Here is a 60,948-nt window from a genome sequence, read left to right as displayed (position 1 = left end):
GATTTACTGTGAACATTATCATGGCTGTTGGCCAAGACCATAGAAGCCACATTCCTCTGTTGAAACTTGAGTCACAAAAACAACCTGGAACTTCTCTTTAAGTCCCTGATCCCATTTTCTCTTTCACCTGTGTATAGTGTGTCAATAGACATACCTTTCAATAAATAGCATTTTAAAATCGATCTGTCATCTTCCTACCTTCTTTCTGATGAAGGACCTTTTTGGATTAATTTTTGGGGAGATCTCAAGAGATCTCAACGACTGACACAGTCATAAGGTATTGAGTTGTCTTATTAGCAAATAAACAGATATTTTAAGGACAACAGTTGAAGTGTTGAGGTGAAAAACTCACTGTAAGATCTGTGTGATCCGTGTCTATGTGCAAGACTTACTCTTAATGCATGAGATTTCAGATCAAAGGTAGTAGGACACAGATAACTTTATGCTGGGGGAATTAGTTCCCTGTTGAAATCACTGGCCGTGCACACATGTATCCCAACAGCAGTGGAGCAGCATTTGCTTATGCATCTGCGTGTACCGTTTTGAAGAAGCATCTTGGTGTGACGGTTTCCTTCCTCTGCATTCATGGTGCATGTGTGCTCCACCGCAATGCTGATTATTGAGAAAGCTGGCTGTCACAGCAGAAATGGAGGACTTTCAGCTCCAGATTCAGTAAGCAACGCAGGAAGTAGCCACACATGCTGATGAGGGGACACCCGTTTGGACCGTCGATGTGTATGTGAGCTAATTCTACACTTGCAGGTCTGCATCACTGAATGTAGCTATTTGCCTGAGCAGTGTTTCCACAGCGATGTTCAGAGAGAATTGAGAAACAGAACGAGCTGTAAAATGGGAATGGGTAAATATAAGCCTGTTTTGTTCAATGCTGAGTCTATGCAACGTACCATTACATTTTGAGGACTGCTTGTCTTAGACACTGACTGCATGACGTTAAACCTTTAATTCTCACATCAGATGTTTGTAATTTAAGCAACATTTCTTTTGTCTTTGTCTGGTGTCATAAAGTTGGGCTAGGCAGATCAGCTGTCCACTAAAGCATTATACATAAGTTACAGCCATGTATGGGTCACCCAGGGGCATACACTGAACAGGTTATATAGTAGATTTACTTAAGAATGTATTGCGCCTGTGCTTATTTGTATGTATAGTATATGTCAGTGTTTCCCAGTCCTGGTCCTGAGGATTGTTTCCTGAGGTAACATATTTTTTTTGCATGTTATATATATGCATTGTTTTTGACCACAGATTAAATGCTTGAGTTGGTTTCATTTTCAATGAAGAGGTAAGATTACTATCTTATTATCCACCATCTTTAATTACAGGTTAGGTTCACCACGTGATGGTTTTTCTTAGAAATGCAAAACAAACACAAAACAAGCGTTATGTAAATGTTACCGGCATGCCGTCCAAAGAAATGTGGACGTGTTTACCCTGCAACAGACAGAACAATTCACAAGAACAGCGATCACAAGATTCTCAAGAATTAGAGTCTGATTGCAGGTGTCCACTTACTTCCCCTCGATAATAGGTGCCCCTTTTACATCTTCAATAATGACTATGAACTGCTGGCCTTATTATTTGCAAAAACAGCTAGGGCTTCTTTGGATACCGATGTGGTGTTATGAGAAATAGACATATTTTCAATATATCTGATTGGTATGGATCTTACAGACTTCGATTTATATGAAACCTTCGGCATGATAGAACATTATTTTATTTTTTATTCCCTTTGGAAATTTGGCTTTGGGTATCTGCTTTGTGAGGCTTAAATACAGTATGTGTACGAATGCAAGTAGCTCAATCAAGTTGAAATCTGTCACATCCCAAAATTTTACTTAAAACGTAGTATGATGTGGGGTGTCCAATTTATCAATATCTTTTTTTTACTTGCCACTCAGCTTCTTAAGAATTTCATTATGATACACCTTTTACAAGGTACTCTTTTGGAGGCAGGAAAATCATTTTGAGTCAGTTTGCAGATGACAAAATTCTCTTCTTGAAAGATATCTCTTAGATCCCTGTTGTTCTGAGTAAGATAAATCGTAACAGCATCTGGTCTTTGCTTAAATATTAACAAATATAAAGTGTTAGCAGTGAAGATTCAGGTACCTTCAATCTGTTATATTTCCATTAAAGATAAAATAACTTATTTAGGAAATACTAGACTACAACCAAGGATGAAAACGTTCTTTGAAATTCAGCTTAATCATTGAAAGAACACGTAACAATCCAGATTCTTAAGATTCCAACCTCAACTTCATCCCACACTTTATATTCTCTCAATTAAGTGGCCTTCAATTTGTTCTAACTTGAAATTAAAATTAATCAAAGATAATCAAACAAAAATCATCCAGCCTGGTCCTTGATATAGAAGCATAATTTCTCTCCAAACAAGGAAAAGATCTGATAATTCATAAATATCATATTAAGAAAAAATCAAAGAAGTATTCTTTAGAATCATTCATTACTGATAATATCAAAATGACCTCAATACAATGCCAGAAACTACCAATGAAGTTAAAATGAAAGGTTATTTCATACTCCTCTAGTTTTACTTTCCTTTTAACCATTCTGTGTGTGTGTGTGTGTGTGTGTGTGTTTGTCAACCTGAATATAACCCTGATCCTGACAATACTGCACTTATTTTAGCATATTTATTTCCATTTGACCAAATGGAAAGGTGGGTGCGCTCTTAGACTACTTACAAGAAGTGAAAAATACATTTATATACACGTATGTCTGTTTCTTGGTCTGTGTCTGTCCGCTGGTTTAGTGTGTATGTGCGAGTGTGCTTGTGTGTGTGTGTGTGTGTGTGTATGGGGGGGAGGGGTTGTTAGTCAGGCTTTCACACTGTGGGTATATAGGACTGCAGTCATTCCACACATAGCCACAGAGAGTGAAAAAGAAGCAGAAAAAGAGAGACTGCAGCAGTAAGCAGGACGCTAAGGCACAGAACGGTGAAGCAGGTGTGTATGAGGCTCACAGAGATGCTGATGCTGGTGGTTGCGGGGGGCTGTCTATTATATCTATACTATTCTATGTCCTGAGAGTGCAATGTTGTGACAGCTATTTCACAGGCATGAGGATTTCATTGCCTTTTGAGGTCTGCAACTGCACTCGCAGCGGCCAGTTGATTGCAGCAGAACAGTTGCACAGCTAGGTGATTCATGCACTGTATAATTTGCTATCAGGAGACTAAATTGTTTACAATGACCATAATTCCATTTGGCAGTAGCATAATGAAAAAGAATGGCTTGTCTCAATTACACAAGTTGTGCAGAAGGGGCCATAGTACTTTAACATACTCCCTCTCACACCAAACGCACCTTAGAACAAGTGACAAAGCTTAATGAAATAATTGCCTTCCTTTTGATTAAAAGAATTGACAACAATATTGCTCTGCACCAATGGCTCTATTACAAGACACAATAGAGGAAGCAGGTGCCTATAGTAACAATTACTGTTATTTACTTATTTAAAGGCAGTCCCATATGTTGAAAAAAATAAAAAACAAACACAAAAAAAAAACAACCTATACTAGGATGCAGTGTGCAATCGGCAACTGACATTTATTACCAAGTGATGCTATGCTTTATATGAAATGTAACCACAGATGCCGTAATCTAAAATTCAAAGTAACATGCGTAGATGAATAATTGAGTGTTGAGAGCTGTGTGTAGTTTACTGTGTTGTGTATGTTTATTGTGTCACCTGTACATCAAAGATGAGTTATCGTCCCTGCTCATTATAGCTTACTGCGCTGTAGTGCGCTGCGCTCACTTCATATCTCCTGTCTCTGGCCTGATTAATATTTGCAGAGCTCTGTGAATTTTTGCTCACAGAGTCACCAGGTATTTGGAAGGGGAACACATTGGGACACCTGTATATAAGTGGACAGGGGTATCCCATCTGCCAGTGAGGTTCAAATTGCTTGTAAAGATGCCTTGTGTAAAATAAAAACTTGATTGACTGAAATATTGACAGGGGTCTCTGTAGTGTGATCTTCTACGGATAATATAACTCTGTTTGGTGTTACGCATCATTGTATATCAATAAAATTGTATTTGATAGTGCACTGTTAACAGAAAAACTGCTGCAGGGCAGTTTATGACATGCCATACCAGTTTCAGCGACCAGAGAATTTAGTAACGCGACATATAAATATTGCTGCAGGTGATGGTCATGTTTACAATGAACCAATGAAATACTTTATTAATCCCGAAGGAAATTTGTGACACTCAGATTTCCTTCGGAATTAATAAAGTATTTCTTATTCTTATTCTTATTCTTATTGTCTCTGTTGCAGAATGAGATGGCGTGACAGTAACACTAACCTGACACTCCTGTTTTGTTTATTTTGCAGTTCCAAGCAAGACTTGAATGATGGCAGGTGGGGGCTTTTTGCTGTTTTTTGATTTACCTTGCTTTTTGCAAAACATTTTCCATATTTTCCTACAAATGTCCAGAAGATTCAGTAGATGCACTGGAACTCTGTGGTTTTAGATACAGTCAGGTATAGGAGGCAATATCTGAGAGTTCAAATATGCTAGCTGGGACATTTACCCCTCTTTATATGTCCTCCAAATACCAGTATTGATATTAATTAACATAAATAAATATAGAGTAAAACAAGTATCTCTTTCACATACAGCCGTGTTGCTCACATCCAGTCATGCCAGTTCCTTGTCTGTGTCTGATCAGACGCCAGCTTTGAGGCAGAGTTCCTGGAGAGGCACAACTCTTACCGGGCTGATCATGGAGCTCCGCCGCTGACGCTCAGCCGAGACCTGTGCAAAACTGCGCAGGAGTGGGCAGATCACATGATGTCCACAAAAACCCTGCAGCACAGCGACACCGACAACGGAGAGAACCTTTACTACGCGTTCAGCTCCTCCAAAAAGACACCCACCGGTACGCTGAGAACATCGTTTTCCCTCTATCTGTACTGTTTGTGGGCTCGTTTTCAAGTAAATTTGATCTGTTTTGCTAAAACATGTCATGTGCTTTTTCGGTGATAATAAATCACGAAATTTATCATTTACATACATTTTTGCCATGAAATACAACATTCACGACAAAGTTTATGAAATACAGGTAACAGTGGTAACGCTTAACTAACATTTAAATTAAATTCATATATTTTCACACATATCTAAAATACACTTGCAACATCCTTGGATTTCATGCAACAGAAATGACTTACAGTAGCTTTAGAGTTAATCATACTGTGGATCTTGTGGATGAAATATGCGATGCATCAGAGACCATTTCTGCTCATTAGTGTGTTATTGCTGTTAACGGGTTTGGCTTTAGGGGAATGTTTATTTCTGCAAAGCGTGAATGCAATGTAAAGCTTTTCATTTCTCATTGTTAACGTTGCTTTTTAAAGTATATCTCCACTTTTGTGGTGACCCTTGTAAACAGTTACTTCTGTGTAATAATTTCACTAAGTAGTAACTTCTCTGAAGTCCTCAGCTCGAGGTCCTACAGTGGACACTCATGCAGTGATTAAACAGGAGAGCTTTTGCAGGTTTTTGCTCACTTCAAAATTGCCTGGTTAGGCTACACCAGGACACACTGGTGAATAAAGGGAATCAAGTCCCCAACTCTTCAGCAGCTTATCTTCACATGCTAACTGACATAACTGGATTCTGCAAATACTTACTTCTTTTTGTTAATTACTGCACTTTTTATTGTCTTACTGTGTTTGCAGGAAAAGAGGCTGTAGACAGCTGGTACAGTGAGATCAAAGATTACGACTTCAGCAAGCCAGGACCGTCAAGAGGTAACCCCACAGACAGTATCTGGTGCAGCAGTTTCAGTTCTAAATCAGGAGTTCTTGGTTTTAAAGCCTTAACGGGACATATCTATTGCCCCTTTGTTTAAAATGCCAGCCCTGTAAATCTGTTATGGAAGGTGTGAAATCATCATTAAGAAACGTTTTTGAGACAAAGTTTGTGTGACAACAGATGCAAATTTCCACTGAGAGAGAGAAAGTGGTGGATATTTAACAGGCAGCCTGTGTCATGTGCTGATCACTTTTCCAATTGTCAAGTTTATCTGGCTGTTCTGATGCTTTCGGCAGAAGCATGAATGGTAACTGAAATGCTGGCATGCGCTGCACTTGTCTCTTCTCACAACTCTGCCATTTGATTCCTTGGCACATTTCCTCTAAACAAACCAGCAACATCCTCTTTAACACTGGCAAGATCTCAGCTTTGATTGTAGAATATAATAGAATAGAATAGAATAGAATAGAATAGAATAGAATAGAATAGAATGTATGCATTTGTTTTATTCCTGTTAACAATCTATTCATTTTTTTTCACTCAATGTCCTTCATTTTCCCTGGAGTGCTTTCTTAACACAAGGACATGATAATGTCTCCCTCTAGGGAAGCCAGTAGGGCATTTCACCCAGGTGGTGTGGAAGAGTTCGAAGGAAGTTGGGGTGGGCCTTGCGACTGATGGACACACCGTCTATGTGGTCGGCCAGTACAGCCCTGCAGGAAACATCACCAATGAGGGCTACTATGAGAAGAATGTCCTTCCCAAAGGTTCCCAACTACAGGCAGATGAAGAGCAGCGCTCTGAAGGAAAGGAGCAGGACGAGGGGAAAGGCAGCGGTGTGGGTGAGGGAACAGAGCCGCTCGCATTGTTAAAATGGATCCGTTTAATTCAGCATCACCCTGTCACAGGATCTAACCAACAAGCAACACACACTCTGGCTGTCATTATTACAGGAAAGTTCACTTTTGAATGTACATTCAGTCTTTATTAAAGACACTGTTTGCGCATCTCGGTGAGTTTCACGGTAGACTTTGACAGTAAATCATTTTCAGTTTCCTGTGCATGTCCTGTTTCCATTAGATGGAAAAAATGACAGAACTATCAGCAAGTAATGACAAAACAAGTTAATGATCCTAATTAAAACATGCAAGGAAACAAAACTATACATTTAAATAGAAATTAAATAATTAAAAAGATAACTAAATCTTGAAGTTAAAAATTACATCACTTTGTCAGTACAATTTAAAAAATATTTAGACAAACAAATAAAAACCTGTCACTATAAAATATTGCTTTCAACATTTTTAATGCAGTTTTGGTGCATACTGTTATCTTTTCACAAGACTGAAATATTTTTCATTTTCTCATTTACATTAAAATTTGTTTTATTCTCTTAGGCATCATACTCATAAGTGAAGCAGTGTCATAGGACACTTCACAGTGTGAAACAAAAAGGAATGAAACAGAAAAGCAAAAATACAGTGATATCAGAAAAAATGAAAGACCATAAATTACTGTGGTCTAGAGCTGTATTGGTGTGTGTGAGGGAAAAAGGCCCCAGTGCAACACCGTACAGCTCTGTATTCAGTCAGTATCATCTGCAGCACTGAAAGAATAACTCTAGCGAACTGAGAGATCTACGTTTCTATTCACGCCATCCTCATACGTCCCGCAGCATGAGTTCTTGTTAAATCAATGTTAATAAAAGTGGCTTAAGATCAATGTCTCTTTCACATACAGCCATGTTGCTCACATCCAGTCATGCCAGTTCCTTGTCTGTGTCTGATCAGACGCCAGCTTTGAGGCAGAGTTCCTGGAGAGGCACAACTCTTACCGGGCTGATCATGGAGCTCCACCGCTGACGCTCAGCCGAGACCTGTGCAAAACTGCGCAGGAGTGGGCAGATCACATGATGTCCACAAAAACCCTGCAGCACAGCGACACCGACAACGGAGAGAACCTTTACTACGCGTTCAGCTCCTCCAAAAAGACACCCACCGGTACGCTGAGAAGATGATTTTCCCTCTGTCTGTACCGTTTTTGCGCTCGTTTTGAAGGAAAATTAATCTATTTTGTTAAAGCATGACATGTGTTTATTCAGTGGTAATACATCACAAAATGCGTCATATCTAAATATTTGCCATTGGAATAGTTTTAACTGCATGTGTATGTAACATGGATTAGAGTATGGCATTGTTTGATGTCAAAAATTATACTACAAGTTCATCAAATACAGGTAACAGTAGTGATGCTTAATTAATGTTTATATTAAGTTCATACATTTTCACAAATATCTAACATACATTTGCCCCATTCTTACCATAACTGGATTCTGCAATATTTACTTCTTTTTGTTAATTACTGCAATTTTGTTGCCTTACTGTGTTTGCAGGAAAAGAGGCTGTAAACAGCTGGTACAGTGAGATCAAAGATTACGACTTCAGCAAGCCAGGACCGTCAAGAGGTAACCCCACAGACAGTATCTGGTGCAGCAGTTTCAGTTCTAAATCGGGAGTTCTTGGTTTTAAAGCCTTAACGGGACATATCTATTGCCCCTTCTTTTAAAATGCCAGCCATGTAAATCTATTATGGAAGGTGTGAAATCGTAATTAAGAAACGTTTTTGAGACAAAATTTGTGTGACAACAGATGCAAATTTTCACTGAGAGAGAGAAAGTGGTGGATATTTAACAGGCAGCCTGTGTCATGTGCTGATCACTTTTCCAATTGTCAAGTTTATCTGGCTGTTCTGATGCTTTCGGCAGAAGCATGAATGGTAACTGAAATGCTGGCATGCGCTGCACTTGTCTCTTCTCACAACTCTGCCATTTGATTCCTTGGCACATTTCCTCTAAACAAACCAGCAACATCCTCTTTAACACTGGCAAGATCTCAGCTTTGATTGTAGAATAGAATAGAATAGAATAGAATAGAATAGAATAGAATGTATGCATTTGTTTTATTCCTGTTAACAATCTATTCCTTTTTTTTTTCACTCGATGTCCTTCATTTTCCCTGGAGTGCTTTCTTAACACAAGGACATGATAATGTCTCCCTCTAGGGAAGCCAGTAGGGCATTTCACCCAGGTGGTGTGGAAGAGTTCGAAGGAAGTTGGGGTGGGCCTTGCGACTGATGGACACACCGTCTATGTGGTCGGCCAGTACAGCCCTGCAGGAAACATCACCAATGAGGGCTACTATGAGAAGAATGTCCTTCCCAAAGGTTCCCAACTACAGGCAGATGAAGAGCAGCGCTCTGAAGGAAAGGAGCAGGACGAGGGGAAAGGCAGCGGTGCGGGTGAGGGAACAGAGCCGCTCGCATTGTTAAAATGGATCCGTTTAATTCAGCATCACCCTGTCACAGGATCTAACCAACAAGCAACACACACTCTGGCTCTCTTTGTCTATGGCTTTTCATTTGTGTTATTATTACAGGAAAGTTCACTTTTGAATGTACATTCAGTCTTTATTAAAGACACTGTTTGCGCATCTCGGTGAGTTTCACGGTAGACTTTGACAGTAAATCATTTTCAATTTCCAGTGCCGCAGATCAAATTATTGAATTGACATGATAAAGAATTAGATGGAAAAAATGACAGAACTATCAGCAAGTAATGACAAAACAAGTTAACGATCCTAATTAAAACATGCAAGGAAACAAAACTATACATTTAAATAGAAATTAAATAATTAAAAAGATAACTAAATCTTGAAGTTAAAAATTACATCACTTTGTCATTACAATTTAAAAAATATTTAGACAAACAAATAAATAAAAATCTGATGCTATAAAAAGCTGGTTTCACATTTTTAATGCAGCTTTGGTGCATACTGTAATCTTTTCACAAGACTGAAATATTTTTCATTTTCTCATTTACATTAAAATTTGTTTTATTCTCTTAGGCATCATACTCATAAGTGAAGCAGTGTCATAGGACACTTCACAGTGTGAAACAAAAAGGAATGAAACAGAAAAGCAAAAATACAGTGATATCAGAAAAAATGAAAGACCATAAATTACTGTGGTCTAGAGCTGTATTGGTGTGTGTGAGGGAAAAAGGCCCCAGTGCAACACCGTACAGCTCTGTATTCAGTCAGTATCATCTGCAGCACTGAAAGAATAACTCTAGCGAACTGAGAGATCTACGTTTCTATTCATGCCATCCTCATACGTCCCGCAGCATGAGTTCTTGTTAAATCAATGTTAATAAAAGTGGCTTAAGATCAATGTCTCTTTCACATACAGCCATGTTGCTCACATCCAGTCATGCCAGTTCCTTGTCTGTGTCTGATCAGACGCCAGCTTTGAGGCAGAGTTCCTGGAGAGGCACAACTCTTACCGGGCTGATCATGGAGCTCCGCCGCTGACGCTCAGCCGAGACCTGTGCAAAACTGCGCAGGAGTGGGCAGATCACATGATGTCCACAAAAACCCTGCAGCACAGCGACACCGACAACGGAGAGAACCTTTACTACGCGTTCAGCTCCTCCAAAAAGACACCCACCGGTACGCTGAGAAGATGATTTTCCCTCTGTCTGTACCGTTTTTGCACTCGTTTTGAAGGAAAATTAATCTATTTTGTTAAAGCATGACATGTGTTTGTTCAGTGGTAATACATCACAAAATGTGTCATATCTAAATATTTGCCATTGGAATAGTTTTAACTGCATGTGTATGTAACATGGATTAGAGTATGGCATTGTTTGATGACAAAAATTATACTATAAGTTCATCAAATACAGGTAACAGTAGTGATGCTTAATTAATGTTTATATTAAATTTTCACAAATATCTAACATACATTTGCCCCATTCTTACCATAACTGGATTCTGCAATATTTACTTCTTTTTGTTAATTACTGCAATTTTATTGCCTTACTGTGTTTGCAGGAAAAGAGGCTGTAGACAGCTGGTACAGTGAGATCAAAGATTACGACTTCAGCAAGCCAGGACCGTCAAGAGGTAACCCCACAGACAGTATCTGGTGCAGCAGTTTCAGTTCTAAATCGGGAGTTCTTGGTTTTAAAGCCTTAACGGGACATATCTATTGCCCCTTCTTTTAAAATGCCAGCCATGTAAATCTATTATGGAAGGTGTGAAATCGTAATTAAGAAACGTTTTTGAGACAAAATTTGTGTGACAACAGATGCAAATTTTCACTGAGAGAGAGAAAGTGGTGGATATTTAACAGGCAGCCTGTGTCATGTGCTGATCACTTTTCCAATTGTCAAGTTTATCTGGCTGTTCTGATGCTTTCGGCAGAAGCATGAATGGTAACTGAAATGCTGGCATGCGCTGCACTTGTCTCTTCTCACAACTCTGCCATTTGATTCCTTGGCACATTTCCTCTAAACAAACCAGCAACATCCTCTTTAACACTGGCAAGATCTCAGCTTTGATTGTAGAATAGAATAGAATAGAATGTATGCATTTGTTTTATTCCTGTTAACAATCTATTCTTTTTTTTCACTCGATGTCCTTCATTTTCCCTGGAGTGCTTTCTTAACACAAGGACATGATAATGTCTCCCTCTAGGGAAGCCAGTAGGGCATTTCACCCAGGTGGTGTGGAAGAGTTCGAAGGAAGTTGGGGTGGGCCTTGCGACTGATGGACAAACCGTCTATGTGGTCGGCCAGTACAGCCCTGCAGGAAACATCACCAATGAGGGCTACTATGAGAAGAATGTCCTTCCCAAAGGTTCCCAACTACAGGCAGATGAAGAGCAGCGCTCTGAAGGAAAGGAGCAGGACGAGGGGAAAGGCAGCGGTGCGGGTAAGGGAACAGAGCCGCTCGCATAGTTAAAATGGATCCGTTTTAATTCAGCATCACCCTGTCACAGGATCCATTCAGTCAACAAGCAACAGACATTCTGGCTCTCATTGTCTCTGGTTTTTCTCATGTTTTGTTATTAAAGAAAACTTACATCCAGCCTTTACTGATGAAAATGAACCCTTTTATGAATGACAAATAAGTACACACTTATATGATCCTACCCCCAACACATGAATGAAGTTTTATGGCACATTTCAAATCCCAGAATTTACAGATGAATCTGAGTGCAAATCTGTTGTTAAACCTTGTTTAAGACAAGTTGAGAAACAGTGAGAGTGCAGGACCACCTGTGACTGGTGCCAACCTGTTTGTCGTTGTTTCACACCATCAATGTCATTAAACACTTAAATGAATAAATGCCTAATGAATAATCAAGAAATAATCAATAAATCTTGACATTAAAAATACTTTCATTTAAACCTACTTTTGAAAAATACAACTGAAAATATATGTTTAAGAAATGAAACAATCTGTGAGAATGAAAAAGAGATTTCTATATTTATTTACTCCTTCTGTCCCTCTGTCCCTCTCTCAGACTCCTCTTGGTTCCTCAGTGAGTTCCTGCAGGAGTGTAACAAGCGCCGGAAGGAGCATGGGGCGGAACCTCTTTCCCTGAGCTCCACCCTGTGCCAGGAGGCCCAGGCCTGGGCGGAGGCCCTGGTGAAGGAGCGTGTGCTCAAACAATCCAGCGATGAGTACGGACAGAACATCTGGGGCGTGTCTGGGGACCCAAAAATCACCGTCTCAGGTACAGAAGAGTGGCAGGACTCAGGGAGGGATGTTGGCCCTGTCACAATAAGTGGCACAGATTTTATGGTCTGGCTTTGAAAAGGCTGCGATTGTTTATGAACAGAGACAGGTCATATTGTGAAGTACCCATGTGGTAGAGGAACATTGCTTCAGGTGTTTACTGAAAAGTGCTTGGACCATCCAATCAAGAAAAAAGTGCCCTTTAATGTGTTTTTTGGTGTGATCACTCATCAAATAGAGTGGACCAAATAAGGTACCCTTTGAAAAATGTATAATATTTATTAGTTGAAATATTTTCATTTATCCGTGTTGGAAAAAAAAAGTACCCATAAATTTTTGACAAAAGCAGAAAACATTTCCTTTCATTTCTCTTTAGGGAAGGAGATTGTGGAGAAGTGGTACAATGAAGTAGACAATTATGACTTTGAGAAACCTGGACCCCAGGACAAAACCGGTAATAGAGGAGAAATAATAGTTTAATAATGGTTTGAGTTTAAATAGTTCCTTTCATTGATCTCATGGTATTTTACAACAAAGCGGCGGGGGGGGGGGGGGGGGGGGGTATTTATTTAGCTAAGGGATGGGGAATGATTAGCTGTACACATATTTAGAGAGCCAGATTGGGAATTTTGTCAGGACACGGGAATGCCAGAGAATCTTTTACAATGACATGAATGGTGAATAACGAAGTCCACCTAGTGAGCTGCAGCTGGGCATTGCTTTAAAGATGAGGCTTCCGTCTTCCTGATTGTGAAAAGGATCCCACAGCAAACACTCAGATGTTCCAAAATACTACATATAGATAGAGTGCAAGCCTACAGACATATCCAGAGGTTAAGAAAAATAATACAGGGCACGCTGCCCATGATTTTGAGCAATTTGTTTTGTACTGGTATGCATTATAGAAAAGAAAATCAAAAGAATAAAATACAGATAAAGAAAATTTAACTTTGGAGTGTATCCTCTATTATTTTCCAAAACGCTTCTATGTTCGTCAGTTTAATGTACTCTTAAATTAATTGTAGCCTTGTGGTAATATTACCATGTATCTACCCATAGGATTGCATGCCCCATCTGCAGTTACCAATAGGAAGCATTGCCTCACTGCAGAGAGGACAAACAGTGCTTGTTAGGTTTTCATATTCACTGTCTCTTGGTCTCTCTCTCTCTCCCCAGGGTATTTCACCCAGCTGGTGTGGTGTGGGTCTAAGGAGGTGGGCATAGGGAAGGCTAACAATGGCAAAGGCAACATCATCATTGTGGCATACTTCCAGCCAGGCGGCAACATCACCAACCATGGTTACTATGCCCGCAATGTACTACCAAAGGGGTCAAAGATACAGCCCTCCTAGGCTGAATTAAAATTCTATCTGTAATCCTGACAGAAATGATGAGCAGAGCAGGAATGCATTTAAAGTTTAATTATGGCTTGAATGAAATTAATTATTGCTTGTTTGAAAAATTGTAATCAGTTTTCCTTACTACTTCCTCTACCTCCACTCTTAATTTGCTACTCAGTTTCTGAACAAGCAGGTGTAAGAAGAAGTCCTTTGTGATTATTGGCTGCTGTTTTATTTGATTCAGTTTTGTTATTTACTCTTCATAACCCAAAGTGCAAACAAGATGTTATTTTAGACAGGCTCTACTTAGGACATTTATTTGTGTGTGTGTGTGTGAGTGAGTGAGTGAGTGAGTGTAGGGGCAGTGTATCAGCAATACAGCTTAAATTAATAATAAAGCCCACCACGACCTTGATTCTAAAGCGAAATTAGAGAATTTTTTCTTGATTTTTAAATATAGCCAGTAGATGGCGCTTGAGCAACTGTGAAAAAACGCGTATGGTGCTGGAAAAATGGGTCTTGCACGCTCTCTCTCTCTCTCTCTCTCTCGCTCTCTCACACACACACACACACACACACACGTCTACTCACACACAAACACACACAATAGGGTTCCTCTTTCAGTTATCTCCACAAGGACAGGAAAAAAACTGCAGCAGCAATGTGAGCCGAAACTAGAATGACACGATCTCGTGTTTCACTGTCTGTGTTGTGCAAACGAGGAAATGTATTGCAAAGTCATCTGCAGGGTGTCATTTGCACATTTAAAATAAAGACCATCAGATAATTTGTTTGAAGTATTCTGTTTAGATCCCTGTGTTTGACAAGGACAGGAGACACTATTACAAGAGCTGTAAGACCCATTTTAGCAAGCTAACTTGGATATTTCGCTCTGAATGATGAAATACTTCTCTCTTGGGCCTTAATTATGTGTTAATGCTATGTATACACCTACACATACACACAACTCTGGACATATCAAGTTTGAAATATGAATAAGACTGGCTTCAGAGTACAATCTACACAATAAACTAAAGAGACAAACAGTACATAGAAAGACTTTTCCAATCAAATAACTGCATATTTTAATGTGGTTTAACATAGTATGGTATCATTAATTGCTCTTGGGAAAGCTAGGACATAAATCTGTCATTTGTTCATGATTAAACAGCTATAATCAGAAAATAGCCCTGCATTACAATGAGTGAGTGTGTTTTCAGTGCTGAGGTCTGGTTGCTATGTGAATGAGAGAATGCCCTATGGATAGAAGGTGGGTAATGGTTGGAGGCTGTAAGGGGAACTGGTTGGGGGCCAGTCAGCATGCTGCAGCTTATTTTTGGCCTTTGTGAGACATACAAACCAACGGCCTTAAACCCCTCTGAGCCCCCAGGTATACTTAGCGCCATATCTCCCTGGAACAACAGTCCACCCTGGCGGGAAAAGTGCTGATTGGGTCTTTCTGCTGTAGGATGTGCTGATTGGATAATCCAAGTTTTTAAACAAAGGCAGGCAAATTATGTACCCTCAGTGAACTTGGAGGAATGTCACAAAGCAACAGTAGATTTAGATTTTCAGCCTTTAACAGGATTCCAAAATTATTTGTTTTTTTAAATTACAGCTTTACTGTTAACAACTTTGAAAAAAGTATAGACACCTGTAAAAATGTAAAGGTTTGCACCTCATAAAACTGTTTTAGATTGGACTTTGAGTGCAATCTAAGCTATAAGGCCCAGGTTTGATCCCTGCTATGTTATTTTCAATGCTGAACCATTTTGGGCTTTGTATAGGCTGATTTAACATTAGCACTCTTTGTAAAATGTATCATTCATACTTCACATCATCCTTGTCTATTTTAATGCAGCCCTACTTTTGAATTGTCTATTGTGTACTAGGTTCATCTCACTGCAACAACCTCTGCACTGACACAGGAGTGCTAAGGCAATACAAATGCAGTCCTCCAATATACTGGCTTTCAGCCAACAGCTTTTTTTCCACACTACAAGTCACAGAATGCACTTCAGTGGACTGGGTGGTTATTACAGGATTGATGCTACTCCGCTGATGTTATCTGTGCAACTCGGAGGCACCTGATAAGTTGCAGAAGGCCTGAGATCAGTGAGACAATGAAACCCTGGCTGATTGACCCACCAGTCCCCAGTGGAACAAAGCCAATTTGCTCCACAGCTGCCGGATCCCTGTCATTTTGGGGGAAAGATGCCGGTTTTGAACCCAGGCTGTAGGCATCAGCCTGCATTCCAATTGAAAGCCTTGACAACTGAACCACTCTGGACCCCATCTTTGTTGTTTTTATTGGGAACAAGACAAAATAAAACTCCAAAAAAGATGAAAAAGACAAATATTTTTTAATACACTATAACAAACTCATTAAACTACTGTAACAAGAACTGTGACAAGCCAATTCAGTGACCCACAAAGCCAATTCAAAGCTGCACCTGAAATCACACAAATAACAATCCCTGTGTGCAGTACAATGTAGAGCAGTGGTAAAGTGATCTAGGGATCGACCTAGTAACCCAAGCCCCGCCCTTTCTGCACTACCCCAAAATGTCAGTGCACTCCTCTCTGATTACCCGAACCACACCCATCACTATGGCCCAGCTATTCCACTGACCTCATTTCCATCAGACCACCTACTGAACCTTTACACCTGCATTTCCGCTAACCCACCTTCTCTGTGTGCATGTCATTCTGGCATGCTGCTCTTACATGAGCCACTGTGGAGACGTGAATCTCAACTGATAGAGACTCACCTAACACTCATGTGCTGGTGAACCCTGGATCACCTTTGCAGTGTTTGGTACTTCCTGCACTCGCCGACATGGTATTTGTTTGTAAACAACTTAACTGAGTCACTGGCTAAATTGGTGTGTTAGCTCCCAAGCTCATGGTGAACAAAGAAATGCTGTGTCGTGCTTTTATTATTCCTGTTTCAGAGAGACCGCAGTAAAAAGAACGTGGAGAATGATGCTGATGTGGTCATTCTTGTTTTGTGTTTATTACATGGCAATACTGGTTTGCTCAGCAGACACACATCTTACACATCTTACATTTCGCATATTATCCATTTACACAGCTGTATATTCACTGTGTGATGTCAAGTTAACTACAACAGCAGTATGACCCCAGACCCCTTCCATAATGTCAACCCCAGAAGACTTCCAAAAAGGACTGGAGACTTGTCTTGATCCTTGGACCACGTTGCCTCTTATAAACAAACATATGAGTAAGGCAGCCCGTATGTAGCAATATACTCCTTTCCATTATATTAGTGTGTGGAATCTGTACATAGCCTACCCCCAACCCACACACACTTTGACATGCTACAAATATACAGTACCAGTCAAATGTTTGGACACAACTTTTATTCTTTATTTTTTTCTATTTTTCACATTTTAAAATGATAGTAAAGACACCAAAACTATGAAGTAACACAAATGGAATTATGCAGTGACCGAAGTGTTAAACAAATCAAGAATATCCTGTACTTTGTTCAAAGCAGCCGGAAAATATTTTTTAAAAATAATTTTTTTTTGGAAAGAAGTTCATACATAGGCATCAACTCTTCTATTTATATGTGTCTAAGAAACAAAAATCCAAGCATGTAAGCATAATTCTTTAGATTAAAATGTCATTGAGCACATGTTTCCCATTATCTTAATCAAGTGTGTCCAAACTTCTGACTGCTACTATATACCTTCCTAGAAAGCAGCTGTGTTGTTTATCATTGCTTTCTTTTCCGATGGGCTTTTAACCCCGGTGGCATTTGAGTAATGTACCTGGTGCCAAGCATCATCCAGCCACTGCAGGGAATCGCCATGAATCAGCACCACACAGCAAAAACCAGCACTGGGAGCAGCACACAAGGGGACCTGTGGGATTTTGAATCTCTTTACAGCCAATTGGCAAGCTCTGATCCTCCACCCATGAGGCTGGGCTGGGCAAGACCTGTGTCATAACACTGTGCTGCTGCTGCAAGTTCTGCTGTTAATGATGAAATTCTATCTGCCACTTAGGGTTGTAGCCTTCTTTCTGCACCTTGTGTGTGTATGTGCATGGGAGGGGGCTGTTAGGGCGATCTTGAGGTTGCTACCCAGATGGTTGATGACAAACCCTTCAAAAGGAGCTGCACTCCTTTCTGGCTCTCCAGCATGCTTGCCATTCCTTTTCTTTCCAAAAAAGTAAAACAAATGGAAAAAAACAACACATAAAAAGCCAATTTGACTGTAAGACGTCACATTCCACAGCAAGAAACTATATTCTGGGAGTGTGTCTAACTTCTATAGTATACCTAAAGTGGTACTCTTTGGAAACAATGTTGGTTATCAAAATAGAAACCTATAAAGATATATCAGCAGGCCAAAAAATACACAGTGCAAAGGTCCAAAAACAGCAAATGCTCTTCTGACAAAAATGCTAGACTGTGCATCCATGTCTGCTGAATATGAAAATAATAACAGGAAGATCTTACACACACAAGTCATACATCAGGAAATAGTTGGACTCTGTCACTATCAGACGCCTGTCAATATCATATATGCACCCAGTGGACCTTACCCTCATTGCTCTGGCTACAGCTCCAAATGAGGTAGAGTTGCTGCGGTCAATATTTTAGCATATTATACAACTTAATATCCATATAAAACGTTCATTTTAGACGAAGTGTTTGAAGATGATTTCAAGACCAACACGCGTCCAAGATTACCAACTGAAAAACTCCATACTATGTTGGCAATGTTAATTCCAAATTTAAATTAACACACAGGCTGCATGTGGCATTTCACATTTAAAGCGGATTACAGCAAGGTTAGCCATGTGGGCAGTCGGTTTTCTGGCATCAGAGGAGGATTTCCCACCGTTAAGTTAATGTATTACGTGCTCTGAACCATTTGCATGAGTGGTACGCAATTCCTGAGATTATGTTCCACCGCAGACCCAATAAAACCATTCTAATTATTTGTGTCACGAGATACACTTAGCCCGTTAACAGCTAGCCTGGGTACGGCAGTGCTCAAGGAATTTTATGCACGAGTTTATACACGTCAACATGTTGGCAATCGTGAAACAGGGACCGGTACCGGAATCAGGCGGAACCGAAAAAGCTATGAAGAGCGACATCGTCATAAAGGACAAGCAACCGCTATAGAATCCTTAGTATCGCTGAGCTGGTCACTGCCGGCAGCGGTAGCCTCATGCGGTTCTTTGTTCTATAGTTGAAAACAATGACTTGCGGTTTTCCGTTCTGCATTTAAACAGTGATTACGGATAGGTTAACCCAGCCCAAATCCAGAGCCGAGCCATTTCCAGGGTCAGCGCTTCTTGACAACATCGATCCATACTAAAAGTGATAGAAAAACGAAACAAGTATTCCCGATCAGAGGCATTAAATAAGCTAGTGTAATTCAACACATAACTGAATTTAATAAAACTCACTACAGTGCACATTTCTTCATCTTCATTCATTTCTTACTTTTCTCCTCCTCCTCCTCCTCCATTTCCTGTCTGTTTTTTCCTACTTTGACAGTGTAAGTACAGTGCAGTGACATGGTGAATCTTGCGCTTTCCCACATTCAAGCTGAACTTTGGAATAGTAGCCTAAGTGGCAAACGTCATGACGACAGTCGTCCCCCATGAATGAAAACGGCACATACAGATGGTGTCATGGACTGCATGACTGGACACCTCTGATTTGAAATCACAAAGCTGTTGTGGTCACACAACTCCAGCGGACGTTTTTACTACAGGGTAATCTGGAACATACAGGCTTGAAACAGCATGAATTCATGTGCTGAATAGAATAGAATAGAATAGAATAGACTTTATTGTCATTGCACGGTGGGGGTGCAACGAAATTGTGGGTGGTCTGCAACAGCAGCGCACTGAGGAACATTTATGTAAACACAGTACAAATAAGGCTCGTGACATAGGAGAAAAAATATACAAAATATACAATAAAATACAATAAATACAGTAAAATACAAATTTACAAATTTTAAAAAAGAAGACACATTGTAAATGAAAAGAAATATAAAGAAAAACTTGTGCGTTAATATGGCCTTTTTTTAAAAAAACTACTTAAAGTGCACAGTGGAATTGCACAGTTGTATTGAGGTAGAGGGTTGGGGGGGGGGGGGGGGTGTGCCAGTGTTTGTTTGCAGTCCGTATGGCCCAGGGGAAGAAGCTATTTGTTAGTCTGGTGGTGTGGGACTTGATTGACCTGAAGCGCCATCCAGAGAGCAACAGGTCAAACAGGCGATAGGCGGGATGTGAGGAGTCTCCTGTGATGGCCTTAATTTTACTGAGGCAGCGGGATCTGGATATGTCGTCCAGGGTGGGCAGAGGGCAGCCGATAATTTTTTGGGCGGTGTTAATAACCCTCCGCACAGCCTTCCTGTCCCCAGCTGTGGAGCCGGCGTATCACACCCCCAGAGAGCATGTTAATATGCTCTCCACAGAGGAGTGATAGAAGGCCAGCAGCAGCTTCTTGTCCAGAAGCAGGCTGGGCCATGTCTTAGCTTTTATTGTTATTGATTTCACATCTGTTTTTCCATCTGTCTACCTCAAATGTTCCGGTTTCCACCGAAAAGATTAGTAGCTGCATTCAGGCAATTTAAATCCAAGTCAGTTCCTCATTATGTGAAATATTGATCTTAGTGATGTGCAAATTAACCCACTTTGGTGAACCTGTTAAACTAAATTAGGCCATCTGCTATATTCCGATTTAATATCTCCTTTTATATTCATCAACGAATATCAATAATGCCTACAGTGTATGTTAAAAAATTCTGTCTGTTTAGCGCATATTAAAACGTTTCAGCAAGTGAGTGAAAAAAGGCCATTTGCATCAACTTCACACTGAACTCTGAAACATAACAATCCCTAGGCATATTGTATGAACCTCGACTTTGAAGTTGCAGTAACACAGGGAAATGTTGCATTCTTGGGCGTGCTCTAAGTGAAAACCGATGAAAAAATTTATCTTTTGAGTCTTGCGTTAATCTTTATACTGACGAAAAAGATGCAGCTGAGAAACCATAGGCATTCCACAGCCTAAGATTCTATCAAGAACTAGGGATGCGTTACACTATAACTTAAATACCAACAGGAAAGGCACCACAACAAAATGATTTTGGAGACACTAAAAGTAATTAAGGAGTCAAACAATGATTTTATGCTCTAATTCAGTTAACGACTTATACTGGAACAGCGTCTGTTATTGCGTCAGATTTTTTGCATGTTAAGAAATAGAACTTTTTTCCATTAGCCTAAACGTAGTTTAAAACATAAACCTCAATTTTACTGCTTCATTTGAAATTGCTTTAAGAATCAACAGCTTATAAGAATCTTGTATCGTCCTACACCGGATATTATTCTTACAAGTGGAATGCACTGTAAATGGTTTAGCCCATCCTGCGTCAAAGGTTGTCAGGAAGCTAGTGGTCTACTTATTAGGGCGTTGCAGCAGGAGTTGCCGCGTCAGACTACGCTGAAAGCGCCAGAGAGATTTTGTCTGTAGGCTTACACGACTCATCTCGGTTTCCAAAATGAGGGAAATTGTTCACCTTCAGGCAGGACAATGTGGTAATCAGATTGGAGCAAAGGTAAGATTTCTTTTCTTTATTTCAAAGCAGCTGCATGATGAAATCACAAAGCTGTTGTGGTCACACAACTCCAGCGGACATTTTTTTCTACAGGGCAATCTGGAACATACAGGCTTGAAACAGCATGAATTCATGTGCTGAAGCAGGTTGGGACATGTCTTAGCTTTTAGCTTATTGTTATTGATTTCACATCTGTTTTTCCATCTGTCTACCTCAAATGTTCCGGTTTCCACCGAAAAGATTAGTAGCTGCATTCAGGCAATTTAAATCCAAGTCAGTTCCTCATTATGTGAAATATTGATCTTAGTGATGTGCAAATTAACCCACTTTGGTGAACCTGTTAAACTAAATTAGGCCATCTGCTATATCCCGATTTAATATCTCCTTTTAAATTCATCAACGAATATCAATAATTATCAATAATCTCGGTTTCCAAAATGAGGGAAATTGTTCACCTTCAGACAGGACAACGTGGTAATCAGATTGGAGCAAAGGTAAGATTTCTTATCTTTATTTCAAAGCAACTACATGATCTACATCTTGCACTCGTTTAGCCTGCATTGTGTAACCGTGCAAGACAAAAGCACAGATTTCCCTATCCCCCACAAAATGCATGGAAGAGCTGACCTATTTCGCTTAGGCTTAGTTTAGGCTACAAGAAAAGTTACACAGATAAAATTATATACATTTTCTCAAAATGTACGGGTAAGGAATAGTAGTAACGTTAAAAAAAAGTGTGCCGACAGCCACATGCCACGTTAATTCGCCGACCTGCTGCTTTCATGCACCGATCATAGGGTGCGGCACCCGTGAAGTCATTGCTTGGACATTTTTCTTACATTTTCATGAAATTTAGTGACTTTTGTACACCATCCCGTTCAAATCATCGTTTTATCAAACGCCAAGATGTTTTTTTTTTTTTTTTAAAGCATCGTCTTACATGACTGTCCACAGTCTGAGGATGACTCCCCGTTTCGCTGTCTGGGCAGATGAAGGCTGTGCGCGGGCACGTTATGAATGACGTCATGTGTTCGAGCGATTCAAATATATTGTTCAGCCAATCGGCTCACGATGAACTTAAGTATGTGTAGTGTGAAAACCAGACTGTATACATTGTAAAATAATCAATTTATTCGATATCCTGAACACGTGAGATTTTCAGAATGTGACCGCTGCATAAACATCAATTGTTATACGAAGATAAACAGCAACAGTTGCCGTTATCGCATTAACCTGGTAAAAGTATGACAATAATACGGTCACAAAATAAACTCGATCATGAAATATAAACCCTCGCAATCACAACAGCTAAAAACCTGAACGTCAAATTAATTTCGAAACAGTTAATTCTATAGGCATACTTTTTAACTTGCCTACAGCACATTTCAATATCAGGCCAGTCTCAGGGGGGAAAAAAATACTTAAGTTTTTAAAATTTTCTTATTTCAGTTTTGGGAGGTGATCAGTGATGAACATGGCATCGACCCTACTGGCAGCTATCATGGAGACAGTGATCTTCAGCTGGACAGAATCAATGTCTACTACAATGAAGCCTCAGGTGGGTGATTGTCAAATTGCTGAAAAAAAAAAGTGAATACCTCTGAAGCTGTTATGGATGTGATGCTTAAATTGCTTAATAATGTGTCTCAGGTGGTAAATATGTCCCTCGTGCCGTCTTGGTGGACCTGGAGCCTGGCACAATGGATTCTGTGAGATCTGGGCCTTTTGGCCAGGTCTTCCGGCCAGACAACTTTGTCTTTGGTGAGTGGAGTTTTCTCAGATACTTAACACTGCAGCCCGGTCCAGTTTTGTTATTCCGCTATGCAGTAAAACAGTGTATGCCGTCGAAAGGTTTTGTAGTCCTTATTCAACAAATGGCATGCAGAAACATTTAGTCTGATGTTGTCCCTTCAGAAATGGGTGTATGCTTAGTCATGTTTTAAAAGATTATTTGAGGGATTGTAATAGTAAGAAAATTTGTGGTTGAAGAAATTCCCTGTCTTGTAAAGGTAACATGGGGAAAACGTGCAGATTCCCAAAAAGGAGTCTAATTTTCATATGGTTTCCGCAGGCCAGAGTGGTGCTGGAAACAACTGGGCCAAGGGCCACTACACTGAGGGGGCAGAGCTGGTGGATTCAGTCCTGGATGTGGTGAGGAAGGAGGCGGAGAGCTGCGACTGCCTGCAGGGTTTCCAGCTCACTCACTCCCTGGGTGGGGGAACGGGCTCTGGTATGGGTACCCTACTGATCAGCAAGATCCGAGAGGAGTACCCCGACCGCATCATGAACACGTTCAGCGTGGTGCCCTCTCCCAAAGTGTCGGACACGGTCGTGGAGCCCTACAATGCCACCCTGTCTGTGCACCAGCTGGTGGAGAACACGGATGAGACCTACTGCATTGACAATGAAGCTCTGTACGATATCTGCTTCCGCACTCTCAAGCTGACCACACCCACCTACGGGGACCTCAACCATCTGGTCTCTGCCACGATGAGCGGGGTTACCACCTGTCTGCGTTTCCCTGGGCAGCTCAACGCAGATCTGCGCAAGCTTGCCGTCAATATGGTTCCATTCCCCCGTCTGCATTTCTTCATGCCTGGGTTTGCACCCCTCACCAGCAGAGGGAGTCAGCAGTACAGAGCCCTGACGGTGCCTGAGCTCACCCAGCAGATGTTCGACGCCAAGAACATGATGGCTGCCTGCGATCCACGCCATGGCCGCTACCTCACGGTGGCTGCTGTCTTCCGTGGTCGGATGTCCATGAAGGAAGTTGACGAGCAGATGCTGAACGTGCAGAACAAGAACAGCAGCTACTTCGTGGAGTGGATCCCCAACAACGTCAAGACGGCTGTGTGCGACATTCCTCCTCGTGGCCTCAAGATGGCCGCCACTTTCATTGGAAACAGCACGGCCATCCAGGAGCTGTTCAAGCGCATCTCTGAACAGTTCACCGCCATGTTCAGGCGCAAGGCCTTCCTGCACTGGTACACAGGAGAAGGCATGGATGAGATGGAGTTCACTGAGGCTGAGAGCAACATGAATGACCTGGTGTCTGAGTACCAGCAGTACCAAGATGCCACTGCAGAAGAGGAGGGCGAGTTTGAGGAGGAGGGAGAAGAGGAGCTGGCTTAAACAGTGTTGTTTGTGTATATGCATAACTGAGCTGTGTCGTGTTTCACTGGTGTAACAATTATTGCATCCTGTGTTTAGTATTTGTCCCTTTGTTGTTGTATTTGCTGTCATGTCTACTGTTCTTTCCTTTCCTTTATGTACAGCTGAAACATCAATAAAACAGTCCTTTTTCATTAACCAGTGCCTTTATTTATGTACTTGGCAACAGAATAGTTAGCAGTTTTATTAAACTTGAAATACTGACTGATCACGCAGTTGACAAGCTACTGCTTACCTCCCCAGGAAAAAAGAACAAAGGCTGCTTTGAAGAAAATGACTACATTGACAGTCATCATAAATCCAGCACTTAGATTGTTTTAATTACTGATTGAATAAATTAAGGACATTTGAGAGAAAAGGCCATTAAACTGTTACAATGGTTCGTATTTCCGCGGAGGTTACCTGACTTAGGTGTACACACGGTTGCTCAGGGGAATATGACAACGACCTCGGTGACACTGCACCTGAAAGATGACAGCGAAACAACTAGCACTAATCCTTAACGACTACGTCACTATTTTGTGATAATGATATTAGCGGTTTAGGATCGGAGACAATTAGATTACGGTTTTAACATACAAATGTGATGACACATCTCAATACCGTTTAGATCAGAGGGATTACCAAGAATAATAGCTTAATGTTCAAAATGATTAGACTAACGTAATGCACCATTTGTGAGAATCGTCCGCTAATAAGAACGATTTAGGACTACAGTAGACAGAGACAGTTGTTTTGGAAGTGAAAGTTATAACCGGATTGTTTCCGATTTTCGTATAGGCCGGGTGTATTTGCTGAAAAAAGAAACGAAAAACGGCATTCGTTTTTTATGCACTCATTTTTACTATGTCTTTATTGACGTACATTTTCTAAAGGCATTCTGCCTGCATACAAACATAGGTGACATGGCAACAACACGTGTTGGGTAGGTAACTCATTGTTATATACAAGCACTCACTGAAAAGGTAGCATGTTATTGCACCTGAGACGTGGTTCCAGTTCTGTGCCTCAGTGATTGCTGTGTCCTCGCTCTTGTTTCTTTGCATAGGCTAGTGCTCGCAGGGTGCCAACATCAAGCTTGTTTGAGACGCACATGACATTTTTTTTTCCTTAGACATTTTGGTCTTCCAATAGCGACCTGAAGAAACTTAAATGCCACATACTGTAGCTAGCTAGATAATACCATTCAGTTCCTGAGAAGGCTATTGATCACCGAAGTTGGGTCATATTTTATGTGAAAAACTATTTTTGTTCGATACATTATTTGACAAAGTATTACTCAGTTACTCGACGAATGCGTTACGAATAAAAATGCACAGACAGCAGATGTTTCACTTTTGTGTTATTAATTAACATATACGGAGAACGGCATATGAGACACTACAGAGGGAAGTCTCGGAGCTTCACAACTGTGTAATGGTTTAAACGTATACTCGATTGCGAAGCCCGTGTCAACATATTAAAGCGACTTAATGTCCATGCATTCTGACAGTCGTTGCATTAATGCACGAAATATACGACCAAAGTTGGTGGATAGTTGGTCGAAATCTGGTGCTTTAGTTTTTTCTAGCCTAGTACAGATAAAATACCCCCTGCAAAATAGCCATGGCGTTTTGCTATCAGTTTTTAGGCATCCTGGGGAGCTGCTAACGTGGACTCCCGGGACAGCATGCTGTACCATTGCCATAAGACACAACGCGCATCAGCCATTTTTACTACTCACATTATTCAATGAGGTCGGCTTTCATCAAAAACCCCACGACCTATGTCAATAGCTATGCTATTTTAAGTTTAATGAAATGATCCTGAAGACTGTGGTAACTATTGTTTTGTTTCCTGCCATGAGCTCATCAGTTCCTGGTAGTAGGGGTTGTTCTTGCTTGCCAACATTAGTTTTCAACGTCAGCTAGACTATCACTTTATAGTAGGCTCTAAATGCATTTTGATGTTCTGTTTGTAAAACACAACACTAGTAACCGTACCTAAGGTATAACAAGAAGTCATGTTTTTTTTTTTTTACACCAGCAACGTTAACTGGTTTACAAACCAGGTAATCCGTGGAAGCCACTGTAACTTCGCAACAGTGAATCTCCCAGCAACGGTATGATTATGGGATATAGGTTAGCCAAATTCAACTTGTTGACAACAGTCTATCGTACTATGTTTATCGCTTAGAGGTCTCAGCAAGATTATATCAGGCATCGTATGTGCTGCTAGGTTACGGTTGCTTGGAATTCATACGGAAACTAATTTCGTAACTGCAATACATTTAGTTTGCAATGACTACTTGCTGAGAAAAGAGTTGGTGTATTTGATTTTAAGAATACCACGTTCATGGTTGGCTGGTCTCCAAGGGATTTCTAACCTGTTGCCAGCGGCTACGCGAAACAACATTGTCGGGCCAATCAAAAGCACGACTAACCAAGACGCCGTTCATTAAGCCAATGAAATTACAAAACTTGTGAGTGACAGTTTTTCTAACCATTTGATTTCGTTAATTGGTGGTTGTCATAGTGACTGTTAGTTGAATGCCTGGCAAAACTATAAAACCATGTGCTTTCAACCGTTGAAGAAAGAAGCTCATCTGCGCTTTGGAGGGAGAGGGGTCCTTATACACTGTATTTAACCCGTTAATACAGAATTGTTTAACCATTACGTTTTTAAAATGAGGGAGATCGTTCACCTGCAGGCTGGTCAATGTGGAAATCAAATTGGAGCAAAGGTCGGTAATTAACATCTTGATAAGAAAACGTAGTAGTTGAAGTGGCCATTTTGAGTAAAATGATTATTTTCAAGTTGCCAGAGTTAGCAAAGTGTAGAAAAATTGCCAATTTAGTAGCCATCTGCGTTACCTAGTTAGTGCATTTGGACGAATCGTCAAATTCTCGAGTTGGCTAACGTTACACTCTAGATGGGTTGGGAGCGAGTTTGCTGCGTTGGCACGAAAAGCAACGGAATGTGATTTTTAATTTGAAATATGGATTTCCTAACCTACTTCGCGAACTGGCAGGTAGTAAAATGTCTAGCGTTAGCTGTTTTTTATTGGTTTGTAAAAATGTACACACATATAATTTGAAATTATAACTCTGACGCCTGTGTTCGAAAAGTGAGTAATGAAGCGTGCTTTGTCAACGTGCCTCTCACGGATTGTCTCCTAGCAACGAAAAGAAACTAGCCATTTTAACGTATTCTTCAATAGAGTAGTGGTATCGCTCGACCTGACAAGTTAGCAGTGTGCTCAAAAAAGTGTTAATCCTATTTTTTTTTAGGCTTTTGGAAGAACATCATGTAAGCCACTTGATTAAACATTTAACCGACACGCTTACACTATTTTCTAACTCCCTCAAGATATTTTGTAAATATATTAACTTTTAACGTTTCATATCTTCAAACTGGCAGGTGATTTGGGTAGGCGCGCGCAGTCGTAAGTGCGACCGCGATTCTGAACATTCCGTATGGGGAAAACCCTTCTGAGCAGCTAGTGCATTGCTACGAATGTTTTATTTACATACTATATTGTAGTTTGCTGCAGAATTGTTATGACTTTTGACAGTTGCATTTACAATTGCAGTCATACACAGCCGCCATAAAGTTTATCTTAAAACTAACATTTTGTAGTTTTAGGCTGCTCATTTCCGCGGGTGCAGCCATTAGCACCCGCCCCCCACAAGCTTGGTTTATTGTCCAAATCTTGTTTTATTGGTGGTTACAAAGATGTGCTTAGCTAGCAACACAGCTTCACCATACTTGAGCTGTTACTTTGAGCCCATGACCTAATCACAATATCGCATTACTTGCAGACCAGATGGAATTTAAGCCTCTCTGTTTCAGTTTTGGGAGGTGATAAGCGATGAGCATGGTATTGATCCCACTGGTACCTATCATGGGGACAGCGACCTCCAGCTGGAGAGGATTAATGTCTATTACAATGAGGCAACGGGTGAGTTAATGTTTTTGTCTGAGTACTTCAGTGCTCAGAAGTACGGATGCAGGCAATGTGCACAATTTATTAAAGTGGCTTCATTTTTATTTTGCAGGTGGCAAGTATGTCCCCCGTGCTGTCTTGGTGGACCTGGAGCCTGGCACAATGGACTCTGTGAGATCTGGGCCTTTTGGGCAGGTCTTCCGGCCAGACAACTTTGTCTTTGGTTAGTTCTGCTTGCCTTTACTCCCAAGGGGGTGACTAGTGATATGGACAGTCAGGCTATTAATGTAGACAGACCTAGGTATCACTGTCATGGCCCATCTGAAATGGGGTTTGACTATTCTACCTTTCTTTCCTTTTTTGTGTTCACAGGCCAGAGTGGTGCTGGAAACAACTGGGCCAAGGGCCACTACACTGAGGGGGCAGAGCTGGTGGATTCAGTCCTGGATGTGGTGAGGAAGGAGGCGGAGAGCTGCGACTGCCTGCAGGGTTTCCAGCTCACTCACTCCCTGGGTGGGGGAACGGGCTCTGGTATGGGTACCCTACTGATCAGCAAGATCCGAGAGGAGTACCCCGACCGCATCATGAACACGTTCAGCGTGGTGCCCTCTCCCAAAGTGTCGGACACGGTCGTGGAGCCCTACAATGCCACCCTGTCTGTGCACCAGCTGGTGGAGAACACGGATGAGACCTACTGCATTGACAATGAAGCTCTGTACGATATCTGCTTCCGCACTCTCAAGCTGACCACACCCACCTACGGGGACCTCAACCATCTGGTCTCTGCCACGATGAGCGGGGTTACCACCTGTCTGCGTTTCCCTGGGCAGCTCAACGCAGATCTGCGCAAGCTTGCCGTCAATATGGTTCCATTCCCCCGTCTGCATTTCTTCATGCCTGGGTTTGCACCCCTCACCAGCAGAGGGAGTCAGCAGTACAGAGCCCTGACAGTGCCTGAGCTCACCCAGCAGATGTTCGACGCCAAGAACATGATGGCTGCCTGCGATCCACGCCATGGCCGCTACCTCACGGTGGCTGCTGTCTTCCGTGGTCGGATGTCCATGAAGGAAGTTGACGAGCAGATGCTGAACGTGCAGAACAAGAACAGCAGCTACTTCGTGGAGTGGATCCCCAACAACGTCAAGACGGCTGTGTGCGACATTCCTCCTCGTGGCCTCAAGATGGCCGCCACTTTCATTGGAAACAGCACGGCCATCCAGGAGCTGTTCAAGCGCATCTCTGAACAGTTCACCGCCATGTTCAGGCGCAAGGCCTTCCTGCACTGGTACACAGGAGAAGGCATGGATGAGATGGAGTTCACTGAGGCTGAGAGCAACATGAATGACCTGGTGTCTGAGTACCAGCAGTACCAGGATGCCACTGCAGAAGAGGAGGGCGAGTTTGAGGAGGAGGGAGAAGAGGAGCTGGCTTAAACCTATGCTTATAGTCACTTGCCTTTCAAACACATTTCCACTTCCTCACTTCTGTTTGTAAATGTTCTACACTTTTTGTCAGTGTGTGTTTAGCTGTTTTTCGCTAGCGTTCATGAGCTATGGCATTTATTTCACACTTGCAAACTTGAAATAAAGAGTAGCTTTGGCAATTTGTGTGTGATTCTTAAATCTAAGGACAACTGGTAGGACATTTATTCAGGGATGCAAGTCCTACATTTTACACAGATGTGTAGTGGATCTATACATTTGGTTATCTGGTGCAATATGCACTCACACTGATCAACTTTCCTTGTCTTGCTCAAGTATGCAAATGTCATTGCTTCACCTGGGAATCAGACCTGCACCCTTGTGTGTTTCAGGCAGGGTGATCCAGTGCACCGTCCTGGTTTACACCTGTGTTCATACTGTCAGATTCTTAAAGAATTCATAGGCACAAAGGCCATGCCCCACCTTAGAATAAACCACTTATATGCCTTTCTGCTGTAAACCCACACTGCACCTGCTGTCTGAACAGGAAACCTGCTATATAAATTATCCACTGTTGAAGCCTTCACTTTTTCTGTGTGGTACATCTGCCAGAAACCCTTCAAAATGGTGGATTAGCATTTTCCTTTCTCCCTGGATTCTTCAAACAGGAGGGATTGGGTTGATCTCAGGTTAGGTGATCAACTAATCAGCCTTCTTCTGACTTAGATTCCTTGTTCTAGATATTTATACACAGCTAGATTAGCAGCAAGTGGTTATTTTAGGTGCTCTTAGTGTACTGAGTGCTCAGAATTGTTTGGTTCAGCAAAAAGCAGGAACGCAGACTAGCAGCTGTCTTCACTGGGTCTTTTTGCCTTTGTAGTAGGAGTCCAGCAATCTGGACTCAGTGACTGGTCATATTTGGCAGACATCCACATCCAGGGTTACTTTGCATTAGTAAAATTAACCTGTAATACCTGCAATACCTTGCAGATCAATATTACAATCAAAACTGCTGCTGCTGTTAAAAGAGGGTAGGATAGGGTGATAAGAGTCATCATGTGTTGGTCCAAATATGGTTAAGGATAGATCAAAACTAGAAGCACCCAGGTCAAAAGAGACAAATCTTTAAAAACAAGGTAGTGCTCAGTGGCTGCTGTTCTTATAGTAAAGTTTGGTCCATTATGCTAGACACCAGTGATGATAATGACACTGGGCCCAGGGGGTGGAAGGAGGGAAGGCAGATGGTCAGTGGGAGAGGTGCTGGTGTAGTGATAGGTAAGGATTACATTAAAACAGTATTAGTTACTGACACCTTTGTTTTAGGGCAGACCATAATCACAGTAAACTGTATCAAGTTAACATTCGTGCCTTATTGTATGCAGAAATGAAAAATGAATGAGTATCTTCCACGGTTGGCCACAAGATCTGAAACGGATTGGTACAAAAAAATCAGGCGGTCTTCAGATGTGTGTTACGGATCTCTTTATAAATGGCGCATTGCCGACACCGTGTGGTCATAAGGATCCATTTCATGCATTAGCCGGGGAAAGGCTATCAATCCTCTCAGCCGACGATTTTGGAGTGATGAAATTAAGAGAAGTAGGGAATACAGTTTACAGGTGTAGACTGCACGTGTGCAGACATGTACAGAGATGTTATTTTACAAAACATTATCATTTAAAACAAAAAAGCACTTACATTGTCGTGAAAAGAACTGGTAAGTAGCTATGTTGTAGCCTGTTAGTGGAATCTACATGTCTATGTCTAATTCTAATCAGGAAAATACGAGAATCCGACTTCAATTAGTGCGATCTACAAGAGAGTCTATCAGAGAGTTATTAAAAAAAAGACAAAACACTTCTTTCGTAAGAACGATTGTTAATTTGGTAGGCCTTTTCATTAGACATCAGTGTTCGATTTGTTAAAATGAATTAAGTATGACCTTATGGGTTTGTTAAAGTTTGACAAAGGCAGGGTAGGGTAGAGCAGCTCTTCTTTTAATGCATTTTATATCTATCTATTTAACAGTTAATAACGCTAAGTCCAGAATAGCAGGAGTGGAACGGATAACTCCTGTCTGGCAATTATGAACTGTCCCGGCGTCATTTGATGTCTTACGAAGCGGATCCCAGGAAGCACCATCTGGAAGACACAAGGTGTTTAGTTAATCGTCACTTTTCTGAGACAAAGTGGTTTCACAACCGCGGAAAAAGTAGTCCTGTTTTGTCCATTTCAGCAGGTGGCGCTGTAGCGTAGGCAGTTTATGTGATTATGTGGATCCAGAGGAAGTGTGCAAATAATTCACTTTACGCAGAGCTTAGTCAGAGTCAAGGAAGCAAACGACGAGGAGAAACTGCCGTATTTCAGTAGTATTGTTGCTTGGTTCGATTTGTGGTGGTGGTGTGTGCGTGCGTGCGTGTGTGTGTTTGTGTGTGTGTGGTGGTGGTGTTGGGGGGGGGGGGGGGTTGGGGTCGAATTGGTATGAACAGTTTACTAATAATTTTGTGTTTTGTGTAAAATTGTGTATATTTGCTTAACATTCAATACTATTGCTTATCATTTTATTGACTCATATGATGGGCTAAAACACTAATTCTTCACATTAATGCTACATCCTGTGTGGGATGCTTATCCCAAGCGATTCTTCAGGGGGATTTGTGGAGTGTTGCTCCAAACGTCCCCCTCCAAGATCACCATAGTTTAAGCCTCCATTCGAGGCAAGCCAGCTCTGATTCTCAAATGAGGGATTAATGAACAGTCTTATAACTTGCACGATTAGTATACCGGAGATAAGAGTCCATTGGCAGACTCCCACTTGTGTGATGGTTTCCATGTTTTCATCAAAACATAATTTATGTCAATTTTATCACTGAGCAACATCCCTTAAACAGCACACGTTTCCTTTTATAACAAAGCCTCAGCTTGCATAAAGCACTTAACAACTTCGAGAACAACCAAAGCAGGCTGTTCATGCAGTGCTGTACACTTTTACTTATCAAAAGAAAAACAGAAGTTAACAAACTGAGAAAAGCATACCTTTCCTTATTATTTTATTATACTTCTTATAGGCAAAACGCTCCCATTTAATTATGTCACCCTAATGTAGATGGCTCTTCTGCATCGTATCTGTTCTCATCTGGGTGCTGAACAATTGGAAAGCCTTAATTAAATTGAAAAAAAAAAACAATAACAACAGTATATTGTCATCAGGCAAGACAAATAATTACATTAAGTGCAGACTTTTGCTATAGCAGAAGCAGCCTCAATTATAGAGACGGGACAATCTGGTCCAATTTCATGGAACATTGAGAGAGCTGTATAGAAACTTGTAGATAGTAGGAGGGGGAGAGAAACATTAATTGGATCAAATATCTGAGCTGTGTGCAGAGGACCATAGGAGTAAGGTTCATTACTACACTATTACAGGGCTGTCTTCTACTGTACAATGTCTTTAAGCCAGAATCATTGTGTCTTTGATCAGTGGTGAGACACTAGAATCTGAAGCTTATCACAACCTGTTTTACAAATTAGATGACCAGATAGTGTATGAATGCTTTTAATATGCAGATCTGACATCCCCTGTGCGATAAATATCTCACCCAATTACACAGACTGATCTTTTAAGAGACTGAGGTCAAGTATTTTGCCTACAGAAACACATGCTTAACCCATGAAGGAATTTAGCAGGAAATACTCCCTTGGGAGTATGGAAGTTTTACACACTTATTTTACTCACACACACACACAGTAATGCTCACACGCTCCTCAGAGAGCACCATGTGCAGGGCCGAATGATGGTTGCAATATACAAAACCAAAACAAATATCACCCTAACAACATCTGTGATATCATTTAATATGAGTTGTTTACTAGTCTACTAAAATAAGGCACCCATTCACAGTAATTCAGTATGCACCGTCTGAATGTAGCTCTGTTTGATTGCAAGTTTTTGTGAGTAATTACAGAACTGGTCCTGATTTTGTTCACACTTTAATTTTTCATGGCATTGCTGAGGCCTGCATTTTAACATTTAATCATCAAATATAATTAAATATTAAATCAACCTTCCATTCTCAGAACAGAGGTAATTAAATGTTAAAATGACATGCAGTATTTTACATGAACAGTTTTACATGGTGGAGTTTCATGCTGCAAAAAGGGACTTTGTGGGAAGATGCTCATATTATGATGGATTCAAGTAAAGTGGGATATCATTTTTGTGCGTTTAAATAAAGAGCTGGTTAGCTGGCTATCACTAAGATCACTATGATCACTAGGAAATGGATTTAATCTTCTGCCCCTGGGCAAAAATCCCTCTGTGTTGCAAGTGCACAACTGGTACTTAATGACCAAGGTGTCTTTGTAAAGAGTTATGGATTCCTCTTTAAGTGCCAAAACCATTTCAGCATCTCTCAGACAGGGAGTGGGTAGATTGGCAAGAAAGTGCCACGTAAGCAGAACGTTGAAGAAACAGGGATCTTCGCAGCGGGCAGATGGGGGCTTACGTCTGATTCCTCTGATTGCGTGTATCCTCCAATACACTTGCACACACACTGTGACTATTTTCCACATTACCCAAGTCCCACAGTGCACCAGCAGGCAAATGCTGTCGGAGAATCGGCTCATCCTCCTGACGCTATCTGAGTAATTCATCTGCGCTCAAGTGAGTCACAGGGTGCCGAGAGCAGAGTGATGAGGGGACCCTGGCTGACCTACTCACCCCTGTCCCCAATGGAACAAAGCCAGTTTGCTCCACTAATGTGCACTACTGGTCATTGTCAGCAAATAACATGGACAGGTTTGAAACCATAGGGCTTAGTCTGAGTTTGGACCAAGTGTTTTTGCTGTTTGATGTACTTGGGAGCCTTCAACTGCCTCTCTGAGCTGACATCAGCACTATGAACACCTGAGCAACCCCATCTGTCCTCACAGCCACAGTGGACAATTGGTTATAGGGCATTTTCTTTCTTGCTGTATCTGAATAGCAGGTTGGGTCAGAGAAATCTCAGTAAATATCTCCTCCATGTCTGACTAAATCAGTGGCATGCCCTACATATACAGCATACTCAGCAGTTAGAATTACATAACAGAACTAAAGGGAACTGTGTAGTGCATGTAGTCTGCCTCATTAAAATGGCATCTGGGTTGCTTTTCCTTCCGCTAACCCTGGATCAGTACAGTATTGTTGCGCTCGTTGATTGGGGTTAAGTGTATGGCTGCTGGTTGGGAAAAAGAAGACAGAGCCTTTGCAGATTTGACATGTATAATCCAACAATTCTTGGAGAGTTTGTTTGTAGTACAGTTATATAAATATATATATAAGGGGGGGGGATGAGGGAATGGACAGATGGTGCAGAATATTATATGGTGATATATAATTAGATGAATTAATTGAGACTCAAAAAAGTTTCATGGTGATTTCTCATTTGACCTATTTAGATCATTCCACACTGTAGACTCTGCGTGACAGGGATGCCAGCCAAGCAAGACTGAAGAGCACCTGCCCCATTCTGTCTCTCTTCCTCTCCCTCTCTATGTGTGTCTCTCTCCCTCTTTATCTCTCCTTCTCTCAGTTTTACTCTCTCTATCTCTGTTTCACCTGGGCTCTGTCTCCCTTCATCTATCTCTTCCTCTCGCTCAGCTTGACTCCTCTCTCCCACTTATTATTTTTGTTTCTCTCTTTTTCTTTCCCTCTCTCTCAGCCTTCCTGCCTCATTCTCTCCTTCCATCTCTGTCACACTCTGTCTGTCTCCTTGCCGGCGGCCGGCGAATGTGCGGCTGATGGCATCCGGTGTGCGGGGTGGCTCGAGCACGAGAGGGGTCCTGTCACTCACTCGGTGTGGCCATATGTCTGCCTGCGTGAGCTCGCTGCCAGCGGCGACGGATCCCGCCAGAAGACATTACAGTAGCAGCAGGATGTCATTACGGCGCCGCGATGATTGATTAACTGTGGATCAGCGAACACGAGGGGCTGTGGGGCCAGGAGGTGGGGGGAGGGAAGGAGAGAGAGCCCCCTGCAGGTCTGAGGATGTTCCTGCACTGTTGCTTGGTAGCATGAGGATGGGGCTGGCTGGACACTGAAGGGCAACAAAAAGCCGTGGTGAACAGTCTCTATTGGGGATGGGGGGGCAGGGGTGGGGCTGGGGGAGGAGCTTGTAGTGGGGGCATTTCTCGGAAGTTTACTCACCTCTACTGCATCATAGAGGTTTTAAAAGTGACAGCATGCCATGTTTTGCTTTCATGAAAATATTGAAGACCCCTGAATAATCATACTAATACAGCAAGTCAGGAGGCTTTTGGCTTTAACAATGGCAGCAACAGAATTTTCAGTTAAGCACACTGTGATGAATGTCAGTAAATAAAGCATCTGCAGCTGCACCCAGTGCATCTGCTGTCTGTGATGTCAGGCCTCTGCCTTCCTCTGTGCACACAGGGTAATGTAAAGCGTTTTTTCTCAAATAAAATAAAAGTCTGTGATGGACAACCTTCCGCTTTCCCTAACCCTCTCCTTCCTTTCCTCTTCTCCTCCCCCTGTGCCATCTCTCCGTACTCAGGAGCCGTGTGATATGTTATGTCTCAGCGGAGGGCTGACTAATGAAATCCAGTGAGCCCCATGTGGCCCTGGGACATTGACACTAATGTTTGTTTGGTATTTAAAATGTGCGCGGTGACTAAACTCCCACTGATTTCAATAAAAACATTTGGAATGGGCTCATCAATCAAACCTCACAGCACTTGAAGCAGCAGTGTGGGGTGCCAGATAGGAGGATGTCACTCCACGCTCACATGTGCACAAACACACACACACACACACACAGTCAAAGGTATGTGCCCATGTACATACACAGCATAAACACAGACAGACATATGCATCATATTGACTCATGCTTGTACATGAGCAAGTCTATTGGGACAGTTAATTCCTGTTGTCTGGATGTTGTAAATGAACGTTTCGAATTAAATATACACAAATGTACGCAATGACTTTTGTTCATGTATTTATACCCAGATGTTAACACACTGACAAGGTACCCACAGTACTGTCAGAACAGCGCGTCATATGAAGTCAAATTTACATGCGGTGTTTGTTTTGTGCTCTAACTGATAATTAGGCATTTCCTGAGGTTCTTTCACATTTTACCTGAGAGGCAGGCGCCTCAGAAGCATTGGGGAAATATCTCCTTTTTGGGGGGAAGGGGGTGGAAGTGTCTCTGCTCTCACTTCCAAGCTAGGTTCTCATTCAGCCACATGCAGCCCCACTTCCTGTGCATGCAGTCCCAGGGGGCGCTCTTCCAGAGAGTGCTGTCTGTGCCCATAATTTCTGATCCCTGCAGACATTATGACACCCCAATCTCATACAACCACCTTTAAAAAAAGAGTCATCCCCTGCAGCTGAGAATAAGTCACTTTTGAGAAAGATAGACACTCTTTTATGTGGAAGCAAGCATACTTAGAAAACTGACTACGAAAGAAGAGAGAGCTCTGATAAGTCTTCACATGAAATGGCTATGCAGGGACGCTAACTCTCACAGGTTCACTGCGGCTTTGAAGTCTGTTCTTATGGTCTCAAAGCATGAGTGTGAGAGTTAGCAACACTGAAATATTGAGTTGTGTCTGACTGTGGTGGCAAACTCATCACCAGGGGGCAGTAGAGGGCAACAAGCAGGAGGGACGTGCTTTGATTTACAGAAGGTGAAAGCCATCCTTCCTCTTCCCCGCTCAAACCTATAGTATGATTTACGGCCTTTCAATCCAAGCTAATCCATTTCAAGATGACCAAGCACATTTCATCTACACAAATGCTGTTGCTTCAGTGTCAAAAACATCAGAGAGAGTAATGTTATGATGTAGTTTCATGCCCAATAACAGGAAGCAAAAGATGTTTCTTTAGTGTGGCTAGGTCTCCTGTAGAATAGAATGGGAGAGGGGAAACATGCTCTTTGCTTTGAATAAATGTCCTTAATGCTACAATGAGGAGAGTGGAGAGGAAAATTAATTACGTTTTAAATGCCTGGTGGATACTCTCACCAGGAGAGAATAAGGGGATTCAGTGGTGTCCATAATTACATTTCAGCCTGAAAAATGAAAGTGGTGTGAGGCTGCTAGCAGCTCTACCACACCAGTAACCAGTGAAGGCACATCATTTTGTGTTCACCACAAGGTCCCAGGTGATGAGTCCAAAACATTGTGTTCCAAGCCTAAATTATAACCCATACTGATAATTATGGAGCTCTGGCAACGACTGCACCCTGCATATGAAACCAAAATTAAAACTAAGACTGTTTGACCATGACTGTGAAGCCTGAGATGATGCTGAAAATCAGAACCATTTGACCAAGAGCAGATGTGATGTTGAGAATGTGACTTCATGTCATGGTATCTCAACCAGCTGAGACAAAAACCAGATTAAGGTATAGATCAAGCCCCAGACTAAATGTGTAACATCGCAAAGCACACATTTCATCTACAGGGCTAACTTTAATATGTCATATTAACTGGAATTTTGTCAAAGTAGACATCAAATTAATTTATGGTTTTAATAAACTACAACAAAAACCCAGCAACAGCTGGTAAACTTTTAACAGTGAGTTCATCCAACATGTTCTGGAGTTCCACTCAGAAGCCGATTGGTGAAATTCAAGGTCACAAGGTTGTACAGTTCTCCCCCTGCAATGTGTGACCCCTTGTGTGTCTGTAAATAGCTCTTGGAAGATTACGATAATCTCTAGTTGGTTCACAACGAGACTTCTGAAAGTGTCAGACACCAAAAGGCATTTAATGCTGCTTTTGAAATGTTTAAATATAATGTCATGGCCGTGTTCTTTCAAATATAATGGAATGGAAAGGTCAGACCAGATGTTATCACGGAGTTCAATGAAAAGTGTCCGAGGTGGTGACTCTTCCTGGTTTCAGTGGCCTTGGTGTTTGGCGGTAAGGGACACGAGACCAGACGTCTGACAGGGCACGCTGACATTACTGCTTGATACCACACCATTCTGCCCCCTTAGAAACAAGTGAGACAGTGAGTCCTCTCTTTACCCTTTATCTATATACATATTCTTGTATATACGGCATAAAAATGTTTTACTTTGGCAATACAAATGCATGTTTGTCATGCTGATGAAGTCATTACAACTGAAAAATAGGGAAGTAGAGGGAAAGAGAGAGAGGGAGCAAGACAAAAAGATGGAGGGAATGAGACATGGAAAAGGTAGGGAGGGAATGGAAGTGTGAAGGAGAGAGACAGCACAAAAGAGGGACAAAGAAGGAGTCAGGGAGAGAGAAAGAAAAGAGGGAAAAGAAGACATTGAAAGCGAGAGAGAGATGGAAGAAGACAGAGGGAGAGAGAGTGAAAAAACAGGAGGGTTGAATACTATTTGCACTGTCCCTTGCCTCTTTGGCTGGGTCCAACCACCCCATCTCCCACACTGATTATTTCCTGTGCTTTATAGGTCATTTAAAAATGTTTTTCATTTCCTGTGTTAAGAAAAAAAGGAAACAGATGCAGAGACTGTGGGATGGAGAGGGGGGGGGGGGGGGGGGGGGGGGGGGGGGGGGGGGGGGGGGGGGGGGGGGGGGGGGGGGGGGGGGGGGGGGGGGGGGGGGGGGGGGGGGGGGGGGGGGGGGGGGGGGGGGGGGGGGGGGGGGGGGGGGGGGGGGGGGGGGGGGGGGGGGGGGGGGGGGAGAGAAGGATGGAGAGAGGGAGAGAGGAGGAACGAGCTCTTCTGTTTTTGTTTTTCCAGGAGAAAGAGGAACGGCAGTGTGGTTCCAGCCCTGGGGTCGTGTGTCGCGTAGGATTTTAATACGACACTCATTTCCGACCAGAGCAGTGATAGGGATCGGAGCCATCCTGGCAGCCTCTCTCTTCCTCTCTGTCCTCCCCTCCCACTCAACAGGAGGAGATCCAGCTTGGGAAGAGACGATATTATCACCCCGTCTCCAGATCCTGTGTGCTCATTTGTGATGTCATCAGCTATAAATGCCTGGCCTAATCAGGACTTGGGTTATAATTATTTTGGCACAGTACAAATAATATCTGCAGAGTTTATTACATGCACTCTGGCTGTCATCACAAAGAGTTGTGTCAAAATGATGAGAGATATTCAGTAGCTCAGACATGGTGGCTTCCTATGGTACATAGGAAATAAACATGAGTTTTAAGATCAGACAGATATTTTCTGTCCTCAGTGAGATTCAGGATTTCCACAAATTTTCTATGCTTTAACCATATACTCCACTCCTGCTTTCCTTCCTTTCTCCTTGTCTAGGAGGTTCCAGTGCTGTCTTTGTTACTGTGCTAGCAATAGATTTATTTCAGACCACGCCCTCCTTGTGAATGTTCATAATGAGGAGCATAATCTGAGCCCTCATACCTTCAACAATGGCATGTACAATGAAGCAAAAGGAGCTGAATTCCTGACCAATACGAATATGAGTTTCTCTGGCATTACCTTTCACCAGACTGTTGCCTGTTTGACATCACAGTTGGCTTCATCCTGGAGAATTCAGGGTGAAGAGGAAGTGACTTCTTTGATAGAACTTGTCATCCAAATGTGCCTCTTACAACGTTGCCTCTCCCAGAGTAGTGGACAAGGAAATACTGTACTGCTACCTGTGGGCTGGTGAATATCAGGTGTGTTTGAGTTGGGTTTCCATTGTTGCTTTCTTAGATAATATTTTCTGGGACAAAACATTTTGTGCACAGTGATGCAGAAACCATCCATATTGTTGATTGTTGCTTTATGTAATACTGTAATACTGTAAATCCACGACTGAGCACTCTGTTGCAAACTCTCTATGAAAGGTAAGGCCGGGGCCATCCTGTTTAGTGAGTGGTTGAATTGATCAGTTCATCAATGATTAAACAAGACATCCAGACCTTTTCTTCTGAGCTGTCTGCCTTCATTTAGTCATACATTCCAAAAAGGAGCACACATTTACACACACACATACACACACACACACACACACACAGAAGGGAAGAAAGGTAGGAAGGATCATTCACACACATCCACACACTCACACACAGATGCACTCACACAGGTAGGAAGGCTCACTCACACACACAGACGCATAGACACACAGGGGTGCAGACACAGGGACTTGTGATAGTGCTGACTTCCTGCTCTCTGTAATTAAGGTACAAATTGAATTGTGTATCTAGGGGAGCTGCAGAGGGCTGAACGTGCCCCAGGATCGAGCAGCACTTTAATCCCTCTATTAATTACTCAGTATTTGCTTTAGTTCGTTTGAAGCTCTCTGTACCCCCCCCCCCCCCCCTCCCTCATGACCATCCACCTCTCTCTCTTCATGTAATCTGTATTGACATTGGCTGGATTGGTATGATGTTTGGCTAAAGCAAGCATAGAGAATGTACATATGCACACCTCTTTCCACCCCAACCTTATGACCTCACCCTTCAAACCCTTCAATCTCCACATCCGTCCTCCCACCCCCCAATGGCCCCATGACATCCTCAAAGGCCACATCTGTGCACCCTTGTCTGTAGCTGTTGGCCTGTTTCAACAGGTTCAACAGTGCCCCCCCCCCCCCCCCCCCCCCACACACACACACACACACACACATACACACATACACTGTTGGGTTTAATCAGTGCAGTCCAGCTCTATGGTAATCACACACCCGTTGATTAACAAGCTGCGCAAACACAGAACACCTGATTGCTCTGGCCCGCTGGTGAAGCAAACACAGGCAATCTGCTCCCCCCACCATACACACACACACACACACACACACACACTCTGTCAGTGCATATACCCTCTCTCTCTTCCTCCTGTCCCCTATCCTCTCACTCTCTCGCTCACCCTTACTGCTGTTCTGCCAGGCTGCAGAAGGCTGCCCCCCCCCCCCCCCCCCTCACACACACACACACACACTCTGTCAGTGCATATACCCTCTCTCTCTTCTTCCTGTCCCCTATCACTCTCTCGCTCACCCTTACTGCTGTTCTGCCAGGCTGCAGAAGGCTGCCCCCCCCCCTCACACACACACACACACACTCTGTCAGTGCATATACCCTCTCTCTCTTCTTCCTGTCCCCTATCACTCTCTCGCTCACCCTTACTGCTGTTCTGCCAGGCTGCAGAAGGCTGCCCCCCCCCCCCCACACACACACGCACACACACACTCTGTCAGTGCATACACCATCTCCGGTTCCTCTCTTCCTCTTCCTCTTCCTCTCACTCTCCCCCTCGTCCTCAGTGTCGTTCTGCCAGGCCGCGGAGGGTTGTCTCCCCCCACACACTCTGTCAGTGCGTACACCATCCTCTGCCTTTCTCTTCCTCTCTCTTCCTCTCTCTCTCTCTCGTTCGTCCTCGCTGTTTTCTGCCAGGCTGCGCAGAGCTGTTTCTGCATGCCGGAGAGCACACTGCATCCGAGAAGCTTCCATACAGTAAGCTCAGACAGTACAGTACAGTAAGCTACTCCTCTAATTAAAGGGTGGATTTCAGATGTGAGTAGTTGAAGGGAAGGAGAGAGGGCACTCATTCTGGTTCAGGACAAGTCTCCCAACCTTAAACACCAAACTAACTTGTTACATTCCCTGTTACGTAGCATTTGTATTTTTGCAGTACTGCCTCAGTGTTGTCTCAAAAAAGTTTTGGGGAGTGTTGTCTTGAAGCTGGGAAGTCTCCATTTGCACAGAAGCATAGAGGTGGCTCATATTTAATGTTAGTATGGCAACATGTGTTCAGGGTTATTTTATGTTTGGTAAATGGCTGCATTAATATGTTTGTGCACTCTTAAACTCAGCTGAAAGTCTGGCTGGAGGGTAAGGAACAGTTGTGATCTGGTGAATTTATTTTGTGCAATGAACCTACAGAGAGGGCATGGACAATCATTCAAGTTTGCACAGATCCCATTGATTGTCGCATTTTGATGATGCAGGGAGGTCGGGTGGCTGGGGATGTGGCAGGGAAACGGTTAAGTGGCTTTGGTTCTCCAGCTGCCTCTCCGAGCTCCAAGTGAAACCAGATGGACTCATTTATAGCCAATTAGCTCCGGCGCTGTAAGTGGAGCCTCACCTTCACAATTAAACCTTTTATTGAAACCTCCCAGCAGCTCCGACACTGCATTTTAATACAGACCCTGACACCCTGCCACCCCCTCCCCAAAATCACCCGCCCACCTGGAATTCTCAGTTGCCAAGATGAGAACTTGATAGCAGTGGCACCTGGGAAAGCAGCAAATTAAAAAGAGGTGAAAGTGGAGTGCTGATGTGCTTATTACATTAGCTTTTTTCTTTTTATAATCAGAGCTGGTTCACCCAGCTCCCTCCTGGTGCCCCTCCCTCCACATTTCCCAGCACTCTCATTGGCCATCCCCCACCCATCAAGACTCCCCAGCAGCTGTTCACTTTCTGACTTTGAACTGTTTGAAATGCTACAGCATTTTTTTCTCTCTCTCATTTGATCTGAGCACGTGCCCCACTCTGTTCTCTGTGGTGGTAGATATTGTTTAAAAAAATCTATGAAAGCAGCACAGACAGATGAATTGTCTGCAGGCTTGCAGCCTGTTGTGAAGGCCAGATTATGGTGGAGTCTCTGTCTGAAGGAGGATGATGTGGTTCTGACACCACTGATAGGAGAATGGGGCTTAACAAACCTCACAATGGGTAGTGCAAACCAACTGCTCTTAAACACTGAATTGGACGAACCCATAAAAAACACTAGCACACTAAAACACTTTGGTTGGTCAGATTTAGTTTCCCAAGAATGAAAAAAAATTAAAATGATTATTAGTTTATTTATTTTTATATGCTGTCCACAACCTAATGCAAACGTATTCTGAAATTACCAGTTGCACATTATGCTCATCTCACAGCAACAACCTCTGATACTCCAATGCACTTGCTTGTAGCATGCCTGTTTTTCACACAAGTCCAAAGGTGCGCTCAGTGAAGTGGCTGCCAGTTGGAGGATAAGCAGTACTCCACTGATATTCACTAACAAACTCGTAGTAGTTTAGTGGTAAGTAGTAGCAGAGCAAAATAGTGGCGTAGCGGTAAGGGGCAGGGCCTGTAACTACCGGTTCAATTCCCACATGGGCCATTGCTGTTGTACCCATAGGAATGGCACTTGACCTGAATTGCACTGGTAGATCATGGGTAATGTAAAAATTGTACACTATTCACATTAGCTGAGCAGCTGTAATGTAAGAAAGGTTTGAGTGTGAGTGAATCCAGGGTGGGTCAGGAGGCCTGTGGGAGATGAAAGCAGCAGTCCAGTGTAAGTGACTCCACTTCCAATGCCAAACCATGAATGAATGACGACCCCCTTCTATCTGCTGCTTGGCACACAAAGCTCGCAGAGGATCACATCAGTAACAGATAATAAGCTGAAGGAATCTGATATGATGAGAGCTATTGCTATTGCAAAGCCTGGTGGCAGCCAAGAGGTCTGCCAACCCATGGAGCATTGTTCTGGCAAACAGGTCGTATTTCGGCATTTAACTCTTCAGTTTCACACCTGTGATACTGAGCTCAGGAGGAAATGAAAACACATGTCATAAATCTTTTGGGATGTTAATTGAAAACTCCACAGAGGACGGTCTTAAATATGTACCTTCTCTCTTTTCTTGAGAGGTGGGGAGGAGGAAAGAGGGAGAGAGAAGGAGATGGACAGATATGACCCTGGACTGGTTTATTGGAGGAAGAAAGGGGCCTTGGAGCAGCGCTGGAATGTTGCAGGAAATTTGGAGATTATCTGCGAAGTGACTGCAGGAACAGGGAGACTTGTGCAGACTTGTGTGGTCTGGGAGTTTTGTCCACTGGCTGGCGGCTGCTGGCAGCTTTGTTTTATTGCTTTTAATTCTCATGCTGAGGGGCTAGAGTTTAGGGGGAGTGCAGAACAGGGTGGGCAGGGGGTGGATCCGTATCTGTGTGTGTGTTTGTGTGTGCGTGGTGTGTGTTTGTGTGCGTATGTAGCACACACACACACACACACACACACACACACACACACACACACACGCACACATGTACACGCACAGATTTTGAAAAATGAAACTATTTAATTTCAGAGGTGAAAGGTCATTTCAGGTATTTTCACTGTTTGCTGAATATTAACACTTTAACATGTGTAATTATGCTGTAACACTTACAATATGCCTCTCCACAGTAACACTCCACAGTGTGACTCTGCACAGTAACACTTCTTGGTGTGTGTCTGTGCAGCAACACTCTACAGGGTTTGTACATTACCAAGAGGGTAGGTCAGTGGGGGGTGCCCCTTCCATGTCAGATGACAATGAAAGCCTGGTTTAATTTCAAGCCCTTTTCAGTCAAAGTGCCACTAATTGTCCCCACAATGATAATCAGTTCCGCCAATTACAACTGGAGCAGAAAAATGGACCAATCTTCATGTCATAACAAGAGCACGAAATGAGCTGTTATGGGAGGGCGAGTTCTGCTTGCAGTGCAAAGTGCTCCCGTAGTTTTACCTTCATGTCTCAGAAGGAAACATAGAGATACAAGTGCATAAGTGAGGAGAAAGAGGAGGAGGAAGGCACTGAGATGGAAGACGATGGGCTGAGGAGGTAGAGGAGGCATGGAGAAGGAAGAGGAGTAAAAAGAGTCTTTTGGTAACAGGAGGAGTAATAGGAAGGACTGATCAGGAGATGGAAGTGGAATATAAGGGACTGAGGAAGAGAGGACAGGGCTGTGGAGATTAGTGCTGGTGGGGAGAACTAACATGTCCTGCCAAACACTAACCCCTATGAGCTAATGAAATACCTACTTTCTATAGCAACAAAGTATTGTTCAAAAGACGGAGTGAACACAAGATTGCATCAGCCATTTTGGGATTACCTAGCCCCCCCCCCCCCCCCCCCCCATTCAACCTCCCTCCATGACCAATAGAGGCTCATAAGCCTGAAGTAGGGAAAGATAAAAACTACTAGTGATCTTCTTGAATTTCTTTTAGATTTTTTGGTATGATTAATAAACATAGCATTTAAAACTAGTATCTCTCATCAGCAGCTGATTTCATTTTGCCCAAGTGTAACCTTTGTGCCCCACATATGCATTTAAATTATAACAAAAAAGTTGAAGTTGAGACCCATCATCAGCCTCTTCCCTATAATCATTTTTTTCTTGGCTGAAACTGAATAAATTTGCTGTGATGTGCACAGAAGTAATACTACCACATTAGATTCAGAAAAAAGTGCAGATGTTTTTTGTCACACTTTTTAATTACACAAAACAATCAAACAAGTTCAGGACAAGGTATTTTTTTCCTTCCAAATTTCAAGCTCACAAATCTCCTCTGGGATACAGTGAGAGAGAAAATCCAGAAACTCTCTTACCATCTGTCTCTCCCTCTCCATCCCTCCCTCCTTTTCTCCTTCACTATCTCTGTTTCTCACTCTTTCTTCACTCTCTATCTGTTTTCTTCACCAGCATTCTCCTGTGAAAACAGAGGGATAAGAACTTTTTTCCTCTATCTTTTCAGGTTACACAGAAGCAGAACACATACTTTTGTTAACACATCCACTCTTTCAAAAAAGTGCCAGAGAGAACATGATTTGTTTGAAAATATACATAACTCAGGGGAAGGTAAGTGTGAATTAATTCTTTGCTACAAAGATATTATATATCTTTACAGACTATTTATGGATAATCCTTCATCAGAAGAGCTGCAGTTGAGCTGATCAGATTTCTGTGTTATTTATTTATTTATTTTTTTAATTTAAGGGACAATGACGCTTTTGTAACAGTGGTTTGCCAAATTGTCTTTTGCGAGATGCTCAGAAGGAAAATGACCCATCTCCTTCTACTCAGAGTCCTTGTCCAAACCACAGCTTCATGTGGGCTCCCAATAGTTTCCCTGAAGGTCTTTGCAGCTTTCTGCGAATCATTTTCCTCGGATAAATATCTTTTTTCATTGCATTATAATTTAGCTGACACTGGTATCCATGGTTTAAAGTTAGACATATTAGTAGTGACAGGAGCTGTGGGTAAGAGGAAAGTGACCTTTCTTTCGAACTGATTACAAGAAACTTGATTTTAAAAATGAAGGATATTGAATAACTTTGTACAACTGTTCATTTTAGCACTGAGGACATTCACAGATCTGTGCAGAAATGCACAGACCACCACCGACAAGTGTAAATAGAAACACTCCCAAACTTCTACACAAACTGAGCTGTATCTGTGGATATTCTGTAAACATGTCACAGCCATACTCTTTATACATAATCTGACTCTTGAAAGCAGTTGTGCAAACACATACACACTCACTCTAATGCCCCAGGCTTTCTAATGTCCTGGGCTTTCTATTGCCCGAGGCTTTACAATGCTTTCAGCTATCTAATACCAAAGGCTTTCTAATGCCCCAGGCTTTCTATTGCCCCAGGCTTAACAAGGCCCTTTGTTTTCTATGACCCCGGGCTTTCTAATGTTCCCGGCTTTGTAAGACCAAACTACCTTGGAATCGACAATATTTTCAGCCTGGGTCAATTTTCAGTGGAAACGCCTCAGGTATGGCTGACCTGTGGCTAAGGTGGGCCAGTGGAAACACTTCACGTATAGCTGTCTTGAGGTAAGGCAGCTGACTGGAAACACCTCAGGTATAGCTGTCCTGAGGTAAGGTGGGTCAGTGGACATAGAGTTCAGACACTCTCTTATCTCAGCCCACTCTTTCAACACTGCTGTGAGGAGGTAGGGCACCACTGCTCATACCCCTGAGCAGGATACTTTACCTGAACTGCTTGAGTAAATAAGAATGCATAAATGTCAAATTTAAGCTCTGTTCCTCATGCCACCCTCCCTTCCCATGCGCTGACATTTCAATTTTCAGCCCAGCATTAATCCGTGTTGCCCCCACTTGCCAAAAAAGCTCACTTTCAGGATTCTGTGACACATGGGGGAAAACGACCCATCAACAAGTTTTTATTCACGGCATTTCGTGTTTTGTGTGTGAATTGTTCTTGGTCGTGTGTTTTTGTTTGAAATTCGTTTTTGATTACAAACGTGGCATTTTCCTCACATCTGCATTTTCCTCACATCTGCAGCTCATTAAACCACCTGGGATTTCTCCAGAGTGACTGGGGCTGAGAGCCCTTGTTTGTGGTTGCCAGAGCAGGATTCGAAGCAACAACCCTGAGGCTCAGAATCGAGTGTACTTGCCACTGCTGGTCGTAGCCTGCACCTGGGTACATAGACACAATGTGGGGCCTTGCTGGGCCAGGTAACCAGTGACAGCTGACAGCTGACAGGTGGCAGTAGATTTGGCAGAGACACTGAGTCTGAGTCAGCCAGGGTCTCCCAACACTGTTCCCAACGCAGTAGCAACACTGAACACCTCCCTATACCACACGTGTCCCTAATAAAGCCTCTCCTTTTTTCAGAGGGCTAATTAGATGCTCTGGCAGGGTTATTCCATGTGGATTTTATCAGGCAATTAGTGGTGCAGTGTCCGTGCTAAGCCTCCCTGCTTCAGATGGGGCAGTTAGTGGAACATGGACATGGGGCCCTTCCCAGGTACCAACAGCACAGCCAAGGTCTAAAAATTAGGTGATAAAACAGCGCGAGACTGAAAATGGCTAACTATAAGCTTCCAGCAGCAGCTTGTCTCTTACTAACCAACAGGCTGTTAGTAGGTGGGTGAAGGTCTCTGCGGATGGAAATCTGTGTGGTGTAAATGGACTCATTTGAACTACTGATGCATCAGTGGGTTTTGTTCAAAAACAGGTGACGTAAGCACATGTCCCCTGGAATTGCACTGCAGTGGGAAGACAGCCAGAGGGCTAAGGATCAAGGTATAGAGCAGAGTGTGTGTAAATGGGGTCGATGACATATATAAAAGCATGAAACAAAGTAAGGAAGTAAGGTTGTTGTGGGCTGCTGTGAAGTCTAAGTAAAATGAGTGAGAAAGTGTGTGTTTTTTTTAACTCACTTTATGAAAGGTTAAGTTTGTATGTTGGACATGTCCAGTTCAACTCACTCTACAGACTTCAGACTTCTCCTCAGATACATACAAGTAAAAAAGATCTATCCGTCCTCTGCAGATGCATTCACTGCTTTGGGAATACAGTAAACCTTCTGAAAGCCACCCAGGTTGTTTGTGAAGCTCAGGTTTATCCATTCAGATCCAATTCAGAGTCACTGGCTCAGATTTCTGGCTTCAATGTCTTTTTCTTCTTATCTGTTCTTTCCTACTTTTGTAAATTTCCATTCCGGTCTCTCCTGTCATAACAGCTGACAAGAAGAAATCTCTCTTGTTCTTTGACATCTGAGCTCCAGAAATTTAGCCCGTTTCATTGAAAGTTCAGTTAACACTGTAAAAATCTGAACTAAAACAGTAAGATCATAAATTTTGAATGAGAGGAGAAAGGAAGAGAGCAAGAGATGCACACAGAAAGAGGGAGTACAGTTTATCATTATATCATCTCAGTTTAGCGTATTCTGGGTATGAATGCTTATTTTGCTTTGGCAGCACAGGCAAATACTTGCCATGTAAATAAAGATTTTTGTATGTAACTGAAATTGAAGTGAATTGAGAGAAAGACAGAAAGAGGCGGGCAATGATAAAGACAGAGAGAGGCAGAGAGATGGAGAGTATCACTGACAGAGAGAGAGGGTGGAATTTTTGAAATGGGTCAGAGCTAGGTGTTTTAGATTGAAAGTCCACTGGCTGCTCTTTGTGAAAGGGTACAAATAAAGTCCTCGTGTGCACTCACTCCAATCAGAGAGATACCAATCATGGGACAAAATGGAGTGGTACTAACCAGGAAACAGAACGGAGAGATACCAACCAGGAAGCAGAACAGAGAGATACCAACCAGGGGACAGAATGATTGCCCAAGATGAGAACAAAACAATGGAGGAGGAATAAAAATCATGCAAATCATTAAATTAATAAATCCTACACAGTGACCATGCTTACTAGAGGCACCAATGAAAAGAAAGGTTGGGGCTTGATTTCAGGGAGGAAACCAATGGAGATATCCATCTTGTAGTGAGGATGCCTGGTTAGACGATATGGAAATATTACAGTTCCCAGAACTCTAAGCGTGCCTGTGTGTCTGCATATGACTAGATTATTAGACAGTGCTCAGGACCAGGGTGCTCAAAATGAGAGTGCAGCAGGCAGACTTGACTGAGGATGGTGTGGTAAGCGGTACCCAACCCTTGCAATTAAACAAGCGATGATTATGTTTTGAAAGGCTCCACAGGTTCCGCCACCTGAAGATTCGAAAACACAGCCATGACTAATGAGAAATTCTCCACGCAGCATCTGGACTTCGGGGGCCCAAATTGACATCAGTCTGGTGAGGGAAAAAATACCTCTGCCACTGTTGTCTTTTTCTGAGTCATGTGATTTCCCTCCCTCCAGAATTCTACAGCCTCCTAGTTACTTTTCTGTCCCCCTAGTTACCTGTTAGTCCCCTAGTTAGTAGTAACTAGCTGTAACATACTGCAGTTACTAGTACATTAAAAATATGGCTTGATCATTCACTGTTCATTGTTCAAACTCCCCCTAATGGAGATTGTCACATCACTGACTGGCTGTAAATGGATTAAAATGCAGAACAAATTAACTGAAGAGTAAGTGTTGAGACAGTCTATGCAACTTGATAAGTCAGATTAAAATATGCCAGTTGTATGCTACTTGCTTCTCAGTACACACACCCCTACCTGTCAAACACCTACCTACAACCTGCAACAATTACCAGCAAACAGTGAAAAAGAGCTCCCTCCCTCTGCTCCTGATAGAATCTGCTGATTTGCATGCATCTGGGACAAGCATAGGTTGTTGTTCAGTTAATGAGCAAATAACTCTGGGACTGGGGATACATTTTTTAAAATGAGTATCCTGAGAATGAAACAGGAATCATGGTATGGAGAGGAAGAGAGAGATAAAGGAGAAACAGGGAGAAAGAGAAAGGTGGGAGAATTCAAGACCAGGATCACAGAATAACGGAAGAATGAATTGGGGTGCTCTGTGGTTTTAGCAAGACTCCAAAGTGTCCAAACCCCCCAGATGCACCTGCACAACACTTTTCACAGACTCTGGGTGACTGATGCATGTGTGAAACAAACTTGTGAGGACATGCCATTTTGACAGCCTGGAGAAGCATGCAGAAGGCGAGTGGGAGTGAGAGGTGGGTTTGCTTTTCTCTTTGGGGGGGGGGGGGGGGGGGGGGGGATTGAATGGCAATGCTGGCGAGGTTGGCATGGGGGTGTAGTACAGTGTTTCCTGGTCAGGCGCTGCGCCAGGCTCATGGTGTTTAACAGATACATGTAGGAGGAGAGCAAGAGAGAAGGATGAGAACAACCTAGGCTTACAGAGTGGGTAACCCAGCACACACACACACACACACACACACACACACACACAGGTGCATGTTATTTGGGAGGTGTGTGTGTGTGTCTGTGTGTGTGCGTGTTATTTTGGAGGTGTAGGTGTGGGAGGGTGGTAAGGCATGATTGGTGTAAAATCAAGCAGGGACCCTCAATGTTGCTAATTCATTTACAGATTTAATTAGATGGATGGGGCCCTTGCAGTTATTAAAAACAGGGATGAAATGTTGCCAGCGTTACAGCACTTTTTAATTATGGCTCCAGATCCCTGCTTGCTGACGTCTGGGGGAACCAGTTAATTAAAATGCTCATTATTTTACTTTTAATTAGTTCCCCCCTCTTTTGTTTCCTCTCGCCATATGGCCGTGTTCCGTGGTCAAATTAACTTAATTGAGCTAATTAAGCTGATCAGTTTAATTATTCAAAGCTTTCTGATTGGATAGATTTCCTCCCCCCTACCTCTCCTACCTTGCTCTCTGTAAAGTTCACTGTTATTTGGTCTCGGCTTCCTTATGTCAGCTGCCCTATTCGTCACGGACAGCTGTGGCTCTCCTCAACAAATGACACTTGTGTCTGGAAACATTAGATTGGTAAAGCACTTGTGAATCATTAACAACCAAGCGCTGTCTAACAGAATGGGGCAGCGGTGTGACGCGTGTTTAAGCAGCTGGGCCAGAAAGTTGCAGGTTCGAATCCTGGGTGAGACAGAGCTGTTGTGCCCTTCCACAAGGTTTTAAACCGAATGACTTCGGTAAATAACCAGCTGCCTGAACGGATAGAATATGTAAGCTGCCCCAGATAAGGGAATCTGTTTTGAAACCAAGCTCCATGATAATGTTATGAATAGGAGAGCAGGGAGCTGAGTTTTGAACACAGATTTTAATACTCTACTGCTATGGGACCTCAGACTCAAAGGCTGACAGCAGCACACAGCACACACAGACCCTGCAAATCACAATGAACACGCAACACAGAGCTCTCAACCACAAACGCACAACACAGAGCTCTCAACGATGAACACGCAACACAGAGCTCTCAACGATGAACACGCAACACAGAGCTCTCAACCACGAACACACAACACAGAGCTCTCAACGATGAACACGCAACACAGAGCTCTCAACGATGAACACGCAACACAGAGCTCTCAACCACGAACACACAACACAGAGCTCTCAACCACAAACGCACAACACAGAGCTCTCAACCACGAACACACAACACAGAGCTCTCAACGATGAACACGCAACACAGAGCTCTCAACCACGAACACACAACACTGAGCTCTCAACCATGAACACGCAACACAGAGCTCTCAACCACGAACACACAACACAGAGCTCTCAACCACGAACACACAACACAGAACATGCAACACAGAGCACACAACACACATCACACAACACGCAGCATGTAGCACACAAACAGCATATATCACGAAGCAACCAGACAGAGTATGGAGCACAGAACATGGAGCTAGACCCCGTTTGCTTGTGTGTAATGGGCTATTATTATAATTTGGTACATGAAAACAGAAGTTGTACACACAGAAATGTCAAGTTTGTTACAAATTTATTATGAGCACAGAGTGTAACCAAAACAAGCTGGTAGCTTTTAAAGCAGCTGAACATGTTATTACTTATTTCCCATTGGTTGAAGACACCTGCAGAGCCCCCTACCCCCTACTATTGATGGCATTAATGGCCTTTTGGAATGTTCGTTTGACATTATTGGCTCATTATACTCCTTTTCATTTCCTAGTTTTGTGATTTTAGCAGAACCTGCTACCCAGAGGGGATGAGCAGAAAGGACCAGCTCCTGAGGGTGGGGCAGGCTGAGTGGCACTGTCACAAGGACCAGCGGCAGGCCAATCTCTGCTTACAAGATGGGATTGTCAACCCATGGGCTGCGGGAATGGATCACATCTGCACTCCCCACAGAGCCTGAACCACCACAGCGCTCTCCTGAACTTTGGCTTTGACACATGCAATGCAGATAGTTCACTCGTAATCAGAAACCGGGCACTTTTTTATCTGTTGATCAGGTTCATTTTACTAACCTTCCAAAGCTCTCCTTCCTCACGGTGTCTTGTCAGATCTAGCGCAAGACCTGTACCCACTGAAAGCTTGAATTGTTTTGGTAGTGTAGTGGACTGTGGGAATGAACCATTACACACTGTCTGTCAGTCCGTCAGTCTATCCACACATCTCTCTGTTCTGGTCCCAGTAGTCCTTTTGCACAGTCTGATGGTTTGCAGGCCTCAAGAGCTCAAACCCAGGATCAGCGTCATTGCCAGGACTGGCAGAAAAGGTTTTGTCATTTGGGCGAGATTCTCTGCGTCATCTGGTAAAAATATCTCGGCTGTTCTGGTTTTTTTCTTCGCACAACACGAGGTGAGGAAACTCAATGCAATTATACTCATTTGCATGTGTTAATTTGGTTAATTAGCGAATATAAAAAAGCTTCCTCTTTTCTTCTTCTTCTGGAGCCACATACCAATCCACACACCTGGAAACTTTCTGATGAAAGATAAAGCCTCTTTGTGGAGAAGCTATTTGTGAGAACTGCTAATTGGCTTCTGTATATGTTGAGCTAATGAGTAATATGCAAATGAGGCTTGATTGGTCTGAATATGGAGCGTTACTTGGGGGTGCTGAGGGACTCAGATTGTGTGTGAGGTTTTTTTTTTCTTCCCCCTTTACTTATCAAGATATGGAGATAATTGCAATTACGGTCATTTGCATACGTTAATGAATTTGTCTGATGCTTTTAAAATCATAAACGTGGAATAAATAATTGATAGCATATCAGCAGCTACATAAAATGTAAGGCTTTTTGGCAGTGGTATTAGGAGCAGAGGCATATCAAGGTTCCATTTTACAAAACGGTACAGCTGTAGTCATTCTAGTCAAACTCTGGTATCTAGAAATCATGGGCTGCTTTTACCCATGGGTTTCCTTGCTTTTCAGAGATTGGCTGATAATAGTAGACAATGAACAGGAGGGACACTTCCAGCCATTCAAACTTTTCTCTTCACCCCCCCCCCCCCCGGACCATGGGTGAAAATGAGGGATTATGGACCCAGCCTTCAGGTGGAAACAATGAAACCAGGTTACGGGAGCCATTGGATACTTTCTTTGAGGAGAATGTCTTTAATGGTTCACCACAGAAAATCCAGTGGCAGGTCAACAGGAATCTCAAGAACAAGAAAAGGCAGGTTTGTGGAGCAAGACTGATAGCTGTAAATTGATAAATGACAGCCATGTAGAATTCAATAACTGATACCCCAAATGCTTCTCAAAGCACATTATTTTGCACATGACTTCTGAAGAGATCAACCATGGATCAAAAGTTATTATGCCAAGACGATAGCTTTGGCACATATAGAAACAAATACAGGTACACACACTCTACAATGTCAACAGTTTGCTACAAATTCATAACCAGTGTTCAATGTAACCAAAGTGAGCTCTTTTTGAGGCATCCGATCTTGGAAGGTGCATTTGTTTCTCATTGGTTCAAAATACCAGCTGAGCCACACCCCTCCCTTATGCTCCCATATCAATGCCATTAACAGTCCCTTGGAATGTTTGTTAAAAAAAAAATCACAGCTGGTTGCCCCTTTCCATTCCCCAATTTTGTGAGTTTGGTTTTAATTTTGCCCCTTCAAAACTAATTGCACAAAAAAAGAACAAAAAAGAGAGGGGGGTGCCGTCGGTAATAAAATTAGCTTGGCGGAAAAATGCTTTGTGATTGCAGGCCAAGTTACCTATAAATCGGTGATGGGTTTAATTAGCTAGTTAAATAAACAAGATCTGAGAGGGCTTAAAAGCCAAAAAATCATTATCACATGCCATTGACCAGAAACAGTCCAACCTCAGCAAGAAAACCTTGCTTAATGCAGGTGAACCATAAGGCTACATTCAAAGACACAAAGACAAGAAGGACAGCAAGGGAGAGAGGGGAAGAGTGAAAGAGAGAGATGAGAGAGGGACAGAGAGAGAAAAAGTAGAGAGAGGGAGAGAGAGATTGTTGATTCTTTCCCCAGTTTCAGCTTGGTAAACAAATGCACTGGACTGATTTTCAGCACTGGGAAGAAATGGGTCCCTCCCTCTTAATTAGCCAGGCTGGAAGATTAGGTCTCATTAAATTTGAACATGGGATCAGATCGAAGCTCAGCCTCCCTTGTGTAATGGCCTAAGATATACAGCACTTGTATTTAATTGCTTCTCTAATGGCCACAGTTCAAGCCTTTTAAACCCATTCCTGTGGGAGACTCGGGCATGTTTTTTACACTCTGAGCGTGCCTACCTTTCAAGAAGGGACTCTTTTTTTTCCTTTTACACGATGCACTTAACATCTGTGAGTCACAACAATCTGAGTGAATATTACACCACTTATAAACCTGTCACAAAGGAAAACCACTGACTGTGAGTTTCATATTATTGTTATTTAATAGGCATTTATCTCAATTGAGTTGTTTAAACAGCAATTTTAATTTGACCTCTTCTTGAAAACTGGATGCTACACAGAGGCAATAAAATTCAACCATAGAACACACAGTACAATACTATTATAAAAATATTTACAGCCCCCCCAACCCCCCGGTTTATCATTCTTCTTTGTAGGAGTTATCAACCCCATCCACCCATCCACCACTATAAAATCATTCTGTTCTCATGATACATATCTGTGCCTTTGGCAGTACAGAACTGTCTTACACTGCAAAAATGAACAAAAAAAGAAAATCAAATCATGACAAAAAAAAAAAAAGAGACGTCAATCTAAAGGTCTGGAGAATATGTGCACCTACGGAGATACTGAACATTACTGCCATTAATCCCTTCTACTTCCAACCTGAGTTGGAACCAGGTTGGCTCATTATAGCTCTCTTCTACTGTAGTCTTGGAGCCAGATTGGCTCATTATACCTCTTTTCCTCTGTAAAGCTGGAACCAGGCTGGCTTTCTAACTTCAGGTGGTTGTACCTTATCCATTTAGTTTCCATGAGCTGTCAGCTAACCCCGCTAGAGTTAGTGGTGTTGGTCTATTGTGAACCTCTGACAACTGAGGAGATGAACAAAGAAGCAAAATAGTAGCGTGCTACCACCACAAAGTACAACATACAACCAGAACTACTCATTAATTTGGAGTCTAGTCCTTTCTGGGGTAAAAGATTAGTCTTGGACTGCATGTGAAGTCTAGGCGGTTGTCAGTCTCGACAGATGGAAGCATTTTGTGTGATGTCATGCGCTACAGTACATGTGGGTACTGCAGTGGTAAAGCAAAGGAGCTGTGTCAGGCCAGCCTGCTTTGGCTCCAGCTCATACTAGCCTGGTTCGAGTTTTACAGTTTAGAAGGAGAACACAAAGTAGCTTACATGCAACCAAAACTGCACACACAGATAGATTGCTTGATCACATGCAAATTTACGGTTACATGAAACAATTTACAGAAATTTAAAAGGTGAATTAAAATCAAAAACTGAAGCAATAGCCATTTACACATGAGACACACATCACTCTATATAATGTATGCAAATTTCTATTACAAGACAGTATAATGGTAACGTCTGCAAAAATGCTGGAAGTTCACTGGTTAACAAAATGTTGAAAGCTGTTAAGTGCTTTTGTTTTTTTGGCTACACCTGACTGTACCAGAGAGAGAAAACTAAAAAAAAAACAAGAAAGGGTGAGGACCTTGCAGCTCAATATTGCTTAGAAGGAAGTGATTTAAATGACACATATCTGCACTTATTGGACTGTGGACTTGATTACAAGTGATAAAAGTTATGTCGCCTTTTGCGTGTAAATTGCTTCATATAATGTGTTCGTGCAGTGCAGTGGCACATAACTTTTTGCGGGTTCCAGCAGAACTCTCAGTGTTCTCTCAGTGCTGCTGCATCTCTAGGATATTTTGGAGATGGGGTACCTCCCTTTCACAGTCTCCTGAGACCAAACCAATCTCTCTGTGCTCCTGTGCATGTCCATATACATCTGCTCCTCCTGGCTGGCAGCGTGAGAGAGCTCTGTGAGGCTCCAGGATCAGAGTCAATCAGCACTCCAGAAGGCAAGTCCATCCTTCATTAGGCAGGAACTTATTGCCCTCTCCAGCAGGGATGTACTGCTTCACCATCATCATCATCATCTTAATCTCTCATTCTTTATCAACTCCACGAAGTTGATGTTCACTCTTTAATGACTCCACACAAATACAGACAAGATTTGAACTTCCTTTATGTCCTTTGAGATTTGAGATCTGAGTTTTTAATTGGATCCTTTATTACTTGATCCTTTCCGTATCTTTCTTATTTCATTTGAAACATGATTTATTATGACCCTCTGGCAACTTACAGACAGTGACATCAGGGGCTCATTTGAAGTTCCTTTGCGGGGGCAGGGGAGGGGTGGTGGTGTGTGGTGTTGAGGGATGAAGAAGAGACAGACAGAAGTTGTGCTGGCCTTCTCCAGCCACTTCAGCAGACCTATATGCACAAGCAGAGAGTCAAAGAGTGCATGCACATCCATGTCCATACCCATTCCCCATCCAAAAATAAGACTGCCAAACAACTCCAAAGATACCAATTTACACACTATTTACGATCACTCTAAAAAAACAGCATTACTACTTGACCTTTGGAAACTCTGGCAGAAATTAAACCCAGTGCAACTGTTTGGTTGGATGCATCTAGTGGATGGCCTTAATGATGCTGAATGGCAAATGATTGTGACATAAATGCCCTTTCTGATACTTATACACACACAAATTCTCCTAAACCACCGAGTCAGTACTTCTGTCATTGGTGCTTCCCCTAGAGGTTAAATTGATCTACGCACATTGCTAATTGGTTTTTCTGTATTCTGTGACTGGCTGCTTGAGCCCGGGCCACTCCCTCACCTTCTGATCTGGTAGCAATGCATTGCTCTGCAGGTGGGGCAGGTGGCTGGTTAGCAGGGAGCCGCCTGGCCGGTCATGCTCACAGAAGATGGTGCCGTTGATGTAGTGGAAGCGATCCCCCGGGACCAGCCGGTTCCTGCAGGTAGCGCAGGTGAAACACTGGGGGGGGTGAAAGGTCATACAGTTAACTAACTTGCTGCTTATATTTCTCTACTTTAAAGGAAAAAAACAGCACATCTAGATAAACATGTATTTATTAGTATTTATTAGCAGTACGTGTAGGTATATTACAACTTAACAGCCCAGCCAAGCCTGCAATTTTTTTGTTTTGAATTTCCATTATGGCTCCGGAAGTTTGTAAACTCCCTGGAAATATAAAGGTGAACATTTCACACTTCCTGAAATCAGTACCTATGCAGGGATAATGTGGTTGTATCTATACATAAAACTGTATAAACAAGCAATACTGACACATGTATGCTCCACAACAGTATATTTTAATGATGGCGCCCCAGGATATGCTGGTAATGTGATGAGACACTTTTTCCTCTCATGTTGGAACTGTATGAATGCTTCGGCTGAAATACCATAAAAGTGTTTACTCTACCTACCGTGTGGATATGGAAGTATTTAGTCTCTCTCAGACAGAACACAGAGTCAACACAACCCAAATGGCTTCCAGCTGAAGGTGCTGGTCTGATCTGTCCAGAACAGGCTGCCTTGTCTGCGCAATCCTACCCACTGAGGTGAAGTCCTTGCAAGTTGTTTCAAAATATTCTGGTGCCGTTAGGGTTGTCGTAAAGGTTGCGGCTGGGACGAGACCATTAAGGAAAAAGGCCAGATTGCTGGTTTTGCACCCAGAACCGCTCTGAACGCAGGGCTGCAGGCCTGCTTACCCGCCCCGAGATGGACTGCGGAGAAAGGAGGACTCACCTTGAGGTGGTAGACGTTGCCCTGTGCCCTCATCACCATCTCGCTGGCGGGGATGGACTGGCCGCAGGCACTGCACGCCCCGCTGTGTCCAAACAGCCTGTGCACATGAAGATACAAACCGAAAATGAAAAATGATTTAAACCACGATGCCTCCGTTCCTCTCCTCTTATTCACTCACTTCACTCCCCTGTCACACCCTCAAAAAGGCTGGCGGGGGGGTGGGGGGCGGGCGGTGTAGTTAGTTACATTTACACTGAGTCACTTGGCTGTCAGTCTTATCCAGCATAACTTACAAAACAAAGGTAGAAAAGAGTATACCACAGGGTCACACGAAAAACAGTGCATACAGAAAATGAGTTTGCATCTGAACGTGCCAATCCATCACACACTGCTATACTAACCAGTGTCATACTGAATACAGAATAAGTGATACAAATATATAATAAAATGGTATAATAAAAAAGCTTAACAACTCGTACCAAAATGAAATAATACTGCACCATGATATACAAGAAAAGTAAAGGTTTTAGTCTGTGGCAGATGACTCCACTCTCCTGACTGCTACCGGAAGCTCATTCCAGCACACTGGGGCCCGAACAGACAAGGGGTATGTCCAGGATGTGTGACCCTGTCAGTGAAGGATGGCCAGGTGTCTTGGGATTGCAGAGTAGTTAGCAGCAGAACACTGGTAAGCACATTTGACTTGCAACCACAGTCATGGGTTCAAATGCCAGGTCCCAAAGGTAGTTGGTGGAGGACTGATTAAGCTGCTAAGGGGCAGTGTGGGTCTTATAGAGGACTGTTGGAAGGGAATGTAAGGGAACAATGTAAATGTACTTAAATGTGCCATATGCAAAATGCACAGGAGTACACCTAAGTAAACAGCAAAACACCGTGTCTGGATCTCCACTGCCTGGCTGGCCAGCGCTTTGTACGTGCCCGATTACCATTTACTGTGGTGCAGCATTTCACTGCGCTGCTCAGGGATGCAGGAATGTCTAAGTGTTCATTCACCTGTGCTGTTTATTGCCTCGCTGCCGGGTCTCTTTTTAAAAGAGAATGTTACAATGAGCCCGAAAGGCCTTCCTTTTTGGCCCAAATTAACATTCCTTTCAAAACATCTCCCCCACACTCACATTAGAACTCATTAGCTCTCGCTCCTTCTCTCTCTCTCTTCTCTCTCTCTCTGCGCACCTGGAACCCAAACGGTTAAACCACCAACAGAGATGTTTTAACAGGCAAGCTTACAGCCGCTTTCATCAAAGAGCCTCAGTTACACTCAATTTAGTGTGGCACCAGCCCGACCCGTTTCACTGCTTCTTTGCCCTCCTCCCCCTCCTCCCCTTCTCTCATCACGCTGCTCCCCTCCTCTCTCCCCCCCTCCCTATCACTGTCCCAATTCTGCCTGCACACTGTAATGAATTTTTGATCTTTATCCAAACAGTAATTTAATAAGAGGCGCCAGAGAGGAACTCTGCTCTCCCTAATTAATGCTCTGTCCCTTTTATCGGGACTCCAGCCTCCGCAGCGTGCCACCCTGCAATGAGGCTTTGCCCTTTTCATTAACCATATTATACATATTTAATACGCTGCAATTTACATGTACCCTAAAAAGCACAACGACATGCAAGCACGTGCATCCCCGCGCACACGCACGCAGAACTGCTGCTACCCACCGGCACTAATTGCAGAGGAGAACAGTGAAAAGCCCTCTTAATGGCTCAGATCTCCCATTTAAAACACACAAGTGAGGCCAGCTCGTGTCCTGTGACATCATCGATTGCGACCGCATATAGTAAGCACCAGGCTCTCGTACTTTTCCTCAGTGCTCAGTTGCATGTTCAATAAAGTTGAGAGCTTTTTGATCTGCTCACTGACACCAACGCAGCGGAGAACAGCAGTCCTCTCTCTGTCCCTTTTTCCGCCACCC

General features: G+C 42.7%; 4 protein-coding genes across 5 annotated transcripts in view; 3 read left to right on the top strand and 1 right to left on the bottom strand.

The window, feature by feature from the left end:
• The first annotated feature begins 4,404 nt into the window (after positions 1–4,404).
• glipr2 (GLI pathogenesis-related 2) lies at positions 4,405–13,743 on the top strand. Its single transcript, XM_036528798.1, is given in 14 exon segments — positions 4,405–4,411; positions 4,723–4,932; positions 5,735–5,806; positions 6,416–6,648; positions 7,068–7,085; positions 7,570–7,810; positions 8,203–8,274; positions 8,880–9,107; positions 10,106–10,315; positions 10,700–10,771; positions 11,354–11,581; positions 12,177–12,389; positions 12,768–12,845; positions 13,568–13,743. Coding segments are annotated over 14 exon segments (2,058 nt in total).
• A 7,214-nt stretch (positions 13,744–20,957) lies between these two features.
• LOC118777746 (tubulin beta-4B chain-like) lies at positions 20,958–24,765 on the top strand. 2 transcript variants are annotated; one of them, XM_036528885.1, is made up of 4 exons: positions 20,958–21,350; positions 22,800–22,908; positions 23,001–23,111; positions 23,422–24,764. In XM_036528885.1, the coding sequence occupies exons 1-4, from the start codon at positions 21,294–21,296 to the stop codon at positions 24,480–24,482; spliced, it is 1,338 nt and encodes a 445-aa protein (XP_036384778.1). In that variant the 5' UTR covers positions 20,958–21,293; the 3' UTR covers positions 24,483–24,764. The 2 variants fall into 2 exon arrangements, with proteins under 2 accessions (XP_036384778.1, XP_036384779.1); XM_036528886.1 differs by lacking the exon at positions 20,958–21,350 and adding an exon at positions 21,779–21,844 and having other exon boundaries at positions 23,422–24,765.
• Positions 24,766–27,112: 2,347 nt separating this feature from the next.
• Positions 27,113–29,879, top strand: zgc:55461 (beta-tubulin family protein). The gene is made up of 4 exons (XM_036528979.1): positions 27,113–27,243; positions 28,353–28,461; positions 28,559–28,669; positions 28,819–29,879. Exons 1-4 carry the CDS (start codon positions 27,187–27,189, stop codon positions 29,877–29,879), a joined length of 1,338 nt encoding a protein of 445 aa, XP_036384872.1. The 5' UTR covers positions 27,113–27,186.
• Positions 29,880–56,768: 26,889 nt separating this feature from the next.
• The window catches only part of lmo4a (LIM domain only 4a), a 12,601-nt gene continuing 8,421 nt past the window's right edge, over positions 56,769–60,948 (bottom strand). Inside the window, exons 3-5 of the mRNA XM_036528919.1 lie at positions 59,019–59,115; positions 58,086–58,244; positions 56,769–57,672 (exon numbers count right to left, since the gene is read on the bottom strand). Of these exons, the coding sequence (XP_036384812.1) occupies positions 57,664–57,672; positions 58,086–58,244; positions 59,019–59,115 (265 nt within the window). The 3' untranslated portion in view covers positions 56,769–57,663. The remainder of the gene's footprint in view (positions 57,673–58,085; positions 58,245–59,018; positions 59,116–60,948) is intronic.

Source organism: Megalops cyprinoides, chromosome 5 (assembly GCF_013368585.1).
Source record: "Megalops cyprinoides isolate fMegCyp1 chromosome 5, fMegCyp1.pri, whole genome shotgun sequence".
Taxonomy (NCBI): Eukaryota; Metazoa; Chordata; class Actinopteri; order Elopiformes; family Megalopidae; genus Megalops; species Megalops cyprinoides.
The sequence above is the reverse complement of the archived record's forward strand: the minus strand, read 5'-3'. Positions and strand labels throughout refer to the sequence as shown.

Coding starts and splice junctions, on each gene's coding strand:
- LOC118777746 (XM_036528886.1), top strand. CDS start 21,788: ATGAGGGAAATTGTTCACCTTCAGACAGGACAACGTGGTAATCAGATT. Junction 21,845..22,799: donor GTAATCAGATTGGAGCAAAG/GTAAGATTTCTT, acceptor TTCTTATTTCAG/TTTTGGGAGGTGATCAGTGA. Junction 23,112..23,421: donor GCCAGACAACTTTGTCTTTG/GTGAGTGGAGTT, acceptor TGGTTTCCGCAG/GCCAGAGTGGTGCTGGAAAC.
- zgc:55461 (XM_036528979.1), top strand. CDS start 27,187: ATGAGGGAGATCGTTCACCTGCAGGCTGGTCAATGTGGAAATCAAATT. Junction 27,244..28,352: donor GAAATCAAATTGGAGCAAAG/GTCGGTAATTAA, acceptor TCTCTGTTTCAG/TTTTGGGAGGTGATAAGCGA. Junction 28,670..28,818: donor GCCAGACAACTTTGTCTTTG/GTTAGTTCTGCT, acceptor TTGTGTTCACAG/GCCAGAGTGGTGCTGGAAAC.